The sequence below is a fragment of the Leucopleurus acutus genome (assembly GCF_964270905.1).
Source record: "Leucopleurus acutus genome assembly, chromosome: 14".
Lineage (NCBI taxonomy): Eukaryota > Metazoa > Chordata > Mammalia > Artiodactyla > Delphinidae > Leucopleurus > Leucopleurus acutus.
The window spans coordinates 17,779,025-17,851,113 of NC_139156.1; the positions used below are offsets into that span (position 1 = coordinate 17,779,025).

At 44.9% G+C, this 72,089-nt stretch overlaps 1 protein-coding gene and 2 pseudogenes across 3 annotated transcripts; 1 reads left to right on the plus strand and 2 right to left on the minus strand.

Moving 5' to 3' along the window:
• Positions 1 to 9,440: 9,440 nt before the first annotated feature.
• On the plus strand, positions 9,441 to 16,977 carry LOC309971465 (guanylate cyclase 2G-like; annotated as a pseudogene). Its single transcript has 7 exons — positions 9,441 to 9,562; positions 9,827 to 9,967; positions 10,870 to 11,062; positions 12,822 to 12,996; positions 14,132 to 14,230; positions 15,516 to 15,615; positions 16,875 to 16,977. The product of its transcript is annotated as a guanylate cyclase 2G-like (transcript).
• A 4,429-nt stretch (positions 16,978 to 21,406) lies between these two features.
• Positions 21,407 to 36,266, minus strand: TECTB (tectorin beta; the record flags this gene model as incomplete). The annotated part of the gene is made up of 10 exons (XM_082854042.1): positions 21,407 to 21,456; positions 22,559 to 22,591; positions 23,722 to 23,794; positions 25,299 to 25,461; positions 29,347 to 29,430; positions 29,581 to 29,684; positions 33,253 to 33,325; positions 33,431 to 33,573; positions 35,284 to 35,474; positions 36,191 to 36,266. 10 exons carry the CDS (start codon positions 36,264 to 36,266, stop codon positions 21,407 to 21,409), a joined length of 990 nt encoding a protein of 329 aa, XP_082710168.1.
• A 32,627-nt stretch (positions 36,267 to 68,893) lies between these two features.
• On the minus strand, positions 68,894 to 70,098 carry LOC309971073 (lathosterol oxidase-like; annotated as a pseudogene). The gene is made up of 2 exons: positions 69,917 to 70,098; positions 68,894 to 69,611 (listed from the first exon to the last, which is right to left on the minus strand). The product of its transcript is annotated as a lathosterol oxidase-like (transcript).
• Positions 70,099 to 72,089: the final 1,991 nt, after the last annotated feature.

Below are 72,089 nucleotides of genomic sequence, written 5' to 3' on the forward strand. Positions count from 1 at the left end.
AAGAGATGTGTGCCATCTCTTGCAAAGGACTACATTCCTAGGATTCCAGCATCCCGAAACATGTTATTTTTGTCCTAATGGGAGGAGCTCCGCTAATATACCTGGATGTCAGGGGTGGTCAGCAGCGACCGGAATGTAGAACGTCTCATGCCAGGGGTGAGTCTGGCACTAGCAAGGGCAGGGACAGTCGTGTGTGTCAGGGAGACTTCTGTGGAATGGAAAGGTCTCCGTGAGGTCAGAGAGAACTCTGGCTTGGACACAGGTCTCCCCAGATTTCAAGACCAGACCTCTCAGCCTGTTGGAACCTCGCTGGAAACATTCCAGAGGGAGCCCCACCCAGGCCCTTCCTGTCTGATTAAGTGAGTTGTGTTTCCAAAATGTGATTCAACTTTATCACCTCAAAAAACAAATACGCAGATTGATAAGGGAACACGGCCTCCTGATTCTTTAGGGGGTGAGGTGGGCATGGTGTACCCACTGTCCTGAATGTTTCCTTATTGCTTTCTGTATTAGCCTGTATTTCTAATGCAATATTAGCTCAGGGTTCTTGCTAAAGCTGACAATGATTCAGCCTGTCGTCACTGCTGGAGGAAGAGGTGAGTCCCAGAGCTGGTGCCCAGGAGGCCTCTGGGTGCAATAGTCCGTTCAGGGGCCCTCCTCACATTCCTTCTTGTTGGGTACCGAGGGCCGATGACTTCTCGTAGCCACACCGTGTGACTCAGCTGGCCTTGTGGTTCATTTAACCTGGCAGTGGTGCCAGAAGAATAGGTATGCTTCTACCTAACCTCTTCCTCCCCCACCTTCCTCTTACAGTCACCCAGGGCACCAGAAACAGCAAAACTAGTGGCTTAGAAGTGGCTGGGCTTCAAAGGCGACTGGACCTGGGTTTGTCTCCCAGCTCTGTCCCCACTCCCTGGGAGCAGTTTAAACCCTGAGTTCCTTCATTGTGAGAGATCCCCACCCCCCGCCCTCATCTCCTTGCTAAATAAGAATCATCACTGCCTCGAGGACGGAGCTCCCTCAGCCAGCCTTCAGATTAAGCCCTCTTCCTCCATTCTGATCACTCACCTCCGCACGCAGGCTTGGTTTGTGTGAGAGGTAATCTGCAGCTAGTATAGGTTCTTATATCTGGGCCCTAGCATTGATATATTCTTTTTAAGCTCCCCAGGTGATTTTAATGTGCAGCCAGGGCTGGGAACAATTGACAAGGAGAGGTGTTCTCAGACTAATAAGCACACGCATCTCCTGGGGATCGGGTTAAAATGCACAGACTGATCCAGTAGGTCTGGGCAGCGCCTGAGATTCTTTATTTCTGCCGAGCTCCCAGATGCTGCTGCTGCTGCTGTTCCCTGGGACATCTTTCAAGTAGCAGGCGTCTAAGGCAGACCCATTTCACGGATGGTGAAATCGAGGCCCCCAGGTGATTTGTTTGAAGAGACTGACTGGTAAAGTCTAGACTTGAACACGTCTTCTGACTCTAGAGTTTGTTCTGTCCTCTTTATAAATAATAGTGCTTCATTACTGCATACAAATAATTGACGTAACCTCTTAAGAACACAGTGAATGACATGAGAATTTTTCAGGGTTCCTCATTTCATTGCCTCTCCCTGTGAAGTGCTAAAACAGGACCCTTAAGTGCATGTAATAAATATAATATTCTATTATTATAGAACCATTCTATGTAGATAGTAATGGAATATAATCCTCAATATGTAGGTAATAATATTTTAATTGCATAGTGTTGTTTCTAGATTGTTGATATCCTTTATGTTCATACAAATTTTTCATTATGATTTGTAGCCGTCTTTACTCTGTGTCAGGCACCATGTCTGGTGGTTCGCAGGTATTACTACATTTAATCTCCACAGCCACCCTGAGAGGGATTATCGTCAGCTCCATTTTGACAAGAAGAGTGAGGCTTACAGGGAAAAGTAACTTGCCCTCTACTGTGTGGTAGAGCTGGGATTTGAACCCAGGAGTCTGACCACGAGGCTACATTTATTTTAAGCTGGCCTTGCGTTTGTGGCTCCACATGGAGGGGCCAGAAATAGTTTTCTCCTTTTTGGGTGTTCCTGCCCAGGGTGACCCCCTGGGCGAGGGGCTGTGTTAGTGGCTCTTGAACAAATGAACGTGAAGATGGGCATGTCTCCCGCCATGGGTCTGTCTGTTTCTGTCCATCTGCCGCTGTGTCTCTGTTTCTTCCAGCAGCGTCCGCTGGCACCTGCTCTGATTCATCTGCTCATTTCCACTCTTCAGGGCTTGCTGTTCCTCCGCAGGAGCCCACTGGGATCCCTTGGCAACCTGAAGCCTTCCAGCTGCCTGGTGGACAGACGGATGCAGGTGAAACTGTCAGGATTTGGGCTGAGGGAACTCAAATATGGCCGGACGTACAGAAGATACAACGAGAGAACGACGGACCGCTCGGGTAACCGTTGGCAGGTCTTGCACCCACTAGCTGTCAGGAGAGGGGTAAAGGGCTCCTATGCCACCTCTGCTTTCTGAGGCTCACGTGCACGGGTACCTGCAGGTGGGCCTCCCTCTGGGGCTGATGTTATGTGGTTATTCCAGCCACCCAAGGAGATGAGAAAAAAATAACGCCCACGAGTGGCACGAGTCCATGGTGGGGTGTCTGAGTTAGGAGACTAGTTCCCACCCTGGCTTAGCTGGGTGACCTGAAGTGAGTCACTGCCCTTCTCTTCAGTCCTCTGTGTCTCCTCGCGTCTTCATCCTGTGCTCTCAGCGGAGAAGGCGCGACCTGCCAGGCACCTTACAGATGATGAGCTCAGTAGTTTTCCAACCTCTCCGCGCTCCGGTATCACTTGAGAAGCTTTAAAAAATATGCAAGGGGCTGGGTCCCACCCCATGCCAACTGAATCAGAATTTATGAAGAAGGGGTCTGGGCATCTGTATTTTATTTATTTATTTGTTTGTTTGTTTACTTATTTATTTGGCTACACTGGGTGTTAGTTGCAGCATGCGGACTCTCAGTTGAGGCATGCATGTGGGATCTAGTTGCGGTGTGCATGCGGGATCTAGTTCCCTGACCAGGGATCGAACCCGGGCCCCCTGCATTGGGAGCATGGAGTCTTAGCCACTGGACCACCAGGGAAGTCTTCGTATTGTTTTCTAAAAGCCTCTCAAGTGATTCTGATGGGCATCTCAAGATCAGACCCACCGCCCGGAGTCCAACCCTCCTTTACATGTGCGCGAATTGAGACTCTACGACTCTTCCTACTTGTCCAAGTTACTGAACACTCCTGAGTCTCACCTTGCACTGTCCTGGGCCCTGATGAGCCCAGTGCCCTCCACCTTGACTGCCTGTCTCTGAAGCAGCACACTCCCAGCAGCTTCACTGTGTGTACATGGGGAGGTTTCTATAATATGGGGGCAGGATGGTATCTTGCAGAGAAAGGCAAAGGGGAAATTTTGAAAACCTGCTAGCAGCCACTTCTATCTCCCCATCCCCCAATATATTTTCTTTTCATGATTATAACCTATAATGATATAAACCTATAAACCTCACTGCCAAAGAAATGTAGATTTATAAAATATACAGAATACATACATCTGTAGAGACAGAATGCAGATTGGTGGTTGGCAGGACATGGGAGGTGGGGGAAATGGGGATAAACTGCTTAACGGGCTCAAGGTTTTACTTTGGGGTGTTAGAAATGTTTTGGAACTAGGTAGAGGTGGTGGTTGTACAACATTGCCGGTGTACTAAAGGCCACTGGATTGTTCGCTTTCAAGTGGTTAGTTTTATGTTCTATGAATTGTTAAATCATTTTTTTACTGTAGGCAATATAGAAAGGGAAAAGGAAAAGGAAAGCCACCTGCGATTGCACCGTTGTGAGTTAAGTGCTGTTAACATGTTAGGGCAGTATCATCCTGATTATTTCCTCCCTATTCACACACACGGACCCCCAAGTGTGTGAATATGGAGAAAGTCTAGAACCATCAGGGCTGACTTCTCAGGGGCTGGATGCTTTCACTGCTCCTGTGCTTCCCTGAGAAAAAAGGAGTGGCTTTTCCAGTTCCACCCGGCAGCTGACATCCTCGGCTTTGCAGAGCTCTGCTGGACGGCTCCCAGAGGTGCCCCTGTCAGGCACCCTGAAGGGAGACGTTTACAGCTTTGCCATCCTGATGAGGGAGCTGATCCACCACCAGGACCACGAACATTTTGATGATCTAAACCTGGCACCAGAGGGTAAAGCTGGGAGAGACTCCTTGGCCGGCTTTGGTCATTCGGGCTAGCTTTTAAGTGCTTGTTTTTATTGTTTTGTTAAATGTTTATTGATTTAGAATCTATTCCATTATTTTTAACATTCATATTTTTTTAAATAATTAGAAGACAAATTGCAGTTTGGTTACCAAAAAAAAAAAAAAAAAAAATCAAGAAACTCAGAACTATATAATTTATTCAATAAGAGCAGCCCAAACAGTTCTGTTAGAAAATGAGTCAGATTGTGTCACTTCTCTACTCAAAATCCTCCCTTGACTTCCCATTTGGGGAGTGAAAACTAAGTCCTTACAATAGCCTGGAAGATCACTGGAGGCCTCTGATGGGGCCTCTATGACTTATATTAGTGTCCTAGGGCAGCCGTAACAAACAACCCCAAGCCTGCTGGCTTGAAACAACAGAAATTTATTCTCTCACAGTTCTAGAGGCTAGAAGTTCAAAATCAAGGTTCAGCAGGTCTGAGCTCCCTCTAGAAGCTCTAGGGAAGATCCATTCTTTGCCTCTTCCAAGGTGGCTGCCCCAGCGTCCCTGGGTTTGTGGCCATGTAGGTCTATGTAGAACCATCTCCACATTGCTGCCTTCTCTGTATAGATCTCTTCTGTATGTCTCCCATGAGGACACTTGTCCTTCGATTAGGACCCACCCAGATAACCCAAGAAGATCTCATGCTGTGGCCTCTCTCTGGGTATCTCTTACCTCATATTCGTATATGCAAATTTGCCTCATTCTTTCTTAAGGACTACAAAATTTGTCATTGTAAGGCTATGTCATATATTATCTATTGATAGACATTTTGACTGTTTTCCATTTTTTGCTGTTCCAAATTGCTGCAATGAGCAGTCTTGTATCTTTGTGGGCATGTGTGAGTATTCCTTCAGGATAGATTTCTGTTCATGAAATTGAAGAGGTAAATGTATTTTATTCACTTTTTTTTTTTTTTTTTTTTTTTTTGCGATACGCGGGCTTCTCACTGTTGTGGCCCCTCCCGTTGCGGAGCACAGGCTCCGGACGCGCAGGCTCAGCGGCCATGGCTCACGGGCCCAGCGGCTCCGCGGCATGTGGGATCTTCCCGGACCGGGGCACGAACCCGTGTCCCCTGCATTGGCAGGCGGACTCTCAACCACTGCGCCACCAGGGAAGCCCAAGGTAAATGTATTTTAAACATATTTAAAATTTTTGATAAATGGTGTCCAATTTTCTACTTACAAAGGATATATTCAGGTTTGTTTTTTTTGTTTTTTTGGCCAGGTTGTCTCTTAACACATTCCATAAGGGAATTAAGGGCAAAAGCAATGGGAGGTGAAGCAAAATTTGATCAAAATTGATAAGAAAATGTATAGCAGGTGGAGCCCCCTGGCACTTTTAATTTCCGCTTTGGCTGCACATTGGAATTTCCTGGGAAACTTTAAAAACTGCTGAGGCCTGGATCTTAGACTCAGAGAATCTGATGTCACTCGTTTGGGGTATGGCCTGGGCGTCCGGGTTTTTAAAGTTCCCCAGGTGATTCTAACATGCAGTTCAGGTGGGGAACCACTATCTTGGAGAGAGGATAGGGAAGTGTGTGTGTGTGTGTGTGTGTGTGTGTGTTTCTATGCAAACCCAGCCCGCTCTTCTCTCTTGATTTTTTTCCCGTCATTTCTTTTTTATTGCCTTGCCTACCATTTCTAGCCCATCCCCAGGGGCCTATCCCAACTCTCATCTTTAGAGCATCACGCATTCCCTGGAGACTTTTTCAAGTCAGGAGGCTTTCTGAGTGTGCTAGTTGCTTTGAAAGCAGATTCTGATTCTAATCTGTGGCTAAATGAAGCAAACGTGAGACTCATCCTAAAAGGTTAATCTCAGATCCAGGGGCATCTGAATTTGGAACCCAGCAGCTAGACACATCTTCCCTCCACTGAACCCAGGCAGGAGCCCACCTACACTTGCTAAGCTCAGCTGCCGTGTGATTGTGCCAACGGGGGGTGGGGGTGGGTGGGGAAGGTGTGGGAACGCTGTGAACAATCTGTATATTTCCCCCTCATTGTAGTCCTCCGCTCACCAGGGTACATGAGAGCTGGTCACAGGGGACGATAGATACACAGGACCACAACCAGGAAAAGTACGACATGCACCTAATTTATGGAGAAACACACCCTTCCATTAACTTCCCATACACCCCTGCCAACAATCCTGGTACTGGAAACAGTACGGATTCTCTGCGCACACTAGACCAATGGTTCTCAAACATTTTAATGGGCATCAGAATCACCTGGAGGGCTTGTTCAAACAGAATTGCTGGGTCCCATCCTCAGGGTTCCTGACTCAGTAGGTCTGGGGTCAGGCCTGAGAATTTGCTTTTCTGTCAAGATCCCAGGTGATCCACAGTCTGCGGAGCACTGGCCTAGCGTGGCCCCTCGACCAGTAGGAGCAGATCGTCTGGGAACCTGTTAGAAAATCACGTTTCAGGCCTTACTGCAGACCTTCTGAACTGGAAACTGGGGGTGGGGGTGGAGTGAGGCGTGGGCCCAGGGTCTGTGTCTAATTAGCTCCCCAGGTGATTCTGATGCCCACTAACGTTTGAGACTTGATTTCCCCTCTTCCTATACCGTCCCGGTAAGAAAGAGGTCACGATGTGAAATCTTCACCTAAGGACGGGGGTGTTTGCTCCACCACCTTGAATGGAGAAATATCTACATAAATTGTTTGGAATTTATTTCCACAGGTTTGTCTATTCTCTCCCATTTATTTATCCATTCAATTTCCTGTTATATTTCCTTTATGATATTTATATATACTTTAGTATATAGTAACTTTATATTTTGAGTTACAATCTAATACTTCTCTATTTATTTTGTGGCTCAAATTCTTTTATCTTTGCCCACTTCATTTCAGTTGGCGTCTGTGTACTTTGACATACACCCATGGCAGTGTTTTGTTTTGTGCTTCCTTAGTTTCTGGCGGTATAAGATGCTTTAGCCTCATCTTGTATTTTCCCTGCTCCAATACTAGAATCAGCTGCTTCTCTTTTTTTTTTTTCCCCCGGTACGCGGGCCTCTCACTGTTGTGGCCTCTCCCGCTGCGGAGCACAGGCTCCGGACGCGCAGGCTCAGCGGCCATGGCTCACAGGCCCAGCCGCTCCGCGGCATGTGGGATCTTCCCGGACCGGGGCACGAACCCGTGTCCCCTGCATCGGCAGGCGGTCTCTCAACCACTGCGCCACCAGGGAAGCCCCTCAGCTGCTTCTCTTAAGAAGCCCTGGCTCCTGTATTGGAGAATGAACACCTGGACACTAGATGTGCTTGTTGCTGCTGGGATGCTGTTGCTTCTAGCCCCTCTCATGGACAGAGCAAGATAATATGTGGGTGTATACTAACCCCTATGTATACACACATTCCTATCTCTATCTACCCATCTGTATCTGTATTAAGCTAAACATGGGTTCATAGTGACATCTCCAATGTTGTTATCACATGTTTCATTTACTTTAGTCTCTGCCATCACTGATCCATAACCCCCCTTTCCAACAGCGAGAATCCTGGCTCCCACCATCTGCCATCCACTTACTTATTTGTTCAATCCCAGTATTTGCGTACAGTCGTTTCAGAGTTCTTCATCTGTACCTGAGAGGCAATTCTACCAACTGGAGTGTAGTGGTTTTGAGTAGTTCCTTTTGACTTCAGTCTCACCGTCTCTAGTTGTTTCAGAAGTTACTTACGTCGGCACTTTACCCCCATCCCCTTCAATGAGATTAGGTCACACATTTGTAAAACAGGTTCTTTTGTCACAGTCTGCATTCTGTCTTGCAGTTGTCCAATCTCCCAGCTGATATTTTTTTTTAATTTGCATTCTTTAAGGTTCACTCTTTGTGCTGTAAAGTCCTATGGCTTTTGGCAAATGTGTCGTGTCATGATCCACCAATGCAATATCGTGCAGAATAATTTTATGACCCTAAAAAAATCCCCTGTGCTTCCCCTGATCAACTTCTTCTCCTCCCCAAACTCCTGGCAGCCTCTGAGCTATTTTCTGCCTCCATACTTTTGCCTTTTCTAGAATGTCATATAAACAGAATCAGTCTGTAGCCTTTTCAGACTGGCTTCTTATACTTAGTAATACCTTTAAGATTCATTCATTTTGTTACACCACAGTGGTTTTTTTTTCACCAAAACACAAATACATTGTTCTCAAAATATTATTTCCTCTACAAAACCTGGTTAAGCAGAATGTTTAACATATGTCGGTAGAAGCCAATGAGGAAGTGAAAGAAAGTAGGTTTACAAAGTGGGACACAGAGGTGGGACATAGTAGTTAACATTTATTGTTTGTTAAAATAACTTTTATGTAACATTTTATATGGAATGCAAATTGCGTAAAGCACACTTTGAGGATTTCTAATACCAAATGCTTATACGCTCCTGAAATCACGTGGAGCTATGCTTCATTTCAAGAAAAGTTCTATTAGAAAAAAACTTAATCAAAAAAAAGATTAATTAGGGTGTGCTTATATGTTTTACATTAGAGTCCTCATTTTCCAGGAGGATTCCTAATATTTCTTGTAAAATATTCAGATTTCTCTGAAATTCTAATCTGTTCAGTTTACTTAAAAACTCAATTTACAAATTTAAAAACATGTCTGTTTAAAGTGAAGTGTCCTAAATGGCACAAAGCTCAGACATTTAGCTACTTAAACCCCAAATGGATTTCAGAAATCACCAGCCAACTCAAGGACCCCAGGGCGTCAGCGCCGCTTCGACCTTCCCTGTCAGAGAGAAGGGAAATGAAAAGATGGTGGTCATGGTGAAGGCATGTTGGGGTGAATCTCCAGAGAAAAGGCCCACTTTCTCTTCCATCAGGAAAATGTTATGGGGGCTTCCCTGGTGGCACAGTGGTTGAGAGTCCGCCTGCCGATGCAGGGGACATGGGTTCGTGCCCCGGTCTGGGAGAATCCCATGTGCCGCGGAGCGGCTGGGCCCGTGAGCCATGGCCGCTGAGCCTGCGCGTCCGGAGCCTGTGCTCCGCAACGGGAGAGGCCACAACAGTGAGAGGCCCGCGTACCGTAAAAAAAAAAAAAAAAAAAAAAGTAAAACAAGAGCCTATAGGATCTAGAAACGCCCCTTACATCTGTCATCTGAAAAGAAAACATCTGGTGTTGCCGTCTGAAAAGAAAAGAATGACCCATCCTGAAATCTACATTTCTGCATGACCATGACGATTGACATGGAGCATGTCGGGAAGTGGGGGTGGTGGGGAGGGCAGTGAAGGCTACTGTTTGTTGAGTGCCCACTGGGTACCAGACACAGCCTTAGTACTCATTATCTCCCTGAATCTACAGAATGACCCTGTGAGGTAGGTATTATTATCCTCATTTCCCAGATGAAGAAACTGAGGCTCAGAGGGTGCCCCTCAAGCTCACAGGGCTGGTAAAGGACAGGCTCTGTCCTGCCAGGCGGCCTTTTGGCCATTGTCATTTCACTGCTGTCCATTGGCAACCCTTAAGTAGGAAACCTTAAGGGCGAGACATGTTGTCTTGGAATGTATACTGGGAAGTTGTTCTCCACTGTGGCCCTAAAGTTCTTGGAAAAAGACTTAAATCTCTGGGTTCTTTTAAAGCCGCGTGAATGTACTGAACAGTATGGTGAGCAAGCTGAGAGTGTACCCCAATCACCTGGAGGAGGGGGTGGAAGAGAGGACCAACTAGCTGATGGCCGAGAAGAGGAAAGTGGATCAACTTCTGTGTACAACGCTGCCCAGGTATTCCACAAAGTAGCAGGGGCCTTGACAAACTAGGAAGCAACACCATCGCTATTTAAGGAGACCTCACATGGAGACACTCTTTCCTGTGTTCTTTTTCTAAGAGAATGTTAGTCTCTTCTAAAATGCGTCAAGCATTTTGTGTGTAATTTGGTACACCTTGTAAAGGGAGATAGAGGCAAGGCCCTGGAATCCACAGGAATTAGAGAATGCAGGTCTGTAAAAGATGGAATATAGGGGATGCAGCAAGAGGAAGAGACCACTAGATGGCGCTCTAGCTTCAGGAGTCCGATTAATTACTACCCTCAGCATATTCAGGTTTTACGTCTGCCCAAATGCTTTGCACAGTACAATAGGCACCAATAACTTCAGATTCAAATCTTGCTTATTTTTGGCTCTGTTATCACCTGTGCACTCTCTAAACACTTAGAAGAGCATCTGCTGTTAAAATTCCAGCACCCTTCTATGTGTCTTGACAAAGAAATGGGGTTGGGGATTTGAATGTGTCAGTGTGAGATTGATTGATAGAAGCAGAAATGTTAATTTGTGGATCGATAAACGTTTACATTTGCTTCCACATCTGCAGACTGAGTCGTTAAAATCAAATTCTATGACCAATTGGGGCAAATGAAATTCCCTCAGGGAGAAAATCTTTTTGAAAAGGGATTTATGTGAACTGCTTCTCACCCCTCCCTGAATTTATACCCACCAATTCAAATATCTCTTTAGAGAAAATGTAGGCAGAGAAATGGGTGTCAAAAGAATCCCTCTAGATGATGGATTTTTGTGACCCCAAAATCTAACCCACCGAAGAAAAAGACCTACCAGGGAGACTTTGTAGGGGTCTATAGGAGACAAGATGAATGATACTGTTCAAAAACGATCCTATTCTCTGGTTTCAGCTTCATTGGAGAACAGCTCATAGCTGGAAGAGCCGTGGAACCAGAGCATTTACAGTCCATGACAATCTTTTTCTCTGACATTGTTGGATTCACAAAACTCTGTTCTCTCAGCTCCCCGCTGTAACTTGTGCAGCTCCTTAAGGACCTGTACAGTTTATTTGATCACATCGTTAAAACTTATGATGTGTATAAGGTGAGATACCTGGTTCCTGGGTTGTGGAGACACACATGACCCTTGTAGGCTGTCTCCAGGCATGAGTGAGGATTAATCCAGCCCTAGACCTCAGCCAGGAGGAAGGTTCTATTTCAGGCTGGCAGTCTATCTCAATTCATGGCAGAAACTCAATATTTGATTCCTGTTTGTTTTCTTGGAAAAGGGCTTGATTCATCACAGATGTAGGTGCTTGTCAAGAATCATCAGTTGTTCCCTCTGTTTCCTTCCATTATTTTATCTCACAGTAAACACATTTCTAAAACAGGCATTGACCTTCTTCTGGCTAATTCCTCCAGTTCCCTCCTGAATATATTTTTTCCACATTCAGAGAGGCTCACATTTACTCTCCTTTAAAGACTGTCTTTGGATCTGTCGTGAGTCTCACTTCTGTTACTGTGCCCTTAGCAATTCAGGTGAAGATAGACCCCCAAGCTTAGACTATCAGACTCACGGCTAAAGGTCAGACAGCAACCACCCGCCTAGTGCTACACTGGGGATGTATGAACAGGGTCACCTAGAGTGAAAAATGAATCTTGCAGGGGAGGAGAGCAACATGATAATTTGGCTTCATTCACTGGTGGTGATGATGAGGCCACTTTGTGTGCCTTCTGGCTGTTCAGATGGGGCCAGATCATGACTCAAAGGTGCCCATGTTCACACGCACCTGGTGGGCAGCCACTAGTTTACCAGCTCTGACCATGATTGCAGGGCTCTGCCTGTGGTCCTGGAATCAGGAAGACTTGGGACAGTGCAATCATGTCCCCTGGCAACACATCCTCAATGGTTATCCCCTCAAATTCCCCAAAATGTTGCCTCTGGTCAAGAGCAGAAGGAAAGATGGTACAGGTAATCACAAAGAGCAGATCACATTCACCCAACAAAAATGGAAGCTGCTCTGCTTAGACGAGCCTCCTCTGGGATTTCCTCTTACTGTTTTCTTCTTAACTACGTTTTGCATGAACTAATGCTAAAATCAGTTTATATTGCTAAGGGATGTGCCCATGGTGGGGAGAGGTAGCCTAGAAGCAGTTAGACTTGTGTACTTGTTGGCTTTGGGTCATTTTAGGGTCACCAGGAAGCAGACGTGGTCTTACTGCCTGGCTAAGGCCTGAAATTCCACATTTTCCACATCATCTTTGGATTCTGCTGAAAAGCAAACGTATCTGGAAGGGGCTGTAACTTTATGCTTACACTTGTCATTTATTCTCTGTGGTGAATGAAGGATCTGAAAGATGATTTTATTAGGAGGATTGGGGAAAAAGAGGACAGATCAGGCAGGTACATACATTTATACATATTTTGTATAATATAAGCATATGTGTAATTGGATCTAAGAGCCCTTGTGTGGAGTGAAGACAGTTCAGCTTGGGTAAGATGGATTGCACTCGATGGACCCATGTGATCCTTCAAGATCTACTCCATCAGTATATTGCTGCCTGTCTGACTGGTTTTGAACTAGGGTTGGGGAAATATAATCACCAGCACTCTCAGATTTCAGAGAAGAAGGCAGAGACTGTGGGGAAGAGGGTGAGGGAAGGAAGGCTTTGTAGGAGCCAGGACAAGAGTAGGAACTCGAGGAAATGCTGGGACTTGGATGGAATGAAGGTCAAGGAGTATGACCCTTCAAAGGCTGTGGCCTCAAACAGGATCAGCAATGAGGGGCTTTGTCTCTGACCCCACCATAACCCCCAGCCTCCCTCACGATGAACACAAGGCCACTTTCTTGCTTTATTTTCAGGTTGAAACCGTTGGAGATGCATACATGGTGGCTAGCGGACTTCCCGTCCGGAATGGTACCCAACACGTGGACGAGATTGCCACGACGTCCTTGCACTTCCTCAGTGCCACCATCCGCTTCCTGATTGGGCACATGCCTGAAGAGAAGGTTAAGCTCTGGACTGGCCTCCACACCGGTAGACAGCACTGAGGGCAGGTGGCCTTGTGGTCCAGACACAGCAGCAGGTAGTTCTAAATTCACATCCTAGGTCTGAGGCTTAATTTAGGAACCCTGAGAGCAAATGGTAGCATCTTCAGGGGAAAGAAAAGATTGAATTCTCTTTGCATGTGTATTTCTAGTTAGTCAGATTGCTTGGTAACAAGGACAAACAAAGACTCCAAGGCGTTGAACCCAAATTAGGAGGAGCCCCCGAACCAGGACATTTATTTGGGCTGCTTTCCCTCCATGCCTCTGCATCAAATGCCCTTTGATATGTTCTGTTTTTGTCAAACTCATGGGCTTGTGACTTGTGCAGAAGTGACCTGTACTTGGTTTAATGCCATTCTGTTACTGTCTTGAAATGCTTGATAATTTTTGAGTGGAAGATCCCTTATTGTCATTTGAGACCGGGCCCTGCAAACGATGTAGCCAGACCTGCTCTTACTTACCCTCCACAGCTTAACTAAAATAAAACCTGGCTCCTAACCAGGATGAATTACTCCCGTGTTTGTGCCACTGATGCTTTGTTTCCATCTCCAGTGCATGAATAACACTGTCATTAATTTCTGTCTTAGTCAGTTTGGTTGTTATAACAAACTACCATAGACTGGGTGGCTTAAACAGCCCACATTTATGACAGTTCTGGGGGCTGGAAAGCCTAAGGTCAGGATTCTACCATGGGGGATTCTGGGGAAGCCCTCTTCCTACGTCCTCACGGTGCAGGAAGAGAGAGAGCTCTCGTGTCTCTTTCTCTTCTTATAAGGGCACTGGTCCCATCATAAGAGCCTTCCCTCTCACCACCTCCTCTAAACCTAATTACCACCTAAAGGCCCCACCTCCTCATCATATTGAGGTTAGAGCTTCAGCATGTGAATTGGGGTGGGACACACAAACATTCAATCCATAATAGTTGATTATGTTGCTTTCCACCAAAAGTCTGTGGGTTCTGTAGTTTGCCTCATTGTAAACCCTGCGGTCTATTTCCAGGCTTTGCCCCCAGAGGCTACTTCACGAATATTTATTGACTTGCTTTTGTTGACCTGATTTGCACTGTGGAGTCCCACACTTGGGAAATGCAGACTGGTCATGCGCCTCTGTCCTTCCCTTTGCAGGTCCCATGGTGGCTGGCGTGGTAGGAATCACCAGGCCCAGATACTGTCTGTTTGGAGACTCTGTGAACATGGCCTCCAGAATGGAAAGTAGCAGTTTGCGTGGGTATCGTTTACAGCACTTTGCAAACACACGATCGCTGTCCCTCCCGTCCCCTATCTTTAACCAGAGAGTATTTTTAGAAGACCCATTTGCATTTTGTCTTCTCTTTTCCATCTGGAGGATAAGATCATTATCCAATTCAGACAACACTGGTCACAAGCTTTGAAGATGGGTTTTTGCACTGTGTTCTCAATGGAGCCATATAAACACACATGACATCTCCTTCCAAGACTTTCCATCCTAAACAGTCAGGTACACATATAGTAAGATCATTTAAATAAGGAGCAGCAGTTGGCAGACTTTTTCTAAACAGGGCCAGACAGTAAATATTTTAGGCTTTGGGGGCTATAGTCCCTGCTGCAACTATGTAACTGCTGTTGTTGTGTGAAAGCAGCAATTTGCAACATGTAAAAATATTGGGTGTGTTTATGTTCCAATAAAACTTTATTTTGCAAACACAGGTGGTGGGCAGGATTTGGCTTGTAGGTAGTAATGTGCCAATCCTGCTGTATAGTTTTGGCGATGCCAAAGAAATCTATGGCCAGGAACTCCTGGGGACATCAAATTCTTTTGCATTACAATAATTTTATTGTATTGATTATTACTAGACACATATATGCCATTTATCAGCTGAGACATTTATCAGCTGGAAAAAATAATTACTCAGTGATTTAAGTTTTGAAAAGTTTAGGTTAACATTCTTTTGAATTTGTAAATCTTCCACAGTATATAAAAACACACAAGAAATCTTTTCCCCTCTGATTACTTTGTTGTCTATGTTAATCAACTGAGTCTCAAATCCAGATTTAAACGTCTCTCTTAGCTTGTAAGTAAAGAGTTCAAGGACAAAATATGAAATTGGAAATGCTGATGTAGACTCCACACCTGACTTTAGCTGCAGTTCTGGTTACAAAGGACATTTTCAGTGGTACATCCCAGCTCTGGTACTGTCCCAGGGAGCCTGAGGACCCCAGCTGCCCTCATCCATCAGGAACACCAACTTGCATATGGACTCCATTTCGTCTTCTGTTTCTAAACCGAATGTGTTAAAGCTTGAGCAACACCCAGCAGCATCTGAGCAATGCCTGGATGGTTGGTGATACCAGTCCACGTGTCCTAGACGTGAGAGAGGTTGTCTGTGATTTGTTTAGTGAGAGGTGCTAGCAGTCCAAGAACTTGAGCCATGTGTGTAGTGTTCCCTCCCCACAGCAGCCCTTGCCCCACTGACATCCATATGAAATTCACAACCAAGGTGATGACTAGGCTAAAACTTGTTTCTGGCAGCTCTCCGGATTCAGGTCTCTCAGAGTACTGCAGGCGCCCTGCTGGCGTTGGGAGGGTGTGATTTGCAGAAGAGAAAAAGAGAGGCACCATTCCAGTCAAGGTAAGACTGGACGAAATGCGTGCCCACCCCCCCACTCCATTTCGGTCCCTGAAGGAGATATTGAGGAACTTGATGGGATGAGTGAATCTCCATGCCGTGGTTCATGGAGACCACTAAGGTCCATGTGGAGGCTCTCATGACTGTGAGGTTATCTTCCTCCAAAGAGGACTGTACAATTCCCTTAAGTGGTCAAACATGGAATCTGTGACTTTGGCTCCAACCTAGACCAACCTCTTGTGTGATGCCTCCTTTCTCTTTGCTACACTGGTCTCCTGGCTTCTGCTTGAACACCCCAGTCTAGTCTCCCACAAAAGCAACAGCAAATATAAGCCCAGGAATTATAATGTCCACATTCTTCTATTTCCCTTCTCATGAGTCTAAAGTGCCCAGGTGGAGGGGATGGAAGTCCATTGGTTTGGGGGCACTTGGACCTCATCTCTACACATTTAAATATCTCTTCCCTTTCTCTCTGCCTTCCTTTCCATCCTGGCTTCCTGTCCATCACTGAAATGTACCATGATACCTTCTCATCTTTCTGATAAGCATTGCCCTTTCTGGGGGTGGTGGTACTCCTCTTGAGATGTTCTCAGGAGCATCTTGGAGATGCTCACAGGGGGAGTGGTGAGCGGTTACTATGACATTGGGAGTTTGAGTGGGTGTCAGGGTCCAGGGAAAGAAGTGAAAGGGAGGAGGTACCTTCAATTCCACAGTTTGCTAAGTCTGGCATGATGTATTTCATCAACGGACTTCAGGTAAGAGGAAGATTTTTCTAGATGTCAGCGGTGTAGACTAGCTTTGAATCCTGTCCCACTTGTTCCTAGCTGTCTCATTTGGGGGCTTAGTTTTATCATCTGTAAAATGGGAATGGTGATAATACTGCCCTCAAAAGGTGGCTGTGAGGATTAGTTGTGAACCTGTATGTGAGGTGTTTCACTTGGTGCCCTACTCATAGTAAGAGCTCAAGAGATTTTATTATTATTTTAAAAAGATTTTCTTTGCAACAGACTTTAGCCTCCCCTGGCCCTCACCCCATAGACCATCGTTGACTGTCCATCTAGGCTTATTGGCCAAGTCCAAGGATACGATCACTATTTCATCTATGATGAAGCTTTTCCCTCACCAAGGCAGCTCCCGCCTGATTGCAGTTCTGGCTACGAACAACGTTCTCAAGGGCGACCTGAGTTGTCTGCTGAGAGACCACACTTGACAGGCAACCTCTCCTGCTCTGTGATTCACTAGCTCTCCTTTGCTTCCCACAGGGCAAAGGAGAGCAAACAACCTTCTGGTTGAAGGGCAAAAGGCTTCACGATCCCACTCCCCGACTTTACTGAGGATGAAGCTAAAATCCCAGAGATCTTCTGAGGTGAGTATTTTCTTCAGAGTTGTTTGTGTGGTTCCAGGAAAGTCCATGGGGTGTCTTAAATATCCCCTTCAGGGATTGTAGTTCCGGGGTATTGAGTCAGTCTCCCAGTAGGGGGAGCCATCTAGCTGGCCTCCTCCGTCCACCCTGGAGTCCTGTGGCCTAGAGCAAAGGTGGAGTCAGATGAGCTGGATACAGTGAACTCATTTCCTGGGAGACCAGGGCTGCCGCTCCCAGACCAGCCAGCGAGCCTGCCTCCCCGCCAGAGGTTTCCAGCGCAATAGCTTGCGAATTTGCAGTGAGTCCAATTTCATTCTGGGAAAGGGGAAAGCTGGAGGACGAAGCCTGGGGCCAGGGACCTGCCTTTCTCTGCAAAGTGCCTCCTCCCTAACCTTTGTGTTTATTATATTTATCAGCTAATCGGCCTGCAAGGACGTAGAGGCCCACAGCAGAAGGCATCTCAGGAATGTTTTCAGGGGCTAAAGCTCTTACTGAGGGGTGAATCACTGAAATCCAACAGGTTCAGGCCGTCCCAGGCAGGCAGAACCCCTGTAGTCAGTGGCTGGAAGGCCTGGCCCTGAGCTCTCACTTCCTGTGAGCACTGCAGCTTCCAAATGGATCATGTCCCATTCTCAATGTATTGCTTAATTTCTTTCTTATCCATCGGCAGGACTCTTCTTCTGCCCAGAGGTGGGCAGCTGAATTCTAGGAACTTCACAGACTCCATTTTCTATGACATGATTCCATTTTCATCTTATTTATTTATTTATTTATTTATTTATTTATTTTTGGCTGCCTTGGGTCTTCGTTGCTGTGCACGGGCTTTCTCTAGTTGCAGTGAGCGGGGGCTACTCTTCATTGAGGTGCGCGGGCTTCTCATCGCGGTGGCTTCTCTTGTTGTGGAGCATGGGCTCTATGGTGTGCGGGCTTCAGTAGTTGTGGCACATGGGCTCAGTAGTTGTGGCTCACAGGCTCTAGAGCGCAGGCTCAGTAGTTGTGGCGCATGGGCTTAGTTCTCCGCGGCATGTGGGATCTTCCCAGACCAGGGCTCGAACCCGTGTCCCCTGCATCGGCAGGCGGATTCTTAACCACTGGACCGCCGGGGAAGTCCCAAGGATTGAAAGCTTTTGACTGATCCTCGGAAGGAGGGAAGGTAGAGACATTTATATGAAGGGGACAGGGGAGTTACCTTAGCATGGAGACAGTGGGCCAAAAGTTATCTTCTCATGTCTCATATCTTCTTCCCTTGTTTGGGATCAGGGCTTCTGGGTGCTAAGCACTTTGTTCCATTATGAAAGGGAACAAAGCAACTTCTGCTATGGGGTCTCTTAGAGAGACTGGCCAGTTCCCACCGATCTATCCATCCAGCCATCCAGCCATCCATCCATCCATCTTTATGAACATTTCATTAATTCAAAGAGCATTTATTGAGTCCTTACTCTGTGCCAGGTACCACACGGGGGGACACAAGAAAATGCGAAACTTTCTATGATCTTTAGTTCTCAGTTTAGCTGGAGAGAGGAAACATAGTAGTAATGCAACATATTGAGGACTCACAGAGGTATGTACAAAAGAGCAGAAGTAACTGAGAAATCCAATACTGTTACATTGAAAGAGAATTAGAAAATAACACACAGATGTAGGGATAGGGTGGGATATGACAATCAGCTATCATTATCCCATCTTTGTATCTGTATGGAGTGTGTGTGTTTGTTCCCTTCCAGCCCTAGCCCACATGCTTACACAGTTATGTTCATATAATAAAAACTTTGTTACTTCTGCCTTTTTCATCAAACATTGTAACACAAACATCTGGCATCCAGTCACACACATGTACATAGAACATATATACACATGTGCCTACATTCACACACACACATGCACATATATACATACACATGTACACACCTATACATATATACATGCACATATACACATATACACATATACAGACATCAACCTCTCTATATCTATCTCTCTACAGCTATAGCTATAGCTGTCTCTATCAATTGGTAGAGATTTATGTGCCTGTGTATACTCAGTATATATGTCTGTGTATATATCCATGTCTCTCTCTATATTTTGTTTAAATTACTCAAGTTTAGAGAGAGAGAGAGAGAGAGAGAAGATGTCTTTAGGGTTCATAATTAGGAATTTTGATAAAAGCACTTTCCTAAAATCTATATTCAGGGTTTTTTTCTATGTCAACCAAGGATACCTAAGGGAGAAAGTACCCTTTCCTCCTCTAAATGTCTGTTTTATGTTTAGCACTAATGGGAGTTTGCAAGAGAGATTGTTTAGAGAGTGACTTTCTCTTCATTCCTTAGTAGAGAAGTTGTGAAACATGAAACATGCAACCAAACATCGTGGGGCTGTTATCTTTGAGTTGAAGCACATGCCGTTGCTGGTGACAGACGTGAGGGCCTGAGAGACAGGGATGACCACAAAAACTTTTCCCCCAGACATTAATCATGCAAAATGGCTCTGCCTCCTTGCCTAGAAACACAATACTGGAATTTCTGAAATGCAACTGCAGGATAAAATGATTGAAAGCCTGTGATATATATGTGAATTTAAGAAGCTCTAGTTGTAGAAACCAGTGGGAGGGTTGAAGATTCGGCTACCAACATGATATATTTACACTGTAAGCTATAGTCATAGGTTATCTATTTTAAGGCATTTTATTTACTCCGTAGCACCACCAAGAGATACAAGATCATTAAACATTATGCTAAAACAAAGCAAAACTAGCACAACTTTGTTTTACTCTGACAGCCAAGGATTTATGATTATGGCTGTGAGTATGCTATTTAAGAGTTTTTGACTAGAACCAATGAAATATGTCTTCTGTCCTTCCTGACTACAAAAATTCTGAATATATAGGAAGAAGAGATCCCAAACTGGTTGGAGTACCAGCTTTGAGACCAGTTTCAGCTACGCGTCATTTTAATCGACCCTATTGCTAAACCTGCACTCTGTGTCTCCAGAGGTTTGAGAACTAGCTTAATTTCCGAGTTCATTAACATGGTTGTAAGAGAACCATCAAACTACAGATCCCAAAACTTCTCAAATACATTAAATACAGAGATACAAACTGACGTGTTTTCCAATGATAAGCCCGCTAGTTGAGTCTCTACAAGACAAAGAACAGAATTTAAAGCTCAGGCTTTTCCTAGCGCATCTCAGCTTCTAGCCTCAAACCGGGGTCCTCAGTGCATTTTCAGGGATCCGCCAATTCTCTACCAGGACCGCTTCTTTCCGTTTTTATTTGCTTGACCGTGTAAATCATTACTCTCAACATGTTCTGGATCACTGGGGTGGCAGCGCTCTCAGCATGAGAAACCACGTGATTTCACTGGCCATTTGTTTTCATTTTATTTGCATTTGTGTTTCCGAGTTTTTGTTGGTTCCATTCGAATGGTCGTAGGTTACTGAGACAAAAAAAGATATGGGCTTGAATGTTGAAGTAAAGGCTAAATGAGGTCAGACCATGCTCTACAAATGAAGATTTCTTAGCAGAGCAAATAGAAATAGTGAGAGCCTTGGGCATCACGAGTAGGATGGGGTTGCCAAGCTGAAGAGACTCTGTTGTGGCAGTCCCTCTGAAGCATGTTACAGGTAGCAGTTTCATTTAGGCAATGCCGCATTATCATGTTCAATGAATGTTAATGTGAGTTTTAGTCTTTTTGTAGCCTGAGTCCTATTCAATTTGTAATTTTCTTTCGATCTTAGACGTATATATCAGCTATAAAAATAAGGAGTGTATACGTATATACTGTTTATACATATTTAAGAAAACTTATAATAAAACACCAGTTGGGTTAGCACTCACTGGGGGCTCTCAAGAATCACTTTCCTTTATATTATTCAGGTTTGAGCAAACGAATGTTTTCTACTCTGATTCCCACATCATCATTTGAAATATCAGAACCGCCGCCTGGTGGCTCAGCTCTGGTCCTTAGATAGGAATTGCACAGCCTCAAAGACAAAGGCTCCTTCGGCAAAGTTGGTTGTTCCTGTGCATTCCGTCCTCAGCACTTTAAAGGTGCTTATGCCCTACATTCTCCTCAAGATGCTCAGCTGCACTTGGTTGGGTGTGCTAGTCTTTTAAAATTAGGATAGCTTTCAAAGAAGTCCACTGCAGTCTCGACTTGACTATGGGAAAAGGAGACTCCTCCGCCGGCTGCAGGGGAGGGACGGCAGAATCTAAGAGCCACAGGAAGTCACAAGAGGAAGTGGGGCACCGAAGAAAAACAATCGCTGAAATTCACAAAAATCACTGGAACACATATTTGGCAAAGCGCTGTTCTCTGCTTCCCAACAATACGGTCTTCTGTTTGTTCTTTTTGGCAGCACAATAAATGTGAGTTTGTCATTGACAGAGGAGATGGTCTTGGGTGGAGGAACTGCAGCTGCCTGCCTGGCTCTCCCTTATAACACAGCACAAATCCCCAGCATCACGATGAGGTGATAGAGAACATCTGTGGACCAGACAGGAAAGGAGACAAACAGTTCGACAAGGAGTAAGGAGAACTCAACAAAAGAGTCAACTCAACATAAATGAGTCAACTCAGAGACGTTCAGTAGGTTTCCATGAAACTCTGCACATTTTGTACATAGTTTTGTTCGTCCTCTGGGGTTTCCATAGCTCACTTTCATCAGTACAAAGAACCCAACAGATAAGCCTAGGATAGGGACCTCTGACAGATGGGAACCTGAACTTCGATAATACAGTGATGGTGTGTTTCACTGTAGACTCCAGATGGTGCATCTTAGAGTCTCAAACAGTTGGCTTGCATGGTTTCCTGTAATTGTGAGAGCAAATCTTACATCTGTGAGTTTGTTTATAAATAGAACTGCCTGACCCATCTTCTCGCATCATTTGGTGAGACCTTGGGTCTTAGCTGAAATGCTTCTTCCTCTAAGGTGCTTCCCGGACTGCTGTCTAAATCATTATTCGGCCCCACCCACCATACTTCATGCATATTAGGAAGGGCAGGAGCCTTGCCTGCCTTGTTCACTGCAGCAGTCACACCGCCTAGAAAAGTGCCTGGTACAGAGTCAGTAATCACGGCTGATCCTTACTGGTTGTCTGTTGCTTTCTGGGCATTGTTTCGTGCTCTTAGCTGTAATAGTTAATCCACACAACAACTTCTGTGTATGATATGGGCAATTATTAACCCAATTTCACAGAGGAAACTGGGGAATGCAGGAGTGGGGTCATGGCCCAAGGTCACTCAGTTCATGAGGGGCAGGGTCATAGAAAGGACTCAGAAATATTTGTTGAATGAACAGATCATTGAAAATCATGTTTTCTGAACACAGAAACCCAAGAGGCACCACCTGGTGATGTCTTTGCTTAGACTTGGTAGGGCGGTGGGGGAACCAGCTCTGCTTCATCCAGCTTGCCCCCAGCTCCTCCCTCCCTTCAGAGCTCAGGGGCTGGTTGGAGAGAGACCTCTCGACCTCCGATCCCCCTCCAACTCATTCAGGTAAAGGCTTTGCTGGGGCCAAAGGTAAGCCTCTTTTAAAACACACATCTGCCTGTTAAAAGCATTACCCAGAGCTGTCTCTTTTCCTTACCTGAGAAGCTATAGAGACCGGAGGATCCCCTGCCTGTAGTGAGTAAGGAAAGAATACAGAAGGTTTAAGAAAAGATCACAGAGGGAGAAGTCTCAGAGCTGCGTTCCTAAAACACAAACCTGACTGGATTCTCCCCTGATGAAACCAACCCGCTCCCATTGTCTTTAGCACAAAGTTTCTTGCAGGGTTGACAGAGGCTTCATCTCACACCATTTTCATCTCGGCTCTCTATGGCAGGGGTTGATAAACTTTCTGCAAAGGGCGGGTGATGGTAAACTTATTCAGCTTCGCAGGCCACTCGGTCTCTATTGCAGCTACTTGACGCTGTCGAAAGTAGCTGGAGACAAGCCCTAAATGAACCAGTGTGGCTATGTTCCAACAAAACTTTCTGTATATACAATGAAGTTTGAATTTCATATAATTTTTGTGTGTTATGAAATATTGTTTCTTTTGATTTTTTTCAACCACATAAAAAGGAAAAACTGCCCTTAGCTTACAGGTCATACAAAATCAGGCAGCAGATGGGGTTGGGCTCCTGACCAGAGTTGGGTGACCGTCCTCTAAAGCTCCCAGGCCTTGTCCCCCCTTGATGTCACGGCACTCTTGAGGTCAGACTTAAAGACGACTCGCAGAGGTCCTCCCTCAGCCTGACTACGCTGAGCTGCCTACCCATCTATTCCCATAGACCCTGCCTCTTCCACCCCCACTGACAGTAATTATCTCCCTTTCCCTTAGCATTTAGCATCTCCCTCCTTGCTGGATGGTACATTCTTGAGGACAGGGCCCGTGTGGATCTCCTTTACTTCTGAAACCCCAGGGCCCACCCAGCTCCTTTACTAGTTTTGTTGACGTGCCCTGGACGCCCCAGTACGTTTCATTTTCTATTATTATTATCACCTGCACACTGTGTGTGGCAGCTCAGCACTTCCTAGTCCCTGGGGGGCATTGGCATTGAGGCCACAGACTGAACTTTTCAGGGTAGTTAACAAACCTCCTTGATCGGGCGTGAGTTACCCACCCCCAAGGTGAGGAGACGCGTTGCAGGTAAAGGTTGTGTCTACAGGCACAACTGGTTTGGCAATTCAGTTAAAATGCTCAAACCGGCCGTGCCTGTGGACGCAGCCCAGCGTGAGGGCAACCATTTGGAAAACAGAGAAGCTTACTACGGAGGGAGAGCTCGACGACCAGGACGCCCCCAGTCTGGTCCCGGAGGAGGCGTTTTCGTTTGTCACAAGTCTGGAGACCCAGGAGAAGCCGAGGGGAGAGGTGGGATGAGAAAAAAACACAGGAGAGAAAAGAGACTTTTTTTTAAGGAGTCACAAAGTTGACGGAGTCACAATTCCCCAGGCCTCAGACATTAGTTCCCTTACTGTCTTTATAACCCAGAGCGATGTGTTTCATTGCTTCTCCAACTTGAGAAAAGGGAGAAATCTTTCCGTCCTTAACTCTTCAAGCTGGAACAAATCCGCACTGCATTGTGGGAGGCACTGACTCTGCTTCCTCTGATGAGAAGGAAGGCTTTTACCCATAGTCACTCTCGCCACTGTGATTTGAGGCGTGGACACCTGCAAACTGTGTTCTGGTTCCTTTCCTTTTCTAAATGTAGTGCCAATAATAATCCTTTCATGAACAGTTAAATGGTTCTCTACTCCCTTCCCTTTCTCTGTTTGTGCTCGTAAGTGACCACTGTCTGGCTAAATGAATCAACAGAAATAGAGATTATCATCTTATTTCTGTTGGTTACTATAGGCAATGCGAGCAGGTACCCTCTTCAGAAACACTGTGTCCTTCCTCACTGAGGTCTCCGGTCCAAATAGACTGGAGGAGGTAACAGTTTGGAATTGAACACTTCTAGATCTTCAGAGCAGTGGTTCTCAAACATGCACGCCACTTGAAGGGCTTGTTAAAACACAGATTGCTGGGTCCGCCCAGAGTGTCTGAATCAGGTGGTCTGGGGCCAGGGGGTGGGGTGGGGCGCTGAGAATTTGCATCCCTAACAAGTTCCCAGGTGATGCTGAGGCAGTGTGGACCACACTTCGGAACCACTGCTCTGAGGACCAGGTTCACACCTGGTCGCGATGGAAAATTTTCTTCCACCTGAATTCATTACGCATGTTGACTGATTCTGCAGCAACTTCTTGGTGGAGGAAGCGGAGGGGAAACCGACCCTCCTGCATGAGCTACTAAACATGTCTGGGAAGCTGGACCCTTCCTCTCACGTGGTCGGAACAGCTGTGACCTCACGTCGCGAATTCCTGCAACATCTCTCTTGTCCATCTTAAGTCTCCGAGGCGGACGTTCAGGCTGGTAAGTCAAGAGCTAAAAATACCTACCTTCGACTTCCATTCAGAGCCTATTGCTACCGGCTGAATTTTGAATCTCCCTTGTCCTGTTAACTTTTTCAAAGCATCTCCGTGTCTGTTGTTGCTTTCAATTTCCCTAACATTGCTCTCTGAAAAGAGAAGGGCCGCCATTACTCATCATCACTCTATCTTTAGAGATGAGAAAACCAGGCTCTGGGGTTAAGTGACCTGGGCCAGACCATGTAGTTTGTTTGTGGCAGGGCAGACACGCCTGGAACGTCTGCCCCTACCCTCAGCAGCCTTTCCTCCAGTATGTCCTCACACATATCTACACTGGTCTGTTGACAATTTCCCAGGTAAAAATACAGCTTCTCAAATACCATCCCCTCACCCTCACAGCCTCAGGTAATATTCTCATTCCGGGAAGGGTGGCTCACCACTGGGCAGGAGAGCTTCTCACTGTCACAGATGAAAGTCTCACAGTGTAACCACACCTTGGACAATTTGGGGATGTTCTGGAACCGGAAAGCATTGAATTGGAAGGTTGCCCTGTGGTCTTTCCCATTCTCATACACGATGACTGTTTCATCCGTAGGGCAGCTGGAGCACACGCGGTCGGGGGAGGGAAGGGGGAGAGACAAGGTCATCTCATGAACTCTAGCAAGGGCGTCTGAGGCAAAGTCACGCACGGCCTCCCCTGGGCTTTTACACAGCACATTATCCTTCTGAAGCGCTGTGGCAGCACCTCACTTATCCTCATTTCTTTGGGGTCAGTTGGAGGAGCTATGAGACGGCTGTGACCATCCCCATTCTACAGATAGAGTATAGCAAGGGTGGAGCAACTTACGAGAAGCCACACATCTGGAAGTTACCACATCTCTGTCCCCAAGAAATGAAACCCCCCAGACAATGTCCTCTCCTCTGGAGGACTGGGATACGTACAGACTCCCCGCATATGTCCAAAATAAAGATGGTGGTGCTGGGAACGGCATTTCCCAAAGTGCTCTCACAGCCACCTAGGCCCAGGTCACACCCAACATATTGCTGTGTGTGTATTGTGAGGTTTTGCCACCGGGAATTTGAATTTACATTGTACTATTTAAGCACTATGTCTATTCTATTATATAATTTACCTTTGTAAAGATATTTTTAATATGAGCACAGAAAAAAATGGCTGGAAGGATACCATTTAAATGTTAACACTGGCTATTATGGACAGCTTTTGTTTTCTTCTTTCACCTTTATGTTGTTGTTTTTTTTTAATTCTCTATAATGAGAGTGTAATATTTGGGAAGTTTCAAAGTCCCAAACGTACAACTGCAGTAAAAGAAAAAATAATGACATAGATGGGCATTTGTCGAAACCAATTGTTCTCACCTGGGGGCCATTTTGCCCCCCAGGGGAAATTTGACATGTGGCTGTCATGACTGGGGGGAAGATACTCCTGACACCTAGAGGGTAGAAACCAGGGATGCTGCAGAATGCCCTACGGGGAACAGGACAGACCCCACAACAGAGAACGATCCAGCCCCCAAAAGTCAACAGTGTGGAGACTGGGAAAGCCTGGTTTAAGCACAATACCTTTTCGTTTACCAAGCTCATGTGGATTCCCTACTTAAGTGCCAGACATTCAGCCAGGCTGGGAACAGACACAGTGGTTCTCGGGAATGTACAGCGAGACCCACAGAGCGTGAGGGCCTGTATGCAGGTGACAAAGAGCTCCAGAACCTGTCCTCTTCGGAACAGAGGTCTATGGGTTCAAAAGCTAAAGACCAGTGGACAGCACCTCAGTGGAACCCGAAGTTCATGCCCCGCCTGGCGTGTTTCTCTGACTCTATCGTCCTTCCAACTCAACACACACACTAGGGAGCAGTGCAGTCGCCCCAGGGAAACTTCATGGTGGACCCTCCCCCATCCCAGTCCATCAGAACCAGACATTAGGGGCCAAATCAGAGGTAGGACGGAGGGGATGTTAACTCTGAGAGTGAGTGAAACGAGCCATGAAAACTGCACCTTATATCTGGACCAGGGCCAGAAGCTGGGATCTGTTTGTGGTGGCCTCTGAGTAGTGACAAGAGCTAGGGGCATTTTCTGAGCTGTGAAACAAGACTCTTGAAGGATCATTCAGTCATTAAACCCGAGATCCTTGTACGAACTCAAGACTAAGTCCTTAAAATAGCTCCTGGCTGCTGGGGTGTCCGGGTGCGGTGTCAGACAGTGGGAGCAATATAAAGCAGAGCTTTGCTGGCGGCAGGAAGGAGGCAAGTGACAGGCAGGCCTAGATGCCTTGGCACTGCTGCCTCTTGGCGCTGGCTGTGGCACCTGTGCCTCCGTGACAGGTATCTCGGGATTGTGGAATGCCCACGGGGAGGCTTTCACACCATCATCACTTCTCCACCTGAGATCAAAATTCCTATTCTAATCTCTCCAGGCTTTCTTAAAAACTGGGTTTTCCTTCCAAAGGGCCTGGTGTGAACCAAAACCATCTGGGAGGTTATGGGAGTGGCCTTTCTAATTCTCCCCTTTGACACTGGTCTTCGTGCAATTATCTCCAACCTCAAGGGGCCATTTCGGTTAGGCAGTATTTGCAACTAGGTCAGGGTGTCTTTAATTTGGCTGTGCTTAAATGCAGAGTCCGAGGGTTCACCTAGGGACCTTCTGATGTTGTGGGTTTACAACGTGTCTGCATGCGTAGCAGATACCCAAAGGAATTCCTGTGCACACTAGAGTTTGAGGACCACTTGTAGTGACTACCCCAAAGTCACAAGCATTCCCTTTTCTGCCATATGACACATCCACTAGGTGTGCAGGGGCACTAGAACTATCTGAGGAGATGATTCCATGGTGTGGCAGAAGGCTTTGCCCTTGTGTGGCTATTGGTTGAGAGAGGTTCCCAGTGCCTCTTGGTAATTTCAAGGTCCCTATGGGTCAGTAATTTATTTCAGAATCTCCCTGAGGTCATTTGATTTGCACCATCATCAACAGAGCCTAAATGAATCATTCAATGACAGATGTGAAATAAGGACCCAAACTAAGCTCCCATCTCTGCAGGAAGGTGGGTTGCTTGGGTGTGGGCCTTGCTGGCCTGTCCTACCCTGTGTTATCAAGAGATAACGCTGCCCAGATCATCCATCCCTTTACTAGCTTAGACTCTGGGTAAGTTTCTGAACTTACCTGTGCCTCAGTTTCCTCATGTATAAAATAGTGATTGTTATACTACCTACTTATAGGAAGTTTAATGAAATTGAAATAAATTAGTATTTGCAAAGCACCTACCTAGAGTAATGCCTGGTATGTTGTAAGGGCTGTATAAGTGTTTGTTAAATAAAAATAGATAAAGATCCAAAGCGGCTTCACCTTTGTTATCTTATCATCTTTGTCCCTGGCGGCAGTGTTTACTCAGCCCTGATGGTTCCAGTGTAACTGGTCTGCTTTGGTTTGGGGAATGGCCTCTTCTGTGTTCACTGTTTGTTGTGTGGATCACGCCTGAATCTCTAGTCTAACTCATCCTCATCCTTTTCCAAAGTTACAATTCTAAGTGCTTCTAGACAATTGTCATCTCAAGGTCAATATGTCATCCCTGAACTCAAGGAGAATCCAAACTCCCTTATCCAGAACCCCTCTTCCCTAGGAGCCTATGACAAACAACTTCTCATCTTCACAATTCACGGTGCAGCAGCATTCTTTGTCACATGTTCCTCAGACATTGTGCCCTGTCCTTCCCTCTACCATATCCAATTGGTTGCTAAATTTTTATTGCTTCTCCCTCCCTTGGGTGATGTTGGATGACCTTCTTTCCATTCACTTAGCTACAGCCTTGATTCAGGTCTTATCACTTTCGGCACTAGAGCTGCCACAGCCTCTAATCTGGTCTTTCTACCTCCCATGTTCTGTTTCTAACCACCCTGTGTGTGATTTCCAGAATCACATTTCTATACTATAATCCCATTACTTTAGTCCTCTACTCCAAATTTTAAGAACTCCCCATTACCTATGAAATTATTAGTAAATAAAAACAATGATATTATTAAAATTGATTGAATACCAGCTAGGTACTATGTACTAAGCTTTTTACATGGATATCTAAGTTAGTTCTCATCAGGGTTCTGATGTCAGATTGATTGGGTTTGACCCCAACCTGCCCACTTCCCCATAAACACACACATACACTAACTATGTGACATTACTTAAGCCCTCCTGGGCCTCAGTTTTCTCATCTGGAAAATGGGGATGATAGTAATAATACCTACCTGTTGTAAGGCAAATGAGTTAGTATATGATAAAGCTCTCAGAACAGAACCTGGTACCTAGAAAGCACTATGTTAGGGATTCCTGGTATCCGTACTCAGTCTGGAAGCACAGAGGAAGTCACTGATGTGACCCCAACAGGCTCCGCCTCTTCCTTCCAAGCTGTCCCAAGCCAGAGCAGCCCTGGACCTACCAAGCCCCACCTCTCAGCCCTGTGGTCCCGAGAGCCGTACCTACCCCTTGCTGATCAGCTGCCACTGCAAGGGATACATGAAATCAGCCGAAGGTGTGGCCCAGCAGCTGTTCAAAACCACTTTAAACCTGGAAATGAAACAAAACTCATCACTGTGAGCTAGGGAGTTGTATGCCTAGAAACTGTGGGTGATTAAAACGCCTCTGGGCTGTTTTTGTTTGGTTTTTTTTTCCTCTTCTTTGTATTTATAAATACAAACATTAAGAACACACACTTACCTAATGCTTAACCCTTTGGCTTCTACTCCTGCAAACAGATCTGAACCGATTTCGTATGTCTCCAGGGTAAAAGGCGCTTCCCTCTTAATGGTGAACTTGGCATTCTTTGGAAGGAAATTGACACCGGGCGTTATGATCTGTCAGACTGAGCAGCTGGGTCTGACAGGAGCAGATGAATCGGGACGGGAGGGGGGAGCAGCAACCCAAAGGCACAGGCACATGAGACCACAGTGAGACCCGCCGGGACCAGAGAGGCTGTACCTCCTAGGATGCTGGTGCCACCTTAGAAGGGATGAGGGCATCACATGTACGTCCAGGAGACTGCGCTACATAGAGACCCAAATCATAGACCGCCGTCCCCAGTGTAGCCAGAGGTGCTTCTCCTGGCCCCATCTCCTGGGAACCAAGAATTGGAATATTGGAATAATACCTCCACTTGCAGGGAAGCTTCCTGATTATGTTACATAGTGGAGCACAGAATCTGCACACTTAATTCAATTTCTGAAGCAAAACGCTTTTAAGGGTCAGTTTCTCCACTTCTCACCTGACAGTGAGGCAATACTCCGTGTGATTTCCCCCTACTTTCTTTGTAACGTGAAAATTAGGGACCTATGTCCAGATAGCTTACCCTTTAGTACCCGGACAGTTTATTTTGGCAAATTCTGGGCTCTGCCTTTTAACGGGGGCATTAACCCAGGAAATCATACAGAGAAGAGAGTCACTAGGATGATAATGGACCATCAAGAATGAGACGATGTTTAGTTTGGGGAAGACAAGCTTGAGCCAGTTGAAGGACCATCAGTAACATGTAGTATCATTTCAGAGGACAGAACCAGGACCAGTGGGCCAGAGTTCGGAATGTCAGATTTCATGACATCAGATTTCACATGCTGACCTAACATAAGAAGGTCCAACTTGCCATTGCCCTTGGAAGAGGTGGGGTACCCATCCCTCAGCAGCCTTGCAGAAGGGTTTTGGGCATTGGGTGGAAGGTCAAGATTAATCACCTCTGAGGTTTGTTCTGACTCTGGAAGTCTATGATTTTGGTCTCTATCGCTTGCCTTCATTCCATCCCAAGCTTTGGCATTTGTCTCTGTCTAACTAAAAGGAATAGTCAATACCATTTTGATTGAATAGAAGGCAACCTAATCCCACTCTGACATTGATGTTCAACCCTATAAAGGTAACAGTGCTGGTGCTAGGAGTTCTCAGTTTCCACTTTAAACAAGGTCAAAGCTTACAATTGTGAGAATGACTATTTCCTCGGGCATTTACTTTGCTGCCAGGCACTGTGGAAAGGGTTTTATAAGGATTATTTCATTTAACCCTCATAACAAACCTCTCAGATAAGTGCTATTATTATCCCCACTTAACAAATGCATAGGTGGAGGCCCAGAGAGGTTAACTAACTTGTCCAAGGTCACACAACTAGTAAATGGTGGAAACTGGCTTCAAACCAGTGGTCTGATGTCAAGGCCTATTTTCTTAACCACAGTGCTAGGCTACTTCTACAAGCTGACTACCTTCCTTTATTTTGGATTGGGAGTCAAAATAACTTTACCGAGAATACCAACCACGGACCGTTGGCAGAATTGAGTGGAAGCGGGTAGAGAGAGAAGAGAGGAAGCATGCTGGGTAGAACTGGTGGTTTTGCAGCCTGGCATTTGGAGCTCTCAGAATCCTAAGCAACTAGCAGAGCATTCATTCTATTGTGCCACGCAGGGCACAGCTCGGTCTCTGGTAATTTGATGGAAATATATGCAGCGAGCAGCTGTTGCTTCAGAGACACACAAGAATGCTCTCAAAGCAGAAGAAGGGAGGAGAAGAAAAATACCAACCTCATGGGTAAGGCACAGGAAACCGAGCCCATTGTGGGAATGTTAATCAGCACCAAAGTCTCGGTTATAACCTCAGAGGCCCCTCGTTGCCAAGGTTTGTTTGTCCTATAAGGGTCTTGGTGGGCCCTAGGGAAGGCCTTAGCCTCATTTCTACCAGTTCAAGGAAGCAGTCTGTCTAGCCATCTAGAGGATGGTCTGGGTGATGCTGAGCACATGCTTCCTAATTTTTGTTTTTTCTTAAAAAAGTTATAAGATTTGATAGTTCTGTCTGAAACTTAGCTCCACATAACTGGTGGTGGATGATGACTTTTGACAGTCGTGGTGCCTCTCCATTTCCAACTGTTGTAAAACCTTCATAGGGTCATAGCTATAATTTTATCTGGTTAAAGCAACAATCATGTATTTCCAGACAGGGGCTCAGTAGTAAAGACAGCCTGTCATCAGGATGTCCCCTGAGTCTGTGGTCAATGTGTGAAGCTTATTTTCCTCTCTGGATAACCTTCATCAGTTACTACAGTGGTTTTACCATCCTTTCTTCACCCTGGTGATCCACACTGTTTTAACCCCCCTGATTATAGGTCAAGGGATTGTATGGAATTTCCTTTTCTCAGGACTTAACCACTAGTGGTGTGTAGCCTGGGGCAGATCTAGGTTTTGTGGGACCTTGAAGCTTATTTAGAGAGCCCTCTTTAATTAAAAGAATCAAAACTTTGAATACAAAATTAGACACAGGGCCTTGAAAAGGGCCTGTGGAAGTGAGGGGTCATGAAACTTAAGCTCCATTCCCTGCATAGTAAGTTTGCCTTGTAGACCAATGTTAGGGGACCTTGTTCCAGACTGGGTACTGCTCTGGACCACCTGTGGGATCTTGGACAGATCATTTCCTCGCTGGGTTTCAGATCCTCAGCTATAAAATGGACTAGGTTATTCTAGGATCCCTTCTAGCTCTCACCTTCTGAGTTCAGCAAGATTAATAGCTTCCAGGGAGCTGGTAAAGCAAGTTCAAAGAGTTCAAGGTCAGTGGAGTTCCAGGTAATATAGTTGTTTCCTTTGCAAAATGAATGGGTTGTACATGGTGGCCTCTAAGGCTATCTTCCAGTTCTAATGTTGGAAGTAAAGGTTTCTGTTCCTGCCTGCATTTTCCTTTAGCCAGCTGGGCCATTTCCTATACGCATGTCCCCTCACTGGAAGCTGCAGGTCTAAAAAACAGAGCACCCCATCTAAACAGGAGGGCAGCTGGGCTAATGACCATTGCATATTTAGTTTCTCTGGAGAATTTTATTCTTAGTGCCTTTAGCTTTGATGTCAATGTAGGCAGCATGTCCAAATTAGACAAAGAGGAGGCCCACCAAGTAAAGGGCTTTGGAGACCGAAGAACTAGGCGGCGGCAGCCAACCCCAACCTCTCCCCTTAGCCCTGTCCCAGGTAGAAGCTCACTAGTCTGTGCCGATGTTTTAACAAGAGCTAGATCCTAAATATAAATCTCTGGAGGGGGTTGTGGTGGAAACTGATCTTGATTAAGAATTAGACCTTGGCTGTCTTTATGGCCTATTGACCTTTGATTTCTCTTATCTCAGTTTTCTCATCTGTGAAATGGGAAGATTGCCCTTTTTCCTCTGTGGCACCTTTCCTTTCTTCCATCCAGTCTATGAATCTGAATGTCTGCTGCATCTAGTCTTTAAAGAGGCTTAAATCTAGAACAAAGCTTACGTCTCAGTTCAAGTTCAAGAATGGGGGTCTGCATACGGCTTAGAGGAGAACAAATGCTGAGGAAGCATCCCATCATCTCCTAGAAAGGCCCCAGGGTAGCAGTGGAGACCTGGAGACCACTTACAGTGTAGAAGTTGAGAGACAATTGGCTTTCAAATGTGCCCATGCTCCCGTTCTTCACATGAACAGTGGCCACTCTGAAAAGGGGAGAGAATTTTGCATAAGGACTGAAACATGCCTGGTTGACAGGGACTGCAGAGCACACGCAAGGCAGCCCGCCCTCTGCTCTCTGCGCAGCTTACCTCTGGTCAAAGGCAGCCTGGTTCACCAAGTAGGTGGAGTGGTAGGAGCAGGAGAAAGAGTAGTTCACAGGCTGGTTCTTTACGATCACGGTGCTGTCATTGGAAACAATGTGGTTGTAGAAGTGGTAGATGGGGGGCTTGTACTGGAGAAAGAAAGAAGGCGGTTAGGGTGGCCCTGTACCCCCATGATGTGAATGAGGCCTCTTGGATAAATGACTGAAGATGGTTCAGAAAAAAGCCCCGGGCTTCCCTGGTGGCACAGTGTTTGAGCGTCTGCCTGCCGATGCAGGGGACACGGGTTCATGCCCCGGTCCGGGAAGATCCCACATGCCGCCGAGCGGCTGGGCCCGTGAGCCATGGCCGCTGAGCCTGCGCGTCCGGAGCCTGTGCTCCACAACGGGAGAGGCCACAACAGTGAGAGGCCCGCGTACCGCGAAAAAAAAAAAAAAAGAAAAAAGAAAAATGCCCAGTGGGGAGACATGAATGTCTGCCATTGATATAGCACCCACTCTTGTTTGTAGGTGAGCTGATAATTTTTGTAAAGAGATCTTAAGTCTGTTCAAGATTGTTTATAATAATCTTATAATAATCTAAGTTGAATGTTGTACACTTAAAAAAAATCCATATACCCATTGGGCTTCTGACCGAAATGGACTGGCTCAGGAACCTCTATCTCCTAACATCAACTTTTAATTTACTTTCCCCTGTCCAAGTAATCTTATGTGACACCTTCACTACCTCCCATCTCTAGAACGTTACTGCCTGGTTCTTTGCTCTTTCCCTCTTCCAATCATGAGCACTATTTCTGAGTTTCTTTCCTCTGACTTGTTGGACTTTAAAATCACCAAATATTAGAGTTAAAAGGGATCTTGAACGGTCACTTGAGAAGTGATCTGCCTAAGACTGCACATATGATTTCTAGTTCATTTTACCAGGATATTCAAAGACATGATGTTTTTGTTAATCATGCCCATGACTCTTCTCCCTAAATCCCTGAATCCTTGTGGGACCTTTAGGAAGAGGAGGTAGCCCCAGGAGCTGAGACCCGATAGATGTACCATCTCCTTCAGTCAAGGCCGTATGAGTTCTAGACGTCAGCCAGAGCGTCAGAAGACCTAGGCTCCCTTCATGACTATATCTCTACTGGTTCTGTGGCCCCAAACTAGTGGCTTTGCTGGGAGGTCTCAGATTTCTCCTCCATCCCATAAGGATACTTGGCGAGAGGATGTCTGTGGTTCCTTTTAATTCTGATTACCTGTCCTGGGTACTTCACAAGACCCAATTACGGGTTGTGTTATACTTTGGTCACCCCTTTAAGATGCCTTCCATTATCTTTGTATTTTTTGGCCATGCCGCGTGGCATGTGGGATCTTAGTTCCCCGGCCAGGGATTGAACCCGTGCCCCCTGCAGTGGAAGCACAGAGACTTAACTGCTGGACCACCAGGGAAGTCCCTAAGATGCCTTCCACATGCACCCCTTTGTCCCCACTTCCAAGTCTCGGGCAGAGGATGGCTCACCCATCCAACTCAGGAAGGATGGCAGCCATGAACATGTGCTCGGAGCTCCAAGTGAGGTGGAGGTGGGAAGTGTACTTTGTTCCACTCACGGAAGGTGGCTTAGCTGCTCAGGCAGTGAATTAGGAGAGTAAAATTTAAATCCAAAGAGTCGCCTAAACTAGACAGAAGAAAAGAATTTAAAGAACACTAATATCTCAGGAAATTTGGGAGTTGGGACTGACTCTTAAAAAGAAAGTGGTGAATTCTGAGTCTTTTTAAGGGTGGACAGGAGATGTCTCATTCTTGGGCCCAGTTGCCTCCTCTTAGCAACTCCTCCACGTGTGGCCTGGTCTTACCTCGGACTGGGTTCCACAATAGGACTTGTTTTTAGGTGACAAATCTGGGATGACAAATAGGTAGTAACCTGCTTCGTGGACCCCATTGTAACATAGCCCGCCAAGCGCCAGCTGGTGCACTTCCCATCCATAGGGACACTCTGGGATTTTGGCGATGATTGTTTTCGGATAACAAAACACAAGAATGACATCTGGAAAGAGGAGAGACCTGGTCTGAAATCAGATCTGGTAACATCTACATATGGTGGGCTCCTGTTACAGCTGAGCATGCAAAGCAGTTAGTTAAAAATACTTTCCCCACTCTTCTTCATGAGCTGTGACGAAAGCTTTCCCCCAACTTCAGTCACTGAAGTTCCACTTTTACAGTTTTTGAAACCTCTGTGTAATAGCTGCATTATTCTTAATATGTATTCAAAATTGGTCCACTTTTAAGCTTTAACTTAAGGAATGTATTTTTGAAACCAGATTCAATGTATTTTCATATTTATATTTCCTATATATATATATATTTCCAATCCATTCAATCTGGTTTCATATATATATGAACATCCCATGTAATGAGCCTATAAAATTTAAAATGTCCATTTATGCGCAATGCCATGAAACAGTAATTTATGGCACAGGACAGAAAAGCAGTAGTCAAATAGAAAATGGGAAAAAAATGTGAAGATTTTATCTATTGGTTCATCTATTTCGCAGCCTCTAATTTTTAAAAAGTGTAACTTTACCCAGTAGATTTGTACTTTCTGTGGGAAAAACCGGATGGGCGTTGGGGTGCTTAAGCGCTTCTACTTGGCTGCAGTATTGCATTTTCCTAACAATAGAAGCACAGGGCTATGAACTCTGCGAAGGGAAGTGCCAGGAAAAGTTCCTTTCCAGGAAAATGGGCTACAGCACCAGAGCATACCTGCTTTATTTGGAGCGCAAGATCTCGCAGAGGCTTCTGCAAAGACAGCCAACAGGACGAAGGCCCTCATCACCATTGCTTTTGCCAGGTGGCCAACAAGCTGGCCAAACGTTCACGGTCCTGACAGGGCCCGAGCCTCGATCATTCTAGGTCAGAAACACGAGCGAGAAATTAAAATCAAGGGTGAGAACAAAGCAGCACATACAGAGGAGATGGATCACGCGTCTCGTTTCTAACGGCTCTTCGTCTGCGTTGGGAGGCAAAACATGGGGCTCATACCACAGAGAGTGTCAATGTCACACGCGGCTGCTCGAGTTCCCGACTGTTTCATTCTCTCCGGCTGGAGGCTGCCTCTCAGATGCTCCCCAAATCTCTGTTCCCAGTCCTAGCTCGACTTTATATAAGCAGAGGGTGTAAAAGAAACCGGCTCCAGATAAACCACAATGAACATGCATTATCCACTGTGGGGGGGAAATAAAAGGCAACCTTGTACGATAATCCGATGGGAAGCTCAGTTACGGCCACTTGAGGCTAATTTCTTTTACTTCACAGAGTTGGAGAACCTTTTTTTTTTTCTTAACTGCTTTTTAAACCAGGGGTGGAATAAAAAGTTGAATATTTTCCTCCTCATACAAAAATAACTCTGATTGGAGACAAACCAATTTCTGCATGGTTACAGGTGACAGTTTTCTTTTTTTACATCTTGCTTTCTTTGGTTTATTTCTTGCTTTCTTATTTTTATATGCAGGCTATCTAAACTGAATTTAGGAAGACAAGTTCAGCAGTGGCACACTGGATACTAAACAAAAAAAATAGGCTGTGTTCATGCAAACATGTTAAAGATTTTTTTCTCTAATATCTTATAATAAGCTCCGAACTTCTAGAGTTTCATCTTGAAGTTCATCAGAACTTCATTCGGAAATACAACTTTTGATTGTAGACCCCCTAGGTTTCTAAAGTTTTGTTAGTCTCCCAGAGCGGTGATATTGGGAGAAGGAACTTAGAAAGGCAATCTTTCTTTAAAAAAATTTTTATTTGTTATGGAAGTATAGTTGATTTACAATGTTGTGTTAGTTTTCTGGAGTACAGCAAAATGATTCAGTTTCATGTATATATATGTATGTATATATATGTATATATATATGTACATATATATGTATTCTTTTTCATATTATTTTCCATTATGGTTTATTATTGAATATAGTTCCCTGTGCCAGATGGTAGGATCTTGTTGTTTACCTATTTTATATGTAGTAGTGTGTATCTGTTAGTCCCAAACTCCTAATTTATGCCCCCTACACCCCCTTTTCCCTTCAGGAAGCACAAGTTTATTTTCTATGTCTGTGTGTCTGTTTCTGTTTTGTAAATAATTGGTATCATATTTCGGATTCCACATATAAGTGGTATCATATGGTGTTTGTCTTTCTCAGAGAGGCAATCTTATGATTCAATTCTTAGCCACCAAACAAGATCCCACCAAAAACAGCAGATAAAATGCGGCTCCTGGGAAGTTTCCAAATATATTCCCTAGGAATTTTTAGTACCCAGAAATTTAAGAATGAAAAATAAGGGCTCCTTTTAGTTTTGTTTTTTAGAGGAAACAGACTCTTTTATCAACCAACTGAGAGCATTTTGTACAGAAGCCACTACATTACGCTTTTTGAGAGACATGTAAAAAGTGTAGAAAAATACCCTGCTTGTGGGAGTTTATAATGTAGCTGAGAAGGTAAATTGTACACAGTGACTCAGAGTTAGAATGCCATGTTAAGTCATTGTTCCACGACTGACCACATTTTCTTAGTTTTAAGATACATGTCTCTCTCTCCAAGTGCATATAATTTAATGTCTCAGAAACATTGGGATGTGTCTTATAAGCAATATGTATACACAGTATGGTAGTTTCCTTATATCCTCAAAACCTATTGTTAAATCAATGGCATGCCTTACAACGATGATATTTAAGAACTAAGGAAATAGCCATATGGCAAGCCACGAAAGATTTCTGTGACTCACTTTCCTTCTCTGTAAATGGAAGCCACAGCCCTGAACTCACCTCACGGGATGGGAGAGCAATGATGTGAAGGCTCTTATAAACTGTAAAGTGCTAGGTAAAGAAACAGATCGCACGAAGAGACAACTAACAATTTCTGGCAACATGTATGTGTCCCTGAGTTGTTTTTCTTTTCCTCGGAAGTAGCACGAAGTACCCATTGTAGATTCATGCTACATGAGACATATCTATATTGTGTAACACACATGCAATGAATATATTTTATAGATAAAGACCAAATGGGCAGGAGAGGGGAAGAAGAGGAAACACATTAATTTTTTTAATGCTAGGATCAAGTTTAGTGTGACCTGGAAGTATCAGCACGTTTATACTGGTCTCCACAACTCATTAGAGGCATTACTTCCTGAGCAGAAAATGGCGCTTGAATCTCACAAGCATGCATAACTTCTGAGTTTCTCTTTCCTAGGGCTTAGCACTAACTCTGAGCTTCTTCCTCCGTCCATTTTTTTAAACATATATTAAGTCCCTACAGTATACCAGGGACAAGGCCCTGGGAAGACACAGGCTAATCAGCAGAACTAGGAACTGGGTGGGTGGGTGCGGAATGCACGGAAAAATAGAAATCTGTACCGGGAACGCAGGATGGGGGGAGGAGGGAAAAGGGAGAGTCGACATGCTTGACAGAGGAAGCAACAGGTAAGCTGAGTCACGAGGCCTCATGCAGCCTAATTTCATAAGGATGGCCTCTCTGATTTGACACAAATGTTATGCATCACTGATAATTCAGCATTGGTCTTCCATGTACGTTAGGATACTTGTTTCTATTTCAAGAAGATTCTTTTCACCCATCTTCAAATACATCCTTCTTTTCAGCCAACCTTGGTCCAGGGGGGTCAATAGGATCATCTTGACCCTGACCTGGAAGGGCAGAGTTCACTCATGAAAAGGGTTGCAGGGGAACGAAAAGCCTTCCCTCTCTCTCAGTGGAAATGTCTGATGGATGCCTACAAGGTGCCAGGCAGATAGATACTGAAGTTGGCCTGGGAATCAAAAGCCCACCTCTATCCCTTACTAGCTTGTGTACACTTGGGCAAGTTACTTAGCTTCTGTGAGCCTTTATTTCCTCCTTTCCTGAAAGGATATGATCATATCTATGATATAATGTTACTAGGAGTATTAAATGAAGTGTAAATTGGTTTGCATAGAGTAGCTTATTTTCTTCTATAGGAGCAGGACTTCAGGGAAGTCTTTTGTTTTATACTCAGTTCTGCTTGGAAGATCCAAAGAGGGCAGCCTATTAGGTGGGGGTTGTCACTAGATAGTATACATTAATGTCATCAGTGCTGAATTACGTCATAGGTAATTAAAAGCAAACGTTCTGGAATTAGAGGTTGTGGCTCTGTCACATTTCCAATTGTGGGATCTTGGCAAGTCACCTGACCTTTCCAAGCCTTCAGTTTCCAAATCTGTATAATCAGGCTTCCCATCTCCTATGGCTGTTGCAAGGACCTGGCACACAGTAAGTGCTCAATAAAGGTTCCCTAGTTTATTGGTCTAAGGTTGGTACCCTCAGGCTGGGAGGACATGTTAATCATGTTCCCATTTGAACTCGGGGCATTTTCTAATGGGAATATTTCTCTCTTTAGAAGCCCATCTTCACAAAGAGCAGGTGCTTTTGATTTCTAAAGAAGCCCCCCCCCATAATGATAAGATCTTGCCTACAATTTCTCTGATTGTTACCCAGCTAACAATCAGGTACATGATACTCCTTTCAAAGGCAAGTTGAATAAAGCTGGGGAAGCGGAGTCAACTTTTGTGGCAGGCTAGTCTCTAGATGTGTAATTTGCATAAGAAACAGAATGGGACAAAGTGTACTTGGGCCAAACAGTATTTGTTACTTGTTCTGATAAAAGGTAGGGGGCTTCTATTATTTCCTTGGTAATTACCCACCACTTCACTGCCCCACCTCATCCCCTTTCTGCTTTTCACCACTCCTCTACCTTCCTGAGATGGTGGGGTAGGAGGGGTGCCGCTGGGAGACGACCCAAAAGCGATGTCTCCCACTCAGGCCCGTGGCTATGTCTCCGTAAAACACAAACAAAACTGATGGGAAGATTTTTAAAACATCAGGATCTTGAAAGAGCCCGATAAATAGGGTTTTATGGCAAACTCATCTGAAAAATGAGTTTGTCTCTCGTTGCATCTTCCTTTTGTGAATTGCCAGGCGTTAGAAGGTACCAGTTCTCTTCGAAGGTCTTGCACGGTTTGTGAAAGCTAGCCCAGATGCAAAAGGGTTGCCATTTGCAGAATTCCAATCAACGTTGTCATTCATAGCTCAGGAATCATATAGGTGATGAATCATGATGATAGACAAACCAGTAAACTCTTCCTGAGGTAACAGATGGTAGTCTGAAAATAAAGGTAATAAGCATGCATTAAAATTTAAAAGGCTGCTTTAGTAACTTATTTTTGAAAGCGCACTGTTTCGAGTTCATTACACATTGGCTTTGTTAAATGGACTCCATTGTTTCCTTTAAGCCCTGAATCAAGCCTTCTACTTTGTGGGAGACCCTGTTTGCCAGTTTGCAGATGAGTGGGTGTTCCCTTGCAGGCTTCAATGGCCTACTCCTCCCAGCTCTCTGGAGAAAGTGATGTTCCCCTCATGGAAAATGCACTTCAGAAAGGAGAACTGAGAAGTGAGAAAAGACCCCTCTCCTGAGAGTGCATTTGAAATACAGAGCGAGAAGCTCCACCTCCCCCATCCCTCCGCAGACCCTGAGGCCACGAGTTCCCAGAGTGTCCCAGGCATACACACTGGCCTCTCCAGGCTTATCTGGCTAATCTCTGCACAGGGAATAAAGACTTGGCCTCTTTCTCTGAAGAGTAGGACCCATCAGCCCCTCCCTTTCCTGTCTTCTCCCCACCCTTCTCTCCTCATCCAATCGCAGGACTGAAGAATTAAAAATAGCTCCTACTCAGATCAAGGTTAGGAATCTCACAGCTGGTCTAAAACATTCAAGGTGAATCGTTTGTTCTGTTCTTAAAACTTCCCAGAGTATCGTCCACTTATTCTTTCATCCATTTACTCATCCATTCATTCACCAAATATGTAATGAGTGTCTGTAAGGTACCAGGTAGTAATCAAATACACATATATGAAAATATACATATCTCTATCTATCTGTCTATATCTATCATCTACTTGGGGTAAATGTAAGGATATTAAGGCAGAACACAAATAGGCTTTAAAAATAAAGAATAATGGGACAGTGAAGAGGCATCTAATTTAGACAGCCTGGTCAAGGAAATCTCTTTGAAGAGACTTAAGATGGGACCTGAAGGGGGGTTTCCCTGTTGGCGAAGTGGTTGAGAGTCCGCCTGCCGGTGCAGGGGACACGGGTTCGTGCCCCGGTCCGGGAAGATCCCACATGCCGCGGAGCGGCTGGGCCCGTGAGCCATGGCTGCTGAACCTGCGCGTTCGGAGCCTGTGCTCCGCAACGGGAGAGGCCACAACAGTGAGAGGCCCGCGTACTGCAAAAAAAAAAAAAAAAAAAAGATGGGACCTGAAGGGTGAGGAGCTGGGCTGGGCGCTGAAGGGATGTGTGCACGTGTATATGCACGCGCGCGCGCGCGCGCGTGTGTAGGGACAGAATATTCTAGGAAGGGGGTATGGCACTTAAGGAGGCTCTGATATAAGATGGAGATGATACATTCACCAATCATCACGTACTTTTTATTTTAAAGCTCTTTTCCCAGACACCCAAGCAAGTTTTCCTGTTTGACTCGAAGCGCATTTCCTCTTCCTTGGCCTTTCACGTTATGAGCATTTCCATCCTTGGTGGATAATGCCATTCTGGGTTTTCTTTCCCTGTTTGGCAAATGAGTGTCACTTTGGTTATAGATTTATAATTCAGATTAGAGTCATTGTCCCATGGATCTGTAGCAACGAAAACTAATTCACAGATTTGCTCTCTAGGACCCACGTGTGTCTCGGTGGACTGATTTTTCTTTCCAGGAACTTCAAGGGGAGCCATTCTCTTACCCAGTGAGCTTCGTCCTCATTCCCAGCCGAAGTCTAACCAAGCCCGATTTGTTTGTAATTATGACAGAGGTGGAGTGAGTTTCATTTTCCTTTATGTCTGTCATGGTTGAGTGTAGAGATACTGGCCCAGTCCAGTTCTCAGATAGCCAGAGATGGGTAGAAGGAAGAAGCAGCAGAAGAAAAGAACCTATATGATGATCTTGTGCGCTATTGCTAGACGACTGTGCAACTGTAACCACATGTCACTTTGTTCTCAAATGCCTACATGCTCTGTATGGATACCAGGTACATCAGATACATGGCACAAGTACTACCACTTCCCCCTTCTGCATGCATGCCAGACAAGACCTCAGAAGCATTCTCAACACCATACCTCAAAGAGACACTATTAATCAATTGGAATTAGCGTATGAGTTGAAACCCATTTGTTATCTGTGGTATAAGCAACTGCATTGCTTCTAGGACAGAATTATACCCTCAGAGCTGATGCACTTCTCCTACATAGCATTTATTATAGTGTGACTTCACTTTTTTGAATGAAACCTCCTTTACTAGAATGAACGCTCCATCCAGGCAAGGGTTACAACTGGGTGTTCGCTTGGCATTAAATTCCTAGCTCCCAGCACAGTACCTAGCACATAGGTGATTTAGAAAGCATTTACTGAATGAAAGAATGACACAAAGTTGTCCTTTGGAAGAAGCCAAAGGACTTTTCAAACTGCAAAGCAACTACCCTCAAACGCTAGCCTCTGTTGAAGGGTGTTATTCTGGATTTCTATGCAAAGTCAATTAGATTACGGCTAGTTAGCATATAGAGACCTGATCAGACTCCTGAAGCCTTGAAAATGTGCATCTCTCATTTTCCTTCAGCCAGCTCTTTACGGTCAATACCAGTTCTCAGTACTTGTTCGGATTACAGCAGCACCTGCAGGCACCATTGTTTAAGTGTTTCTGAAGAGAAGGCCATTTCTACACTGCATCAGAGGGGTTTCTGTATAACAGTAGTGCATGTGCCTGCCAATGTTTCCCCTTTCCTCTAAGAACAAACAGCATCCTGAGATGGGAGAGGAAGTGTTTCAAAACCTTGCAGCTCCATTAGCACCCTCCTGCAAAATGCATGCTTGACAGTGTGATGAAGTGAGTTTTAAATGATCTCATGTACTAAATGCTGAGTAGTCCCGTTTTTTTCTGTTTTCTCTGACACTGCACATGTGTGTCCCATTTGTTTAATAAACTGGCAGAATGACGTATGACACTTTTAAGTCTAATTCACATCTCAATGAATACATTGTGCATTTCTGAACCTAGAGAATTTAAATGTCTGTGTTAAACATTTGGGGAAAGTTGAAGTAACTCGGGAAATTTCAAAGGTAGTTTCTACTATTCATATAAAATAGGCACTCCAACTAGTTTTAAAGACTAAAGGGCAGGGGAGTTCCCTGGTGGTCTGATGGTTAGGACTCTGCACTTCCATTGCAGAGGGCACGGGTTCGATTCGCAGCTGGGGGACGAAAATCTTGCAAGCTGGGCAGTGTGGCCAAAAAAAAAAAAAAAGAAAAAGACCAGAAGGCAATAGTTTTGATGAAAGCAACTTGTAAATCATGGTAGAATTCCCATCATATCATCTATAATTCATTATTTGTAGAGGGAAATTAGAGCAATAAGTTTATGTTGCAAACTTTCTGTGTATGGTAATGATTAACAAAGAAAACCCTTTCATTGGATTGATTGATCTTTTCATTAAAACAAAACCCTTTCGTTAGATTGATCAGTCTTTTGATTTCTGAAATGAAGCTTTTTGCTTGTACAGCCAGAGGGAAATGGTAATGAAAATGGATTTATTGATCAATAGCTGCAGGGAGCAAAACAAAAGGCTGGAGCAAGGTACACACATGCTTATAGTTTCATTGACAAGTGGTTTTCTTAAAGCCACAAACTCAGGGCTCTGATGGACCCAAGGGGAAGGGTATCAAAAATTCTGAAGCTGCATGTCCTTCCTTTCTCGGGTCAGAGCTTTGGGGATGGAAAGTGGAAGTTAGGTGATTTCAGAAGGTTGCAGGTGGCTGATATGGTAACCAGGGCCAGACCACACCGGACATCATTGGCAGCAGACATGAGCAATAGAGAAATATTGGGTAAGAGCTGAAGTGTTTACAGACTACGGGGGTAGATACTGGATTATGGGTAATTTTTTGTTGATTTTTTAAAAATGTTGGTGAATGAATGCAGACTCCATTATCCGGACAATTCATACCCAGTCTTCAAAGACAAACTGAACACTACCTGCTACGTGAGGCTGTCTCAGATTTCCTAACTCCTGGGGACGTCGAACTTGTTGAACTTCTGTTCTCTGCATCACGTACATGGCTTCTAGTGTGTGCTGCTGTGATTGTCTTGTCTTCTTAAAATGAGAACTTGTAGGTCTTTGTATTAAAACAACAAAATAAAGTCATAATGCTCATTTATTAAAGGATTATGATGTCAGGTTCTGTACAAGAATAGAAAGATAGATATAAAGCCCCAAATCTTAGTGGTTTAATACGATAGAAATTCATTTCTCACTCATGTGAAGTTTCCAGCAGTTATTCCCAGTTGGTTGGTAATCCTCCCATGATTATCCACAGAACTGGGCTTCTTGTGTCTCATAGCTCTGTTCTCTGAGTCCTCAGACGTCTCTGTATTGAGCCAACAGATGGAGAAAGAGTATGGAGGATCTCCAATGGGGAATCTGAAAAGGCCAGGCCTGGAAAGAGCACACATCGTTTCTACTTACAGTTCATTGGCTAGAACTCAGTCATGTGGCAACATTTAACTTCAGCTCTCTGCCCAGGGAGAAGAGAAAATGAGTTTTGGTGAACAGATAGCAGTCAACTATATAGAGCTACCTTTGGGAAGAGTGTGTGTGTGTGTGTATACCTGTCTGCCTGCCTAAATATCTACCTACCTATTTTTCTATCATCTATCGATCTATCTATCTAAGTGGATTTTATTGTTCTCGTTTTACAGGTAAGAAAACTGGAACCTGGGAAGACTAAGTCACTTGCTGAGGTAAGTGCAGGTGCTTGAATGTGACCCACGATTGTCTGGGTTTACAGCTACCACACTATATTTGCTTATTAACCTGATTTATTCTACTATTACATCGTTCTCTATTTCCCCTGTCACCATTCTTATTCGTGCCTCACAGCATCCTAACTTAACTGCTAGAATAGCCTCAGCTGTGTTCAGCTTGATGTCAGTCAACCAGGCAAATTATTGACAGATCGATCTCCTTAAAAGACAGCTCCAACCTTATCAATTCGTGACCTGAAATCTTTAATAAATGCTCAGTAAATATTTGTTAACTGACTCCATAATACAAAGCAAAGGCCTTGGACTGGGTTCAAGGCCCCCGATTAGAGAATTATCTGGAAGCAATCTGAGAGTGTGCACTGGGTCTTAGACTGTCCTAACACTCTAGGGGTAAGCCTTAGAGAAGGCTGTTTTCAGAAGCATTGATTCTGGGTTGTTAAAGAATAAGTTCTTTCCTGATCTCATTCTAGGAAGGGTTAAGTATCTTACTCCCCGAAAACCTTCAGGTTTAGCCACTTAGGCCTCTATCTTTGGCAGAGAGAGAGCAAGAGAAGAAATCACCTTTGGACAATGACACACCGTTCTTGAATCCACTCCTCTGTACATACTCCATGAATACCAGCCTTTACACTGGTTGTGTGCAGGCAAAGAGTCACAGAAGGTTCCTGAGCCTGTGTAGGGGCTCTGCTTAATGAACCCAGTGATGTATCTGGAAGAACTAGTTGATGCACAACGGTGGCAGCAGATTTTCTATGAGGAAAGGATTTAAGGCAACAACGTAGTTGGTAAATGGGATGTTTCAGTGATTAAGGATATCTTACATAAGACTGAAAAATCTCAGTTGTTCATATTGAAGATTAAAATGGTTGACGTGGATTATAAATACGCTGAGGTCTCCCAGTCCTCTCTATTTTTTTGTACTAGTGTCCAGGAAATAGATTCGATGCTGAGATTCTCTGCCCCTCCGTCATCCCCTCCTCCCACCTCTGCTCCCTTTGGCAACATTGCAAGGTTATGCCTGTCAATCCCAGTTGCATTAGAAGTGCCCACTGGCTGCCACCTCCTGGGCTCTGGCCCAGCAGAAGAACTGCAGACAGTGTGATGGTTTCTTTGATGGCAGCCGACCGTGTGGGAAAAAACATCAAACAAACAAACAGAAAAGGGTTTATTCTCCCTTTTTGATCCTCCACTGCTGAAATCTAAAGAGCAGACGCTGCAGAGATAACGGGAACAGGGTTCAGTAGAAAGACTTTACATGTTTCAGAGTGGCCAGGCCTTCTGACCCAAAGCAGGCAAGCCTCAGGCCTCAGAGTGCAGGGTGGTGAGCTCTGGCCTTGTGGGGACAGAAGAACTTGCGGACCTGGGCTGGATGTTTCAGTGGCTATCAGACCTGGAAAGGGTTCCGGTGACTAACTGGCCAGCACAGTCAATCTTCACACAACGCTGCTGCATCTCCTTCCAGTACCCAGGCCACACAATCTGCCCACCCACCCCGCCGCTTGCTGAGCCCCTCTGTAGATTCCTGGTCAATCCCAGGAGAAGATATGATTGGTCAGCTAGTACCTTATTGGTGGAGCTCTTTTGCCAAGCCAGTGGTTGCAAACCAGCCTAGAGAGCGACGGATCCCTGATCCAATCAATCAGCTGAGGTTAGACAGTCAGGTTCAAATTGGTTAAAGTATGGTGATCAGGCATAAGAGAATTTTGGCTTCCCTTTCCTTCGGAAGAGGTTTATAAATTGTTATGTTATTGTTATGTCCAGGACGTTCAAACAGGCCCTTTAATGACTAGCTTCCTTATCTTCAAAGTAAACATGCTGTTGAAAGGGATTTTTCAAAGTTGAATGACAGTGATAGTAAGCTACATGTAATAGGATTCCAGCTGATAGTTATGCCACATTTACGATGTTTAGCACTATTATAAACACTTTTCATGTGTTGACACATTTGTTCTTTGCAACAGCCCTATGAGGTGGGTATGTACGGTTATCTCCAACGTACAAGGGAGGCTATTGAGACTCAGAGAGGTTAAGAATCATGCCTACATCTCACAGCTAATAATGAAAGCCTACCTAGGACCCCATGTGTGGGGCTCTGGGGTCTGCATTAACTCAAGTGCTTATTAATTCAATTCAATTTATAAAATGAAAAGGAAAGTAAAAAGTTCTGTAGGTCTTACAGATGTAGAGAACAAATGTATGGACGGACACCAAGGGGGGAAAGCTGGGGGGGCAGAGTGGGATGAACTGGGATATTGGGATTGACATACATACACTAATTTGTATAAAATAGATAACTAATAACGTGCTGTATAAATAAAATAAAAAGAAACTCAAAAAAAAGTTCTATAGGTCTTATTAACAGATGTACTACTAATAATGATCATATCTGGTGGCTAATAAATATTTATTATATGAATAAAATAGGAAAAATGAACAAAACACATAGAAGCCTTGGAATGGCAATACCTAAGTATTCAAGTGGTTATTCATCTCTTTAATAATCTTATTATTGAGCACAGAGATCGAAGTCATCAGTTCTCAAAACTTTCGGTCAGGATTCCTTTATGCTCTTAAAAACTGTGGAAGGGCTTTGGTTTTGTGGGTTTTGTCCATTAGTATTTAAATATATTAGAAATTAAAGCTGAGAAATTTAAAAAATATTTTAAATTTATTTAAACATAACAACACGAACATTAAATGTTAGCATAAATAGCGTAGTTTTAAATGAAAAATAACTATATTTTCCAAAAGAAAACAATTTCCTAACTGTGCTGTTTCAGATTGTCACAAATCTCTTCAACATCTAGCTTCATAGAAGAAAACTGCATTCTCATATCTGCTTTTGCATTCAGTCTTTTGTGATACGTTGTTTTGCTTCGTGTATAAGAAGAAAATCTGACTTCATACAGATTTATAGTTGGAAAAGAGAAGAGTGTTTTAATAGACTCTTTAGATAATTATGGATGTTCGTTTCTGATATAACACCAAAACTCAACAAATGGTAATTTCTTACAAGTTAGTAGCAACATGGAATCTGAAACCTATCAATGAAATTTTTGTACTCTGCAACACTAAATTCATTGGTCTATCTTACACTTTAATAGGTCTTTTACCTTTGCGTGATTTATAACATTTTGCGTTGGTCTTTTAGAAAATATTAGTTCATTGAGTTTTGCAGATTTTCTAAAGGTTGACAGGTTCATGATAAGTATTTCAAAGATCACATTTATTAAGATCACCAACATCTCTTCAGAAAATTCAGTGAGTATTGAGAAGCTGTTAAGATCATGGTGGTGGAGAGTAGATTTTGGAAATTCTACTTTTCTAGCAGAAGTTCAGCTTTTATCATTGGCAACAAATACCATCAGTTATTTTCTTGTAGTGTCAAGCTTACTTAGTTTGTTTTAGAGAAAATATCTGCTAAGATCCAAGTCTGAATAACCACAGTTGGTCTGCTAATTGTTCATTCAAGTAAAAGTGCTCTTCCCTGACAAAGCGGCTAGTTTATCCCTTAGTTTAAACAACGTTCTGAGTGCTTTCCCTCAAGACAATCATTACACTTTGGTATGTAGCAGAAGGGCTTTATGCATGCTTCCCATTCTGTTACGTGCAATATTAATTTAATATTGAAAAGTTATGTACTCAAGGGTTGGGATTTACGTAAATTAATCATTTTTACTGCTTCATCAAGGATATTCTTTAGTGAAAATGGCTTTTTTCAAAGCTGGGAGTGACCTGCATTGACAGGTCAAAGACTTTCAGTGCTACCGCCTTGATTCTTGCTGAGACACCAGCAGTTTTACCCACTATTGCTTTTGCACTATTAGTGCAAATGCCAGCTCAGTGAAAAACGCAATTAATGCCTTAGTATTGTTACGAAAATGGTTTTCACCTCACTGACTCCCAGAAAGGGTCTTGGGAGTTCGAAAGGGCTTGGAAAAAAAAAAAAAATCCCTTGCATCATCATTTCCTAAGCACTTTGAAGCTATCAGCTATTTGCTTTCACAATCACATCATTATTTCTTGTTGAATGCTTGTGTCTCCCACTGGAAGTGCTGGGAGGGCAGGGACCCGTCTCTGGATTATCTGCTGCTGAATTTCCACCGTCTGGTGTCCAGAATTCAATGAACTGAATTTTTGTTAGATGATGACATAAAATGCAATGACTGCTGTCTGAGTGTCATCTGGACTGGGAGAAAGCATCCCAGCCTGTGTACCTGAGCGTGATGTCACTGTTTCAGTAGTGACGGGGAGGGGGCATGGTGGTAGGAAGGTGTGTGTGGTGGTTAGAGCCAGGGCACAAAAATGAGAGAGACCAGCTATGTGTCTGAAGATCAGTTTCTTAACCTCTCTTTCCCCCCACTTCCCTCATTTGGAAAAAGGCGGTAATCCCAACACCTGCCTCCAAGGAGTGTTGTAAGGACGAAATGAGAGAAGGCAGGTAAAGCACTGGGCACCCAGTAAGCGCTCAATAAATGGCAGTATTGCTATCATCTTATCACCATTTCTCCAAGTCCCTGTAGGAGGGCAGTTTCTCCGGTGCATTCTTTTATGGGGTTCTGTTCCCTTCATTTAAAGGACATCTTTCTTCTGAGCCCTCGGGGCTTCTACTGGAGAGACTCAGAGACTTCCCACTTATGTGGAGCTGAGGGCCCCTTTTTTCACACTGCCCACACCGTTGCCTTCAACAGTCTGGGGGCTTCAAGTCTCCAGGTACTTCTGGCCCCCAGCCCAGTCTTTCTGACATTAAGTTTGCTTTTAAATCTCATCCTAGGGGACCATTTGTCCACCACTTCTGTCTTGTCAGCCCCACATCTCCTTATTGGCTGGGAAATCGGGTCAAAGCAGAAGAAGAGGGAGGCTTAGAACTTACAGGAGAAATTTAGGCCAACCCCCTACAAACTTTCATCTGCAGGACTGGGACACCCGTGAGCTGTCTTTCTGGTTTCCTTCCCATTTGCTTTTATTGTCATCGCCTGTCCTTACAGAGCCAACTGATTTAGTGATCTTTGTGGTCACTGAATATTTCCCCAGCTGTGAGATATTTTATGGGAGAATGTAGTGCAATGATATATATATATATATATATATATATATATTTGAAAACAAAGGAGTAGCCCAGTAAGTTGAATTTGAGCAATCTGGACAGTTGCACGGTCAGGCCTGCAATTTTTTTTCAAGTATTGCAAATGCTGAATAGTTCTGTGGTTTCTGGCCCTGACCATTGCACACTGTGACCTTCACTAGTTACCTCAGACTATTTGCATAGCGTTAGTTTTGGGTTTGAAACCAACTCTGTCCTCTTACAGTTGGATTAAGAAGCTGTGGAAATCTATCCTCCCCAGTGGACTTAAAAGATGGTTAAAACTGATAGGAAATCCATTTGCGGCTCTGTGCACACTCCGAGATAACCACCGCACAACGTGGTCTGCCCTTGGGCTTGGGAAGACTTAGATTTCTCCAACCCCCTCCCCGCTGCCAGTTTGGTTCTGCCCTGAACTCACTGTGCAACCTTGGGCAAATGGCTCCATTTCTCTGGTCGTTCATTTCCACCAAGCTCCTTACAAGGTTGTGATGAGGGACAGAGGAGAAGCATTCAAAAATATTTAGAAAAGTTAGAATTTGTGTATCAAATTATATAATTACATATAAGGATTATGCAAAAAAATGTATATATATATATATGAAACATCTCTTGCTACTAAGCAGAGAGACAGACAGGTAAGTGGAGGTTGTAAAAACATTTTCAAAACTATAAGGTCACACACAAGTGCAAGACACTGCAGAGATCACCACGTCTAACAGTGAAGCTGGCCTTGTGGCTGGTGGTGATTTTATCTTGAGGAAAGCCTAGACTGTTGTGCCCACTACGATTACTGAATATGCTAGTGGAGATAAGGCTTGAGTGGTGACTGTGAGCTGGAGCTTGCACGCCTGGGTGAGGTCAAGGTTAAGGTTAGGTTAGTTTAGGTTAAGACATGGCTCTTACCATCCTCTACCATCCTCTTCTTTCATGTTTCTTATCCTCATTCTCCCTCCCCTTTGGTTTCCTTTTTTTAATTTGTTCTTTCTATAGAAGTAACACTTACTCTTTGCAGAATATCTAGAAAGTTCATAAAATATTAAAGAAACAGAGAAAAATGCATAATTCCATCCCCTTGAGGCAACCCCTAGACTATTTGCTATTTTCTTCCTTTTGTTGTTGTTGTTACTGGTTTTTTGTTTGTTTGTTTGTTTTGTTTTTTGCGGGTACGTGGGCCTCTCACTGTTGTGGCTTCTCCCGTTGCGGAGCACAGGCTCCGGACACGCAGGCTCAGCGGCCATGGCTCACGGGCCCAGCCGCTCCGCGGCATGTGGGATCTTCCCAGACCAGGGCACGAACCCGTGTCCCCTGCATCGGCAGGTGGACTCTCAACTGCTGCGCCACCAGGGAAGCCCCGTTGTTACTGTTTTTAAACTATGCATTTTGAAAACATCATTGAGAGCCTACTGTTTATGAAATTTTGGTATCCCGCTCATCCTTATTTCTGATTCTACCATAGTAGAACCTTGATGATCTTTAGGGGTGCGTCTCAGGACCTTCTTGAATCCCTATTTTGGTGATACTTGTATAGAGTATGATTTCCCCAATAAAACTTCTCTCTCTATTTCAGCAGCCGTTGACTATCTGTTCAGGGTTACTTTCTACTACTTTGCATGAACTAGTACACACGTGACAGCAACTGCATTGTACTGTGGCCTGTTAATGGGGCTCCACCACTAACTATGGAATCAGATCCCATGACCTAGTCCCCCCACTACTTGAAACTCCAATTCACATGACCAGAAAGAACAAATGACTCTATGTCTTGGACTTTCAGGATCACTTGTGAACAGTTTTAACCTCAGATATTCCACTGTGACTGTCAAGGGTGCCCTGATCCCCACGCCGTTGCGTAGGAGGGGCAGTTCAAGATTCTGTTTCTCATCTTCTCCCAGGTGGAGTTGGGAGAATTGGAGCCTTGGAGAATCACCTCACTTAGCCTCATTGCCATCCAGGGAGGGGGAACCCACAGCACAAGTCATTATTTTCCAGCTGGTGAAAGGGGTTGAGGTGGGGTTAACAGCACCGTGACTGTAAACTACACACCTGAATCTCTCATCAGGGCCCAGTAGAGGTTCCTTATCAAATGGTCACTGGAAAAATGCAAATGGTGACCTCTCCCCTGTGCCCTTGAGCTTATCCTGAGTGGAATCAGAATTCTCTCCTCCCATCACTCAAGCGCATGACTTCACGCCAGGGCCTCCTTTTCTGAACACATTGAAACCATTATCCTCCTGGGTGATCCCTGTTTTTCTACATTTGTGATTTCGAGGGAGCCGATAGCGTCATCCCCCATTGTCTCAGGCCTTTTGGAGTCCATATTAAGTAACTCCTAGGTGGCCCTGTAGAGGCGGCTTACACATTGCAAGTGAGAGAATGACATGAAAGTGGCTTTAGGGAGAAAAGAGCAAAGTCAAATCAGCAAGTTTGAGCTTGGGTTTCAGGAGTCCCTGTATCACAGAAAGGACTGTGGCCTCCACTGCTTTCCTCTGATTACAGTCTACTGGTTTAATTGAAGGGAGGGAGGCAGTCTCATCCTTCAGAAAAAGAGATTCTAGGGATGGCCAGATTTTCTAAAATCTTTCCGCAGGAAAGTGTCAGTCACTCTCTTGCTCAAACATGGCTCCTTGTTAATTTCCCGGATCACATCAAATCTCCAGATATCAATATTTTGATCCCTCCATGACCGCCCTTAATTTATGCTTCCGATTTTATTTCCTTTTTCTCCATCCCTCTTAGTAGATTACACAGTCCCGCCACTGTGTGCCACTGACTAACACCTCCCAGCTCTTGCTCAAGTGCTTCCACTCTGCTGGTAGTGGCTTCCCTATTTTCTTTTCAGGGTCACTTCCCACTGTTTACCTAATCTGTAACTGTGAACAAAAGAGCATTCCCTTAGATCAGAGGTTATGAACACGCAGGCCGTTGGCTGATTCAACCGGCAGGTGACATGACTTGTTTGGCTCTCATAGGGCTTTATGAATTTGAGCCAACATTTTAAAACGAGGAGATTTTACATAACAACCTACCTTTTAACTTAACTTGAAGAATGATATGCTTGCAATACCGTGCCCACCTTTGTGCACGGTGGTAGCTGTGGTTGCAGAGAAGATCCTGGCCCCTGTTGACAGGTCACAGACTCTCCAGCTGTCACAGTCCCTGCCACTCACTGACAATCTGTACTTGTGCTTCCACTTGCTTCTGCTTCTCGCATTCATATTCCCTGTCTGACTCTGTAGGCATTCGTATTTGCAATTCCTGCTTTAAATGAAACAATAATAATTTAAAAATAATTAAGACACACTCAGGAAGTCTTCTAAAGCACTACTCGACACATGAACATGCTGCCTAGAACATGACATTGCAGAGCTGGAGGGGATGTCTAGGTTGTGCTCTGGTGAAAGCCTAAATCTCCCCATTCTGGTTGAGGCCCATGAGCACATATGCGGGCAGACCGTGAGGGTAAGACGGGGAATGTGGAAACAGAGAGGACTCCAGAGTGGTGCCCAGTGTGGACAAGATTTGTGCAGCCTAGAAGGAGACCTAATGAAGGGCCCTAGGTTCCATGGTCTGTTGTAACAATGGAAAAGGTTGTACTTCAGTGAGGGAGGCACTGGACTTTCATTCAAAGTGACTGTTATACCATGTCCTGGGCAACAAGAAATCAAGATGATGACTGGAGGCTTTTCTTGGTCAAAAGACAAATGGAACTAAAAGGGAAGAAACTGGACAAGGTGTTCCCTTGTTCTTTTCAGTCCTCTTGGCAAAAGCAGAGATGGCAGATAAGCTTTATCTTTATGCCTGTGCCGACTGATTGGTACTGGCTGTCTAGAAAGCTGTGTTGAGAAAGATTCTCAGATTAGTGGGCTCAACATTTGGATAAAATGCTGTGATTGATTAGCGATGTCTACTAAAAGCATTGAATTGGAAGTAGCGAAATGCATGCCACACATTTGTATCCTTGGGTGAATGAGTATTTTGTTGTCAGCAAAGCACTTCATGACCTCTATGGAGACAGAACATTTTGCTATAGAATGCGATGACAGTTACTCTGCATTTTTTGTACTTCTTTCTTTTTTTGTTTTTCCTTAGGATTCCAAAGTTTTTTTTAAAAAGACATTTTAAAAATATTTATTTATTTATTTTGGCTGCGCTGGGTCTTAGCTGCGGCACGCGGGATCTTCATTGTGGCATGTGGGATCTTCACTGTGGCATGTGGGATCTTTAGTTGCGGCACACGGACTCTTAGTTGCAGCATGCATGTGGTATCTAGTTCCCCGACTGGGGATTGAACCCGGGCCCCCTGCATTGGGAGCGTGGAGTCTTACCCACGGGACCACCAGGGAAGTCCCCCAAAGGTTTTTATTTGTTTTCTTTTCTTTTCTTTTTTTTTTTTTTGCGGTCCGCGGGCCTCTCACTGTTGTGGCCTCTCCCGTTGCAGAGCACAGGCTCTGGACACGCAGGCCCAGCGGCCACAGCTCACGGGCCCAGCCGCTCCGCAGCACGTGGGATCTTCCTGGACCGGGGCACGAACCCATGTCCCCTGCATCGTCAGGCAGACTCTCAACCACTGCGCCACCAGGGAAACCCATATTTGTTTTCTTTTTAAGTGAAAATGCCATGTGTTTTGGCTGTGCTGAAAGGAACTAAAGAGAACTAACCCTTTTTTGACAACTCTTGGCCTGAGAGTTAAGGGGGAGGCCCCTGCTGGGGCTGGGGGCAGGGCTGACACAGGCGTTGGGAGCCCAGAGCTGTGGGCGAGGCTGCTTGTGTTCTGAGACCCTCCTTCCTTTTGCTTCTGCTCAAGCCAGGAGGTTTCTGGTTTTTATTTAAGGGAAGTCATTTCGTTGTTATACCTTGTATCCAACCACTGTTAGCCAATAGCTGTCCCCATTTGGGGGGTCTCACCCCTTCACCTCCCTCTGCTTCCTGCCCTCATCTTCATAAATGTTCAAACCCAGAGGCTCCAGGTCTTGACGTCTCAGAGGCAGCCATGGCCCAGAGTCCTGAACAGCGGGCCTCACTCGAAGGCTGGTACATTAGCCTGTGACTTGGCTCGTGGGTGTGACAACCTTCAAGAGGCCTCAGGACACATCTTTTCAGGCATTCTCCTGGATGGCCTTTTCTGGTGGTTTTGTTCACAAGATGCCTTCAGAGAGCATCATGGGGTGTGGGGGAGAAGCAGGAAGGGACTAAGGGGCTGCTTACTGTGGATTCTCACCAGCACGCCTGGAGGAAGCGTTTTTTGTTTTTTGTTTTGCGGTACGCGGGCCTCTCACTGTTGTGGCCTCTCCCGTTGCGGAGCACAGGCTCCGGATGCGCAGGCTCAGCGGCCATGGCTCACGGGCCCAGCTGCTCCGCGGCATGTGGGATCCTCCCGGACCGGGGCACGAACCCGTGTCCCCTGCATTGGCAGGCGGACTCTCAACCACTGCACCACCAGGGAAGCCCGGAAGCGGTTTTATGTATCAGAACCGTGGCGGCAACTTTCTCTCCCCACTTAGGGAGGTTCGGAGGGGATGTGGTGGAATAGATGGTAACGCAGGCTTCCTTTGGAAGAGCCCCAGATAATTCTCATGGACGCCTTCTTAATTTCTCTCTTTCCGTCTGTTGGAGTCTAGAATTTCTCCCCAAGAGCCATTCCTTAAAAGTAACTCCAGGGCTTCCCTGGTGGCACAGTGGTTGAGAATCTGCCTGCTAACGCAGGGGACATGGGTTCGAGCCCTGGTCTGAGAGGATCCCACATGCCACGGAGCAACTAGGCCTGTGAGCCACAACTACTGAGCCTGCGCGTCTGGAGCCTATGCTCCGTGACAGTGAGAAGCCCGCGCACTGTGATGAAGAGTAGCCCCCGCTCGCTCCAACTAGAGAAAGCCCTCGCACAGAAACGAAGACCCAACACAGCCAAAAATAAATAACTTTTTTTTTTTTAAATTTTATTTAACTCCAGTACTCACTCTTTAAAAGACACTAAGGTACATGGGGCAGATGTTCTTTTAAAATGCCTGGAATATGAGGTGAATACAACACTAGTCCAGGACTGGAGAGTCCTAGACTGAGTTTTGACTCTGCCTCCAGGTAATGTGAGTCCTCCCTTGGGTTTCAGTTCCCTCACCTGTGCGGTGGGAGAATGGAGTTCAGGCATCCTGACGCCACCTACCTTTCTCTCTGTGTAGAATTAATTCTAAACCCTCCCACTCAGGGTGACAGGGGAAATCCCTATGCACCTTCCTCTTCTCCCGCAGCCGTCAGCTTCCAGTACTTTCCACAGCTGAAAGTCAATGGGAATATCACAGGCAGCCTCTTGAAAGAGGAAAATGTCACAGAAAGTTGGCACGTCCCCCCCAACCCGCCCCGAGTGGGTCGTGAATGTGAGTGTTTGGGGCAGGAGGCAGATGTTTGAAATAAAAGCCGGGGCTGTCGGGGCTGGAGAAGGGGTGAAGAGCAGGCTGTGTGAGGCACTGCAGGGCCCTAAGCCCTCAAAAGCTCATGTCACCCCCTGTCCTATTTGTAATTCAAATAGAAATACTAAACAGCAAAATAGGTATCAAGAATCTAACGTAGTTTTGAATTTTTAATGCTCTTTTGGAAATATAAAATAACAAATTCTTTCAAAACTCTCCCAGGGTGGTGCGGTGATGGAGGATGCTTGTGCTTTGCCAAGGTCATTATCACAGTCCTGGCCGCCTCCACACCTGGTGCGGAGTCACCTCCCTTTCTTGGTCACCGCATCCATATCTGACCCTGAAACAAGTCACATCTCCCTGGTGCCTCCGTTTGCAAAACAAAGAGTTTGGAATAAAGTTTCTCCAAAAACACTTCATAGAGTCAACATTTGATCACTTCACAGATAAATCTGGTGCTTTGTTGTGTTTTTAAAAGTCTACCTATTGAGGAGTCTGCGCTAAAGCAAACATAAACAACAACAAAGCCCTGCAGTGGTTGTTTTTACACCTTTATTGGGGTATAATTGCTCTACTATGGTGTGTTAGTTGCTGCTGTATAACAGAGTGAATCAGCTATACATATACATATATTCCCATATCTCCTCCCTCTTGCGTCTCCCTCCCTCCCACGCTCCCTATCCCACCCCTCCAGGCGGTCACAAAGCACCGAGCTGATCCCCCTGTGCTATGCGGCTGCTTCCCACTAGCTATCTATTTTACATTTGGTAGTGTATATATGTCCACGCCACTCTCTCGCTTCGTCCCAGCTTACCCTTCCGTCTCCCCGTGTCCTCAAGTCCATTCTCTACGTCTGTGTCTTTATTCCCCCTGCAGTGTTTTGCGTGGGAAGCAATCTGGTTTTCTGCAAGCCTATCCTATCTGCCTAGGGTTGGGGGGCTGAGGACCAGGAAGTGTGGTGAACAATAATACTCTTGGGTGTTTTTCTTTTTTCCTTGCAAATGGATCCACTTTGGGCTGGGGGAATGTGTGAGAACATAGGGAACATTCCATTCTGGTGTCACCTGGCTCCTGTCCCGCTACTATTAGAGGGATCTGGTAACAGTTAAAGCATTGTTCCAAGGGGCTTTGTGTCGCTTTCTTCTGCCTTTCAAAAAGCCCCCTTTTAACCTCCAAAAGTGGTGGGTTAAAGGGAGGGTCCTGAGGGAGAAGGTCACAGGCTTGGCCTGTTCCCTTGTCCCACTTTGGCCACTCCCCTCCCCTCTGTCTCAAGGCCAAAAGAGAGAAAGGTCTGCATTGGCTTCAAACAGAAAAGCTCTTTTCAGGGACGGGTGGGAGGGCAGGGTAGCTTCGGGGTAAGAGTGGCCGTTCTCCAACTTCTGAAACAGCCTCCTGTGTCAGAAGAAAACATGAGCAACTGGAAGGAAGAAAAATGCGATTTTTATCAGATTTGTGAAAGCAGTAGAGGGTGGAGGTGGCGTGGATGCAGGGCTGATGGAACAGGGTGAGCATTTCCTCTTGGCTGGTTTCAGAGCCTCCTCTACACGGGCTGCTTCCACATTTTCAGGGAGGTTGCGAGTGATTGAAAGATGCAGGGAAATTGTGAGTTGGTTCGGCAGCTGGGGTGCTGTCCTCCGGGAAAGCCCCACTGGGTGCTGAGCCGTGCCGCCTTCTCATCTCTTATGAATGTCACTTGCCTGAGGCACCATCTGGGTAGAGCCCTGGGGCCTCAAGGAAGGTGGTGCCCTCCCTGGGATGGTAAATTTCAGCGGTTTGAAAATATGAGAGAAGAGTCTCTTTCTCTTACTAGTTAGAAATAAAACGAAAACTTTTTTTTCTGAAAGCAGACTATGGCTGGATATTTCTGGAGACCCTTGAGAAGGCAGAATAATTACATGGAAAAATGCTCATAATTTAATGTTTAGTGAAAAAATAGGTTACAAAACATTAGGTATAGTATGATCCCAAATTTAGATTATATTAATACATAAACATATAGGTGTACATGTGTGTGCATGTGTGTGTATGCGTATGTGCTAACAGTTATTACCTCTGGGAGAAGAAACTGTTATGGACTGAATGTTTGTGTCCTCCTAAAATTCATATGTTGAAATCCTAACCCCACCAATGTGATGGAATTAGGAGGTGGGCCCTTTGGGAGGTGATTGGGTCATGGGGGGTTAGCCCTCATGAATGGGATTAGTGCCCAGAGACCTCTCCCCCTTCCACCATGGGAGGACACAGCAAGATGGCCTTCTATGAACCAGGAAGTTGCCCATCACCTGATATCAAATCTGCTAGTGCCTTGACCTTCGACTTCCCAGGCTCCCGAACTGTTAGAAATAAGCTTCTGTCATTTATAACCCACCCAGTCTCTGGTATTCTGTTACAGCAGCCCAAACTGACTAAAACAGGGATTATGGGTGATGTTTACTTCCGGTTTGTGCTTTCCTGTACTTCCCCAATCTTATACAGTGAAATGAATCGCTCACACAACGTAAGCAGTGCCCAGAAATGTTAAGAATTTTGTCATCCTTGAGGCTTTGTGAGCTTTCTTTCCATGGGAGCATTTATAGGTTTTGAGTTTCCCTTCACACACCGTAAGAGTGATGGCCCTATTCCCTATCTGCCTTCAACATTATAAGGGTACCTGCCTCAGTCCGTGGGATGTCCATGAAAGCCTTTCATCCTGGACACAACATGCAAATGTTCCCCCAGGATCCTGCAGCCCTGCAACCCGGTGCCCGGGAGCCCTTAGTTTGTCAGCTGTCCCTGCCTTGCTTGCTTTTGGAGCTAATTCTTTTCAAGGTAAACTTGAATCAGCCCCCATCCTCACTCCCACTCTCCACACCTGCCACCAGCTTTATATTTTAACGAATTTATTTGTTTTGGGTAAGCTCTGACAGCCTGAGGCAGGCTTGGAGCTGACACAGATACACGACCACCTGAGATTTTAGGGAGATCATTCTGTCCTGTGTTTCTCAAATTTTCTCCCTTACAGTAGCGTATGTAAATGGATTATGTCCCCTTCCTGGTCTTAAACATCCATAAAAACTTTGTGCTGCTGTAATATTTCTGTGTGTGTGTTAATAAAAGCTAAAATAAGGTTTTATATTGCCGCTTTAAAAACTTAGCAGGGAAAATAAAAATTAAAGTTAAAAAAATAAATGAGAATAAAACTGGTGTCTCGGGAAGGATGGGTTGCTTGCCCTGTGCCTTTGGGTGTCCCTAGCTCCTGCCATATTCCTGCAAGGATACTGGTCCCTCAATATGAGAAACAAGGGTTTGGAGCTACTAAATTCTACCTGTAGGGTGTAGAAGGCCTGGACAGGCCACTCCCTTCAGTGTTCCCTTTGCGGTTGTCAGAGAGATGAAGACAGACCTTTCCTATCCTTCAGAAAGAAATATCTGCAAAGAAGTTTCCCTTAACAATATTGGCCAATTTTTATATAGCAAATCTTTGATGCATTATTTTGCTGATGGGATTTCTGTCTCTTTTCTCCATTTTAGTAAGGATTCCCTCCCAAAGTAGTCAGGAGCCATGCTAGAGGCAGGAAGTGAGGGAGGCCAAAATAGGTCCTTCTGACACAGATGTAATTTAAACTTCTCACCCTGATGACCACGAAGCTGAGGTCCAGAGAGGGAAGTTAGGAGGAGACAGGCACTAAAATTCATTACCAGGGGCTGAGCACAGGACTACATAGTCCTTTCCACACCAGGCCTTGTTAATCTTCACAACCCTGTGAAGAAGGGGTATCATCTCCACTTTTCAGATGAAAAAATGGAGGCTCAGAGAGGTCATTTAACTTCCTAAAGTCACGTAGACCATAAGCAGAGCTGAGACCTTCTCTCCAGCTGACTTGACTGGAAAGCCAGGGATGTCTCCACCCATGTTGTGGTTCTTTAGGTCTCCATGCTCACCATCTTCCTGGAGGTATGTCATAGGAGTTTGTAACATATGTTTATCAGAGTGCTCATGTCTGGAAACAGTTAACTTTTAAATTAAATTGGGAGGAAGTTCTGTCCCTCACCTGCTCATATGCTTTCTTGGGTAGAAATGAAAGGAAGGACAGGAGTGAGTGAGGAATATAGGGGCATGGAGGGTTGCAGGTGTGTGGTGTCATGAAGAATGTTCTGGAACATGCTGTTAATACATGCAGAGTGTTTAGGAATTATTGTCATATTTTGCTTTCCTATGCATTAAAAAAGACACACACCTGTTTTCCAGTGGGAAAGTCATCTGTCATTGGTCATGGCAGAATACAGGTTAAGAACTGTCACAAACAACCGTGCTTTGGGGGACTGACCTGAGACTACTCTGACTGATTAGTAACAACTTTAATCAGAATCCACGTTTCCCATTTTCCAGTCCAAAACTTGTGTAACATTGCCACTTTTAAGATTTGGCCTGTGAGTGTTGACTTACATGATACTTTAACTGAGAAGAAGAATTTGGCCCCCTCAGAGAACCCCAAAGGCTTTACCTAAGACCAGTGAAATAAACAGACCCAACCTTAAAGGTCTGCACTTTGCACATGTTTCTTCCTTAAGCCATTAATCCACATAGCAAATGGTTATTGAGGAAATGCTTGTTAAATACTATTTTTTAAAATTATTTATTTATTTATTTTTGGCTGCATTGGGTCTTCATTGCTGTGCACGGGCTTTCTCTAGTTGCGGCAAGCAGGGGCTACTCTTCATTGCAGTGTGCGGGCTTCTCATTGCGGTGGCTTCTCTTGTTGCAGAGCACAGGCTCTAGGCACGCGGGCTTCAGTAGTTGTGGCGCACGGCTCAGTAGTTGTGGCGCATGGGCTTAGTTGCTCCACGGCATGTGGGATCTTCCCGGACCAGGGCTCGAACCCGTGTGCCCTGCATTGGCAGGCGGATTCTTAACCACTGTGCAACCAGGGAAGCCCTCGTTAAATACTTTTCAGATGTATGACTGAACATCTACTGTGTACTTAGGGAGGGGGTCTTCACCCACTTTAGGGATCTGATGAAAGCTGTCCTTGTGGCAGACAAATGAACATCCTCAAAAATATTTACAGACATTTTTAGAGGGTTATTGGACCTGCTGAAGTCTGTGCATTGAGGTCATAGACCCCAGGTGAAGAGCGCCTGATCTAAGGGCTCAACCTTGAATCAGACAGTTTCTGTTCTCGAGTCACTCGTAACCTAGGTAGTTACCACTTAACCATGAATTTCTCAGCCCATTTCATTTCAGGATTGACAAGCACGATCTGGTAATGAAGTAAAATATGTTTCTCATTACAATTCTCACGGCACTGAGAGGAAAGCCATTCATGTTCAAGCTTTAAGAGAAAGGCTTCATGCCAAGTACCATGGGGGCACAAAGACATACCCCACACAGTCTCTGCCCCCAAGGAGTCCTTTATCTCCTAGGAAGTATGGACAGTGATACCGAAACATAGCAGTTTCAAGGTCTGGTGAGTGGGACAGCTGATGAGCAGGGAAGGGGCCTGGTGGGCTCAGGTGAGAGGAGGGGAAGCTGAGGCCAAATCTCTGCAGTTCCTGTGATGGAGACACAGAGCAGGGTTCCAGGCAGGGTAAGAACTCAGATACTGTGGCTGTTAAATCTCACCCTAGAGCCCAACATCCAATATTACTGGAAATAATTGCAGAGTGGGGGTGGGTATCATGGAGCCGGGGGACCTGGGTAGGAATCCTGACTCTACCAGTCACTGCCTGGGTGTCCTCAGGCCAGTTCCTTAATGTCTCTGAGCCCCCATTTCCTCATAATATTACTGAAAAAAATTAGAAATAAGACATAATACAGTATATATTGGCTGCCTCACAGGTTAAGGTGTGTTAGTTTTCACCCCCTAGTAAGTCAGGAGCCAGGGTGATGTTAGCTCCTCTGACGTGGCCCCTTATCAACTCCTCCAAGTTGTCGTGTCTGCCCAACTTCCCAGGCAGCCACTCATTCCTTCCAACCCATTTCACCAGACAGCTTTGGGAAGGAGCAGGGCATCTGGAAACTGGAAGTTCAGTCCCAGTCCCCTCACTCACCAGTTTGTGAGTAGCTACTTAACACCTGTTCCTCAGTTTCCTCATCTGTAAAATGGGGATATGATATGTGTCTCACAGAGCTGTTGTGAAGATTAAGTGAGAGACTACATGTTGCAAAAAATCAAGCCATTGTGAGTGATCCACAAAAATGCCTGTTGACACCATGATGATCTCACTGAGTCCGGGAGGAAGAGTAGGGACCAAGGCAAGGTCACCTGGCTTGTCCTCTCTGAAGAGAAGATGGAAAAAGAGACCAGATGGAGCCTGGGGCTAATGATTTGGTGTATTCTCTTTCCTTGGGCTCATCAAAACAGAACCACAAGGGGCCTTGAAAGGGAGAGAATGCATGTTTGCCCAGAGCCTGCTCTATGCCAGGCACCGAGGGAGGTGCTTTGTATAAATGAGCTTATTTCATCCCGAGGTCAGCACGCTTATTGCATTTCAGAGATGCTACAACTGAAGCTCAGGAGACCCTTTCAAGAAACTTGTAATCAGGATTGCCCTTGAGTGTAACAGAAGATGGTTTGTTCAGAGGGAAAAAATGGAGATCAAAGACAGGTCAAGTGGAAGAGGAAAGAAGATGCAATCCTGAATCTTTCTGGCATCCTCTTTCCAAAGACTTAGCATTTCACAGAATACTAACGTTTCAGAGCTAGAAAGGAGCATATGGAGATGATCTAGGTTAGATTCTCTTTTGTAAGGTGAGGTTCAGAACCTGTAGGGGACTTGCCCAAACTCATGGCTGCAGAGCAGAGGGGGCTAGACTATAATTTAACCCTCTGGGCCCTGAATCCAGCCTTGCTCCATTGCCCCATTATTCCATACTTCTGTGTGTGCCTGTGTGTCTGACTAGGAAAGGAAAAACCTGGAGAGAAAAATCTCTTTTGAGAGCATCACTCAAGTGAGAGGCTCAGGGATTCGCTGAAAACACATTAGACATTTCGGCATTGCTGAGATGATTGTCGGTAACACTTGACAGGTTGCTTTTATGTCCATAACTTGTCTTTCTGGGTCTTGTGTAAGCAGGGCAGGTTGGCTCTGGGACCTTTGGCATTCACATGAGCTAAGAATGCTTTACTACAACTCCACTTTGCTACTTGAACATTATTAGTTTTGAAAAATGCTGTCTGGTCTCAGACCTTGAGTTAAACTTGGAACTGATAGAGCAGTAAAATGCAGTATAGATACAGTGAGCTGTGGACGAGACACACTGATTATTCATTCAGCACGTGTTTAGGGAGCACCTACGCTTACGCTTGCTAAGCTCTTCTGTAGACCTTCCTAATGGAGGGAGAGGATCATAAATGACTAAGTAAAATCCATAATAGTGATAAGGAGAAGGTGACAGGAAGTTCTGGAGATGGGGAGTTCAGAGTAGGCCTCACTGAGAAAGGGACATTTAAACAAAGACTCGCAGGAGGCCGGAGAATGAGCCACAGCAGTGACTGGGGAGGAGTTGTTTTGGCCAGAGGGAAGAAGAAGCACAAAGTTCTAGAGACAGGAGCCTTCCTGGGAGATGGAGAACTAGCACAGAGGCCAGTGTGGCTGGATCAGTGCGTTAGGAAGAAGTCGTAGGACACGAGGTCAGTGTGGTTGGTACCAGGGGCCAGAGCATGGCAGGGACTGAGGGCTGGACCAGAGTGACAGCAGCTCGGGGGAGAGAGATGGTGTGATACTGAATGTATTTTAAACATATCATCCAATGCGGTTTTAGTTAACAAATATGTGATATGTGCTTTTAACATTCAAGGTAAATACAGCACAACTCTGAAGCGCTCACCATGAAGATGAAGCGATAAGAAAAGTAAAGAAATAGCTGCAATACGAGATTGTGTAAGGCGAAGCCCCAAGGGGAACAAATCACTAGGGGAAATCGTTCTTGTTCCAGGTCAGGGTCAGGGACATAGGCTTTACTGAAATATGTGAAAGGCCTAGCCCAGGAGGCAGCCCTGTTCTTAGGATAAATATTAGTTAATTCACTTGGGCCTGAAGGATACTGCTTTGCCCTCATCTGCAGAAAGATGATAATAATGACTATTGTTCTTTGAATTTTCTTTTTTATTTCTCTTTTCCTTTCCTGTTTCTTTTTTGACTTTAAAAAACAGAACTTTATTGTCTCCCAGTTCTGGAGGCTAGAATTCCATAATCAAGATGTCAGCAGAGCCACGCTCCCTGTGACACCTGTAGGGGGATACGAGTTCGCTTCTTTCTGGCTTCTGGTGGTTTGCCAGAGGTCCTTGGCATTCCTTGGCTTGCAGTTGCCCCACTCAGATCTCTGCCTTTGTTGTCACATGGTGTTCTCCCTGTGTCTCTGTCTTCACGTGGCTGTCTTGCAATGGGACACCTGTCATATTGGATTAATAGCCCACCCTACTCGAGTAGGACCTCATCTTAACTAATTACATCTGCAACACCCCTATTTCCTAATAAGGTCTCATTTTAATGTACCAGAAATTGTTAGGACTTCAACATATCTTTGCCGGTGGTGGTGGTGGGGACACAACACACTTCTACCCATAACACCAGCCTCATTTGATTATATTTCCTGTCAGGGCTTTTTACAGTAAACTAGCTTTTTTTGCTGTTGTTCATTAAGATTTTATCAATTAATCCTCACACTAATTCCTTGAGGTGGGCCATTATCATCTCTCTTTTGCAGATAGGAAACTTGCTGAAGATCACACAACTTGAAGGATTTGGAGGCAGGGTTTGAACCCAAGCAGCTGACTCCCAGGCCTGTCCACTCATGGGGTTACTGTGAAGAGGAAAGGAGTTATAGAATACACCGGGGAGTAGTGGCCTCAAACCAATGGTTCTTATGACAATAAAGTCATTAAACAAATACCAAGCACCTGCTGTATATTAGACACTCTGTTGTGCTAGAAGACATGTGAGCCCAAGTAGACTCGGTCAGAGTGGACCTCGCAGTCCATGGAAGACAGACACGAATCCAATAACCACACAAATGGATGTGGTTAACAAACTGAGGTTGGTGCTCTGAAGAAAACTGACCCAGTTTTAAGAACATTGAACCGGGAACTGGCCAAGATTGAGGGAGAGGGATATCTCAAAATAATATGATAATTATTAGGAATGAGGGAGTGACTTGGGTGGGATTCAGTGTAAGTGTCTGATAAGTGATCAGATAAATAAGTAACCCAGTGTTCTTTCCATACCATGGGCTGTGGCACAGCAGTGAATTGTGAAATCAATTTGGTGGCTGCAACTGGCATTTTAAAAATAAAATGGAATAGCATCAAACATCAGAGGCCTTGTCCATAGGAAGAGAGGTTGTGCAACTTTCAGTTATACAGTATATGTGTGTGTTGAGTGTGACCTGAGTCCTTATGTAAAATGTATTTCATAATGTGTTATCATCAAAGAAGTTAGAGAAACATTAGATGAGCTTTTGTGATCGGGTGGGGTCCTCAGTTTGAATCCCAGCCTTGCTTTACCTTTCCGGGGTCACTTTGGGCAGCTTATTTAATTTCTCCAAGCTGTCTCCTCTCCTGAAATGGAAGAGCATCTCTCCAATCAGTTGCAGGCAAGGAATGAGTCAATGCCTGGCGAGTGTCTAGAACAAGGCCCTCTCCCTTTCCACAGTGGCTTGGTCATGTTCAGAGGATGCTCACCTAGCTACGGCAGCCCCCCGCCCCCCACTTCCTCACACCTGTATCCCTTCTAGACAGTGAGCACCCAGGGCCCCTTGCACCACGAAGCAACCTCTTTTTGTGCCCCACGTCGCAACTCCTTGCCCGGCCCCCCAGCTTTGGGCGGCGGTGGTGGAGTGTTCTTTGCCCGCTGCCAGTGTCAGGGCTTTCTCTGTAGCTGAGGAAGCCTGCTCAGCCCACGTGTAGGTATAGCCTGGAGCTGGGGGCCCTTAGTGTCGCTGGAGAAACCCTCAACCATGAGAAGAGTGGCTGACAGGTAAATGCCTCAGTCTCCAGTCCTTCAGACTCACACCCTATACCGTCCCTGGGGGGACTGGGCTCCGTTTCCCAAGGCGGTAACCAGCTCCATAATGTACCCTTAACTGTCTTTCTCCCTGCTGGTCTCGCTTTCCTATGTCCCTCATCCTGCTTCCTGGGATCTTTTCCCAAGAAATTACCTGCTCCCAAGTGCTTCTTTCAGGCTTTACTTCCAGGGAACCATTTGAAGTCAGGCCAGCACCTAAATAGGCTCAGGCAACTTTTCTCAACAGCTCCCAGTTAAGGAAATTCCATCCAACCTGCTTGCTGGCTCTCACTTCCCTGGACTAATGAAAACTCAAAAGGCGGGGACAAGGAAACCCAGAGAATCCACACTATATGTTGATTTTTGGCAGCCTTCTCAGTTTGAGTTTGAGTTCGGGCCAGGTTGGTTCATGCCTGACATTCTTTCACGTTCTGGAGGACTCACAGCGAGTATTAATTAATTGCATCATAACAAATACATGAAGATAATGACAGTTGTCATTTAGTGAGCAACTTGTTCCATGAATCTTAAATGTTCTACTTCAACTTCTATTAATTTTTATTAGAAATTTAAATGTAATATTTAAATTTCTTTTTTAACAGCTTTCTTAAGATGTAATTCACATACCATACAATTCACCCATTTGAAGTGTACAATTCAATGGTTTTTAGTAAATTTACAGAGCTGTTCAGCTATCACCACAGTCAGTTTTAGAAGATTTTCATCATCACACAAAAGAATCCCTTATCCATTAGCAGTCCTTCCTTCCTTCTCCCAAACATCCCCGCCCCCCCAATCCCTGGCAACCACTAATCTATTTTCTATCTCCATGGATTTGGGGACAATTCATAGAAACAGAATCATCTGTGGTCATTTGTGTTTGGCTTCTTTTACTCTGTATAATATTATCAAGGTTCATCGAAGTTGTAGCGCGTATCAGTATTTGATTTCTTTTTATTACCAAATAACATTTTATTGTATGGACGTACCATGTATCTATTACTTTTTTTTTAATAGTCATAATCAACTTTTATTGATTTTACATAAACAGCTTAGAGAATGCCTTTGGAAACCATGTTTTGCCAACGTATTTATGTTACAACACACGACATTTCTTTATGAAAGTATTTGTTAAATCTTTTTTGCAGAGGGAGTGGGGAGAAATGAAGAAAGAGGAGGGGAAATAAGATTTCAAAACTAATCTTCAGTGATAGGCCTAAATATTTGGCAATTATTTTCTTTTATAGAAAATCACCGGATTGTAACTTTGAAACATACCAAAAGTGCAGTGCATCAATTTAATTAAAAAACCAGTGGTGTCTAATATATTCTTTGGGCATCAAATTTCCCTTTCTAAATATAATCAGGGTCATATAATTTTACACTTATTAAATAATGATTGAAAACAATAACCGTCAAAATCTTTAAATAATCCCAGATCTGGATTAAATCATGGTAGTATTAATATTTTCTAAAATTCCAATTTATTTGTTCATCAGTAAAATGTAACAGCTGACAATGTCTCCAGAGAATAAGTTTTCTATGTGTAGGAAGACAATAATCTTATAACACCTGCTATTAATCAGGTCACTGAGCTACTAACACATTATATCACGATTTATTTTCACACTGATTTTTCCACTTCAACAAAGTACAAGTAGTTGTTATCATACCAATTCTGAGTACTTAATCATTCCTGAAACAAGGAACCATCTTCATATTAGTACTTCTTTGTTATGGTGTTTAGTCTTGATATCATTAAGCACAATGAATTTTACTTAATGAATATGGATGAATTAAGGCAAAAGGACATAACCTGGTCCCCTCAATAATTTATCCTCTACCTTTTAAAAAACTGTTGTTGAGGCTATACAAATTACAGATCTACTGGCTGGAAAGACACAACTTCTCCCTTAGACCAACATTCAGTATTTTGAGCACGAGGTTAAAGTCATGGTGTTCACGGCATGTTCCCTTGTTCTACCATTATGGTCGTTCCTCGCCTGTACCCACAATACTGATTTTCAAATGATACTGTTCACTTGCTATGCGTCCTGGCTGTAGATTATCTTCCTTGTTTAAAAATATTTAATAATTGGGCCATAATCTACTCAGTCTTTGTAAACTCTCCATTGAATATTGTTTCATTTTTACAACCACTTACTGCATGGCTGTTGCACTTCTTTTCTGTCATCTTCTTCACATGATTAAGTGGTCTGTTCCCTTCAAAGGAGGAGGGATTTTTGAATGAGCCTCCAATTCTATCCCACAATGTGAAATACTGTCCATAGTTATAGTCAAAGAACATGTGGTGGTCTGTGTGGTGAGCTGAGCCATTAATAAATGGCCTGAAGATATGGGGAACATGAAAATCACCATCATGAATAGAAATTGTCCAGATATTGACCAAGACGTACAAACCTAAATGAACTACCTTGTGTGATGGGAAGATAAATGGGTATATGTGGTAAGGTAGACCCTGAAGGAAGCCATCCAGAGGATGAAAAGCATGACTTGCAAATGGAGTTGGGATCTTCCAGATATGATGAGGTTTGTGTAAGCGCTTAGATACAAGTCTATGATGAAGGTCTCTGTGAATCTAGTAGATCAGCATGTCAGTGAAAAAGAGAAAGGACAGTACACAAGCAATGAATCGAAGCCAGCCGTATGGAAACTCCTCTATGCCGTCACGTAGTTTGCTATAACCTCTCACCTCTAGCAGGAGCACTGAGACCGTGGGAATGCTTATCCGTGGCATTGACTGGACAGAATGCATAATCTCTCGATAGACTTGGTTCTTTAAAAATTGTGGGTGTTGGGCTTCCCTGGTGGCTCAGTGGTTGAGAATCTGCCTGCCAATTCAGGGGACACGGGTTCGAGCCCTGGTCTGGGAAGATCCCACATGCCGCGGAGTGACTAGGCCCGTGAGTCACAACTGCTAAGCCTGCGCGTCTGGAGCCTGTGCTCCGCACCAAGAGAGGCCGCGATAGTGAGAGGCCCGCGCACCGCGATGAAGAGTGGCCCCCACTCGCCGCAACTAGAGAAAGCCCTCGCACAGAAATGAAGATGAAAGAAAGAAAGGAAAGAAAGGAAAGGAAAGAAGGAAGGAAGGAAGGAAAGAAAGAAAGAAAGAAAGGAAGAAAGAAAGAAGAGTTCCTTTAAAAAAAAAAAGAAACAAAGGATATAAGCACCGAGATTTGTTATAATCAGGAGACTGACAGCTTGTCGGAAGATGCTGTCCTCTGGCCATGTGGCTGGATATATGTACGGTGTAAAAAAAAAATAATCTGCTGCCTTGAGTACAAGCTCCATCTTAGCCCCTAGAAAGGGTCCGCCACCCGCTGCTGATTCGGTTCCTGCGGGGCCCCGGCTACTCCAGCTACTCTCTATTACTTTTTGATTGTCTCTTTTCTTCACTGTAGTACTCCTAACACCTAGAACAGTGCCTGCCACAAAAACTGTTGGATAAATATAGATGAGATATATGAATGAGTAATTGGTGAGAGATCTCACAGTAGGAATGAAACTTAGTCCAAAAACTAAGCTGTGAAAGAGGTATACGTTTCTTTATTTTTCTATAACTAAGTTAAATTCCTATTTTGAGAACCATCCTGTGCAATTCAGGGCCTCCTAGCCTGAGAATACATCTGTCTCCAGGATCATCCCCTACCCACACTGGCATCTTCTGAGACAGCCTCATTCCCCAAGATTGCAGGTATAGGAGTCCATCAGGCAGGATGCAGCTAGCTTACCTCCTTTTCCAGCAGGGATTCTCCTTGAAACTTCCCTGCCTTCCAGTGTGCAGGGGTCGCTGCCAGGCAAGGCTGAGGGATAGCTGTGAGGCTGTCTGAGATCCTCTCTGCCTGGACACACAGCTGGTGGCTCCTTCTCTGGAGTCCTGCAACCTACCCAGGTGTTGCAGACTGACAGAGGACAATTGGATTGTCCCCAGTACTTGACTCTTGTTCTCATCCCCTGACTGCCTGCTTTTTTAGCTAGCTGTAGTGGGAAGAGCAGAGGCTTGATCCAATAGCCACAAGTTCAAATTCAGGTTCTTATCAACCTAGCTGTATGATCTTGGACAATTCCTTTCCCTCTCCTGAGCCTCACTTTCCTTACTGGTAGTGTTAAGGGGGTGAACAGTATAATGCCTATGTCCCCCCAAAGTCTACTGGCCCTCTTGTCCCTATGTGTTGAGGCTGTTCTGACGTCAACATAAACACGAAGCAGTTTTGTACTTTGGATGATCACCACCCTGCCTACTCCTATCCTCAGCCCCACTCGCTCTACCCCAGCCTTCATGGTCGACTCGGCATTTCTCTAATGCTCCAAGCATGTTCCCATTCCAGGATCTTTGTGTTTTCTGTTTCTCTGCCTGGAATGCTCTTCTTCTAGACACCGGCAGGGCTAGCTCCCTCATTTCCCTTAGTTTTTGATGAAAACTCACTTCTTACAGGAAGACTTCCTGGCCTGCCTCAACACCACTCCTCTTCCCCCTCACATACCACCCGCCCAGTCTGTCTCCTTCCTTGACCTAGGTTTGCCCCCAGCTTGTACCACTACCTGACATCTGCCATCCTTCTTCATCATGTGTCTTCCCCACCATAATGTCAGCTACAGGAGAACAGATTTTGATCAGTTGAGTTTGCTAGTGTAGCCCCAGCACCCAGAATCGTTTGCAAGATGTTGTGGGGCTTCCCTGGTGGCACAGTGGTTGAGAGTCCGCCTGCCGATGCCGGGGTCACGGGTTCGTGCCCCAGTCCGGGAGGATCCCATGTGCCACGGAGCGGCTGGGCCCATGAGCCATGGCCGCTGAGCCTGCGTGTCCGGAGCCTGTGCTCCACAATGGGAGAGGCCACAACAGTGAGAGGCCTGCCTACCACAAAAAAAAAAGATGTTGTGAAAATATTCGTTGAATCAATGAATGAACGATGTGGGGAATGGGGAAAGTCTATATTGTCTGGCTTGTCATAGTCACTGTCTGCTTTCTGGGCTCAACCCTGGTGGGGATTTCCCGGCCTCTGAGAAACCAGTTTCCTCCTCCCCTGCATCTTCCCACCCCCACATCTTCAGATGTCTCATCAGCTCCTTTGAATTTGCATGCCCCGCACGAGGAGGTCAGCCACAAACCGCCTACAGTTCCGGAAAAGGCAAACTTTAAAGAAACTTTTTTTTTCTTCCTGTCTGCATAAAGTGCAGAGGCCTGCCGGAACATCAGTGCTATGGGAACACGCGTGCAGCACGTGGCAGGCCCGTCCGCGGCAGGTGCCCAGATGCCTGCTGAGAGGAGCCATGACGAAAGC